Source organism: Phragmites australis, chromosome 8 (genome assembly GCF_958298935.1).
Source record: "Phragmites australis chromosome 8, lpPhrAust1.1, whole genome shotgun sequence".
Lineage (NCBI taxonomy): Eukaryota > Viridiplantae > Streptophyta > Magnoliopsida > Poales > Poaceae > Phragmites > Phragmites australis.
In genome coordinates, this window is record NC_084928.1 from 5,712,669 (window position 1) to 5,784,757 (window position 72,089).

Consider the following 72,089-nt stretch of genomic DNA (forward strand, 5'->3'; position numbering starts at 1 on the left):
TGGCCCAGAAGCCTAGAACGCATGTTGAGCAATTGGGCTGGGCTGATCCCGAAAGGGAAACTTTAGGTTTATGCCAAGGATCAATTGTCGTTTCTGATTTTGCCACTGATTTTTGAATTGTTAGGTTTGTGCCACTTATTTGTAAAAATTCTTCAATTCATACCACTAATTCCTACGGTTGGACCGATAAACCTCTTCAGCTTATGTTATTGGTTGATCCGACTAGTGGCATGGATCTAACAAATTTTGGAACCAATGGTATAAACCAAATAATTGCAAAAACAATGATATAAACCTAAATTCCTCTTCTGAAAACCTATGATCGTGCTTTTCCTGCGTCCTCTTAGCAGGACGGTACTGGCAGGAGCATTGCTAATCCCCCGCCCGCCACCAGACAGCTTCCCTCCTTTCTTTTCAATTTTTTTCCTTCTCATTTTTTTCAAAAAAACTTTTCACGAGAAAAGTTAACTCAAAAAGTTTTTAAAAAAATTGTATGAGAAAGTTTGGTTAAAAAAGTCTGAGAAAAAATTAATAAGAATGTTTATCTCAAAAATTTTAAAAAATGAAAAAAATTACTTAGACCCCACGCAACAGTCGTGCGTTCCCAGTTGGCAGCGCGCGCAGAAGAGAATTTTCGTACTGGCGGCCCGCATTGAAACCCGTTTGCACTGACGTCCGCATGATGCAAGCGCGTACCACACCAGACACCCATCCGCTCGACGGGAAGCTGGAGAACCTTCATGTCACTGCTTCCAGTCGGCGGATGCATCTGGAGATGCGCTTTGCCGCGTGTACGTCCAAGTATCCTAGAAAAGAACCAAATATATTTACTTATCTCTAATCTTGCTAGGCAAGACTAGACAAGTTGGACAAAGGATCCTTGAAGTAGCAGCTGCACACCAGCCGCTTGGTTCTTTTCTTAAGAAAACACCATGATCAACGACGATGCCGTACAGTGCCAGAATACTTGGACGTAGAAAAAAGCAAAAATAAATGTTGAATTAGTGATAACACATTCATATGGATAGCAAAATCCTTAGTTGAGATTATGCTGCCCACACACTCGTGCAACCTAAACTGTTTGCACAGGGATGGTCGGTGAAGAAATCCCTATGAGTACAATCTTACACGTTCCCTAAAAAAATCTTACATGTCCTTGTTACGTCATATCTTACTTTCCGCTATAATTCACGTTGTCAGCCAGCCGTTAGAACACCCCTCTCTGACTCTTCCGATTAACAAAGTATAAACACAAATCCACTCAAATAGATGTAGCTCTCTTCTTTATTCTTCCGTTATTCTTTTCCTGTTATACAAATAATATAAGAGGCATTTGCAAATACCTACTGATTTTTTTTTCTTAACGAAGAATAAGCTTACTTGGACACTCAGGTGGGCACCACGCCCCACCCCTGTGCGCCGTACGGCCGGTTGTCTTTCTGGCCGAGCCAGCCTCCGCTCGTGTGTGGCTGGTTTCACAACATGTTCCTGGAGTCCGCAGCACACCTGTGGTCGGTGTGCGAACGAAACACTACCGCATGTCCGCGTACAATGTACCTGTGTGAGAAAGGAGACGTCATTGGCCACGACCGAAGACCAAGTTTATGACGGAAAGGGTGACGCAAGGGGCATGTGTGAACAAAAGGGCGACGAGTCAAAAGGAAACGGCCAGGAGATGCCAAAGCCAATAAGGCGGCGACGAGCGCCCACCCAAACACGTATAAATAATCCTACGCCCCGCCCAGTTTAGTAGAACAAGCGAGAAACAGAGGCAGGCAAGCTAGAGACGAGAGGTTGCAAGTTATTGCGGTGTTCCATCGCATCTGCACAACGTCGACGACCGACCAGGCGGACAGGAGGTTATACAAGATGGTGCAGCAAGCGGCGAAAGAGGTGATCCCGCTGCTGACGCCGTACAAGATGGGGCAGTTCGAGCTCTCCCACCGGGTGGTGCTGGCGCCGCTGACGCGGTGCCGCTCCTACGGGAACGTGCCGCAGCCGCACGCAGCGGTGTACTACTCGCAGCGCGCCACCAAGGGCGGCCTCCTCATCGCGGAGGCCACAGGGGTGTCCGCCACCGCGCAGGGCTACCCGGAGGCCCCCGGCATCTGGACGCAGGAGCAGGTCGAGGCATGGAAGCCCATCGTCGACGCCGTCCACCGAAAGGGCGCGGTCTTCTTCTGCCAGATTTGGCACGTCGGCAGGGTCTCCACCAACGGTACGTGGCACGCTTACGAGCGCAAATTTACTGTCAAGAACTCCTATGTGGTTGATCAATTGATTGGTCTCGTTGCTAATTCTTTGTAAATTGTGAACCGAACGGCAGATTTCCAACCTGACGGGCAAGCGCCCATCTCGAGCACGGACCAGCAGATCACGCCGGACGCTGAGTCCGGCATGGTGTACTCCAAGCCGCGCCGACTGGCGACAGAGGAGATCCCGGGGATCATCGACGACTTCCGGCGCGCGGCGCGGAACGCCATCGAGGCCGGGTTCGACGGCGTGGAGATCCACGGCGCGCACGGGTACCTCCTGGAGCAGTTCATGAAGGACAGCACCAACGATCGCACCGATGAGTACGGCGGCAGCCTGGAGAACCGGTGCCGCTTCGCAGTGGAGGTCATCGATGCCGTGGTCCGCGAGGTGGGCGCGCACCGTGTTGGCATTAGGCTGTCTCCGTTCGTCGACTACATGGACTGTGTCGACTCCGATCCGGCGGCACTCGGCAATTACATGGTGCGGCAGCTCAACATGCACGAGGGATTTCTCTACTGTCACATGGTGGAGCCTCGGATGGCCATTGTTGACGGCCGTAGGCAGATCCCCCATAGGCTCCTCCCATTCCGGAAGGCCTTCAACGGCACGTTCATCGCCGCCGGTGGGTACGACAGGGAGGAAGGCAACAAGGTGGTGGCCGAGGGCTACGCCGACCTCGTCGCCTACGGCAGGCTCTTCTTGGCTAACCCGGACCTGCCGAGGAGGTTCGAGTTGGGCGCACCCATCAACAAGTATGACCGCTCCACTTTCTACACACAGGACCCTGTCGTTGGCTACACGGACTACCCATTCCTTGACGACCACAACAACGACTCAGCTGCTCAAGCACAATCACACAGTTTATCGATTCAATCATGATTATTAAATGTGCGTGATTCATGCAACGCACATGGTTAATTTCCCCGTTCCTTATTCATCACTGGTTTGTATGAAGAATTAGTAGCTATTGTGAGTATGCTTGTAGTGAATAAAACATCAATTCTGTCGAGTCTATATTTTTTTTAATTTACATCTTACTCTCCGTTGATCTGGTTGATGATAAGAATTTATTCAAATATTCAAATATTAATTGTGAAACTAAGAAATGGTTGAAGAATCAATCATCTATTTATTAATCTGACTTGAGTTCAATTTGGACAAATTAGCTGCAAAGTAATTTTAATTAATTTGTGAAATTTAAATGAAGAAATGAACTTTGTACAATTGCAATTTAGGTCATCGGTTGCTCATATACCACTCAAACATTTCAATTTTCAACTTATCAATATTGCACTACAACGCACAAAGGTTGACATACGAGAAAATTACCGAGCGCCCGTGTGAAACCCTTCTGTAATGATATGTGCATGATGTATTTTTTTAAGATAAAGAAAGTTCTATTTAAAATAGAAATAAGTAACGCAGCTTGAAGAGATAGGATCTCGATCTTTGCACAACAATGTGCAAACAGGCCATATTTATTACAATAATTAGCCCAAAGTTGAACACAATGATGCTAAAACATGATGATACAATTAAAATTTAACATCAAACATCACACAACCGATTACTAAACCTCCACACATACCTGACGATGATCTCCATGGTAGCAGCCTCCAATGTATGGCTCACTAATGTAAGAGTATCTCGATTCTCCTCCCTTTGAAGCAATGACCGGAACCACAGTCAGTGAGTATCCTAAATAAAGCAATGGCCAGAAGCGCAATTAGTGAATACCCTGAAGATCATCTGTATATAAGTAATATTCCTTCGTTTCTTGTAAACAATATCATTATGGCTCAATTATATAACCAACAAATTGCTGCTACTCCGATCCTTCCAGGCGGCCGCTGGTGTCGGGGTTCGTCGGCGTCGTTGTTGTGCTCATCCCCTTCCTGGAGGTGGGCAGCTATGTTCAGGCCCTATTCTTGGTAAGTGCCGGCTTGCTCATCCGGTGGCTGGGTTCAGATGGACGATGGGCCACCGAACCTGATGAGGCGGTCGGAATCAATAGCAAATGTCCGTTCTCCGTCAACAAGCGAATTTTTCATCGCTGCTCGCCATGCTGGTTTCTCTAATGAAGAAATTCTTTAGACTGAAGAGGGAGACGCCACAGCCAATTCCTCTCTGGCTGAGCGCATCGTGACAGCAGTGGCTTGTCAACTCTGCACCACCATCAATTCTGGTTCTCATTTAGTATAGGCAAAGAAGTCTCCTCTCACGTCGCAACGGTGTGGGCAGGGGAGGGAACGTGTGTAGCTCATGCGCCCCTGGCGAGGTCCCCTGCCCAAAACTCGGCCGCCACCAGTGGTTATACTGGTGACTTTCTTTTAAGGGGATTCAACGACTGCAATACATGGAGAGCCTCATGCTCAGATAGTGCCTGAAATCATGGCCCCTTCAATTCTCGCAAATGGGGCAGGAAATTATCGTATGTGCAGCCGAAGTAGAAAGCACATCTTTGGCGCCATTTGGGATCGACATGCTTTAGTCTAGTTGATATGTAGCAAAAAAAAAAGAACAAGGCTAAGACCCAGAAAGATTCAAAGACAGCTATGCAGCCAAAGAGAAACAAGTTACCATAAGAAGAAAAGTTAAATGAAAGGTATCTTTTGAAATAACAAATGTCTTGGAAACTTGTCTCACCATAAACATATATATATTTCAGATTTATTGATAGAACAACAACTAGATTTTATTGTAATTATCAAAACAGGTCAAAGTGAATTTTCTTCATTGAGCATGTCACACTTATGTGACGAAAGAGATATTCTATGGCATTGTAAAGCTCCTCACGGGAGATCCGGGGGAATCCTCATGGGAATCAATATGGTTGTGTTTGACATAATCTCTATTTTTTTTTTGCGAGGGAAAGGGAATATATTAGACGGAAGCAATACAATCGTCACAAATTAACCTAGTTACAAAATTTTCTTCTTACCCCATCCAGATCCCAGAAATGTCATGAATACAGGCATGAATAGCTAGTTTGTGGCTAACAGTATTCTGGCTACGATCTACTTTTTTATCCCCAACACCCTTTGTCCGGTGAACAAGCGTCTCACATCTCTCACCATATGGGCAAGAGCCGAGCGGTCCTCCTCATGTGTTGTAGCAAGGAGAACAATCGAAGCACAATCCGATTCTACCATAATCGGCTTAGACATAATCTCTATTGAGGATGGAGATTTTTTTTTGTGAAGTTTAATGTGAGGAACAAAGATGATGGATTTTCAATGGGTACTTATGGTCGTGCATGGCACAGCACAACCTCAGTTTAAGGAAATGTTCTTGGCTGAGCTAGTGAATGCGTGTTGTAGGGAATCCTTACCTATGTTGATAGGGGGATTTCAATATTATCATGCGTCTGAAAGAGAAAAACGGGATAATTTTGATGCCAAATAGCCTATCTTGTAAAATGAGATCCTTGATCACTTAGACTTGAGAAATCGAGCTATCCAGTACACATTATACATTGGCCAATATCTTGGAACACCCCACTTATCAGAACTTATACAGAGTTCTAATGTGCCATACCTAGTTTTAAGATCAAACCAGATGTATTAGTTGCAGAACATATGATGCATGGGCCTTGTGGTACCAAAAACATATCTTGTCCATGTATGAAAAAAGGAAGGTGTTTTAAACATTATCTGAAATAATTTCAAGATGAAACAACATTTGATGATAATGGCTTCACTATATAAAAAAGCGTGATATTGGTATATATATACGTAGAAATGAGCATAACCTTGATAATACATGGGTAGTGCCACTCAACTTATACTTAATTTAAAAATATCAAGCTCATATAAATATTGAGTATTTCAACAAAGTTAGAATATTAAAATACTTATGTAAATATGTGAACAAAGGTCCTGACACTGCAAAAATCATGTTTGAATGTATAGATAAAAAGGTGGCTATTAATACAAATTAAAATGGTAATATAAAGAAACATGTGCAACCCGTGGCTTACTAAACAATGACGATGAATGGTACTGGACATTCAATGAAATAGCAACTTGGGCATCATCAGTTCATTTAAGACATCTCTTTGTAACAATGTTGTTATACTGCGGTATACAGAATGAGAGGGAATTTTATAACAAAAACTGGAGGCTGATGATAGAGGATCTAAAACATAAATTAGATCAAGGTACAATTTTATCCCACATACCATAAACGATGATGAACTACAAAATGCATTAGTTAAAGAATTAGAGAATTTATTTTCAAGAAATGGAGTCCAACTAAATACATATAACTTACCCTCTAGAACTATAGAATACAGGACTGTATATGGAAACCATCTTATACAAGAGGAAATGTATTATGACACTGATAAATTAGAAGAAGAAGCTAACATTTTTATATCAAAATTTGAATATCGATAAAAAAGCGCTTTCCATACCATTGTTAGAATTGTTTTAGACAAAAAATTTTGGATTTTATGTCGTATCAGGATACGAGAAAACAAGAAAAACATATCTATGGAACACTATTGTCTCGTATCTACGAGCATGTAAATTAATTGTATTAACAATAGCATCATCAGGAGTAGCATCCTTATTATTACCAAACGGAAGGACAACTCACTCCAGATTTAAGATACCTCTAGATATAGATGAAATATCATTCTGTGATATAAAACAAGGAACAATGCTTGCTGATCTACTAAAAGAAACATCTCTTATAATATGGGATGAAGCGCTAATTACTTTACAGATAATGTTTCGAAGCACTTGACAGATCACTAAAAGACATACTTAGTCCAACTAATTCATACGCAAAAGAGATGCCATTTGGGGGAAAAGTAGTTGTATTAGAAGGTGATGTAAGACATATACTACCAGTGATAGAAAAAGGAACAATAACACAAATAATAAACACGGCTATCATCAATTTAACTTATGGCAACATGTACACATGTGCAAGCCAACAGAAAATATGAGATTAAAAAGAAACATCACAAACAATAATGATTACATTGATCTCTACAACTCCAGTAAATGGATATTAGATCTAGGTGACGTATCACTACCAGCAAAAAAAAAAGGTGATGATACAGAACCAACATGGATATCTATACCTTCAGACCTCCTTATACATAACGAGGGTCCTAAGATACCAGCTTTAGCTCTTGCTATTTATCCTAATTTAAACAAAAAATTTGGAGACACTGATTACCTAAAAGAAAGAGTCATACTAAGTTCAACTAACGAAATAGTCGATGAGATAAACTCTTACATGTTAACATTAATACCAACTGAAGAGAGAGAATATTTAAGTGCAGATAGTATCTTAAAATCATTTGATTGTTTCAATGATGTAGATGTTGTATATCCTATAGAATATCTAAACACGCTAAGCACCAATAATTTCCTACAACACAAACTGGTGTTAAAAATTGGAGCCCCAATTATGCTATTGCGTAATTTAAATCAAAGTATAGGCTTACACAATGGTACAAGGTTAATTATCAAGAAACTTGGAGACAATGTAATTGAATATACGATTATTACTGGTATAAATATTGGAACAAAGGTTTACATACCCTGGATAAATTTAACAACAAGAGGGTACAAATAGCCTTTTAAACTAAATTGTCGTCAATTTCCTATTAAATTGTGTTATGCAATGACTATTAACAAAAGTCAACGACAAATATCATCTAATGTAGGCATATATTTGAAAAAACCAGTATTCATACATGATCAATTATATGTTGCAGTAAGCCGAGTCACTAAAAAATGGTTTGAAAATACTTATTGAAAATGATGATGGAACATGTGGAAATGAAACACGAAATATTGTTTATAGAGAAGTTTTTAACTATGTATAATATATTTTTTATTCCTATTTTAAAATAAAAAAGTGCCTTTCTAGACTTATGTACCATACTGTTCATAATAAGAAGTCATTCTTCAGCGGGCCTATTCCAGCTCCACCTGCTCTAGAAAGAGGAGGTGAAGAAAAATATTTGTTGTTACACAAGGTATTTAAATTTCCGACCTGCATGTTCACATATTTACTTGAAGCCAATTTTATTTTGAACGAATTAAAATACGTAGAAGATAAGTTACACCTCTCAACCTGCATTTGGAATTCATATATGCAATCCTGGAGTTGAGTAAAATAATTTTAATGATTTAGTAGTTCATATGAGCTTGGAAGAAGCATGTGCGGGGCTATCATACTTTTTCTGCAGTAGTTAACTTGTCTATTTTGTTGTTTAGATTCGTGACATAAATGAGTTTTCCAGAAAGGAGGTTGACGAGATAATAAAAACTATGCATGAAGCAAGATTGCATCTCTCTCAACGATAACATCCGTAAAAGGTAACTTTTTGTATTGAGAATTTTGCTTTTAGAAGAAGCCTTCTTATCATGGATGTAATATTCGTCTAGGTTGCCTTATTGTTCTGTTCTACTATCACTTACTTTTGGCCACGCTATTGCTATCATGACCTTTCTATCTCTCTCTCTATATAGAGAGAGATGTATTTATAGATGTATTTGTATATAACTAGCTATAGAATATTCTATTCTATGGTCGGACTCAACTCACGCATCCGACCTGACCCGAATGACCTGACTCAACCCATCTACTCAAATTGTGAGTTTTTTTTTCCTATTTTGATCTCCAGTTTTGGGGTCCGCGCCATGGACAATGACGCGGATATTGTAACGCGAACACGATCAACACCCGCGCCATTGTCCATGGCGCGGACCCGTGCCTGACCCAACTATTTTGACCTTCAATGTCGACTCGTGGGGTCCGCACCATGGACAATGGTGCGGATATTGTAGCACGAACACGGTCAACATCCGCGCCATTGTGTGCGGACACGGTCAACATCCGCGCCATTGTCCATGGCGCGGAACCCAGGGGATCGTGGGCATGCGGGAGGGATGCGCGGACCCCAGGGGATCGTGGACGCGGGAAGGGTCGGTCGGGTGCCCTGGCTACCGAATAACCTATATTATAGCTAGCTACATATTATACTTGTCCGTATTTATAATTATATATATATATATATATATGTATATATATATATATTCTTGCTGATGCTTGTTCTCTTGTACCCACTTTTTTCAATACTCTACTCTTTATTTTTTTTATAGTGCTGCTTGGTGAGCTGCAACCATTCATTGTCTCCTTACTTGGTTTGGTTGAAGAAAACTGAACAAAGATTGGAACAAAATCAAAGAGTATGTCTACTCCAAGACTACCATACAGGTAACAAAATCATTCTCAATGTATGTCTGTTGTTGCTTGCATTTGGGGGATTCAGTAAGTGCAAGAATTGAAATGCTGAATTACCGATGGTACCATTTGTGACAATGTTGATTATGCTCTGCTCAAATACAGCTTCACACTATAGTTGTTCGATATCTGAATAGTGGTCTTACATTGTTTCTGAATATGTTTCTTCAGGTGCAGGCTCATTGGCATTATTTTTGGATTCTTTTATAATCATTTCATTAGCTGCTCTGGTATTTGTTTATTTACTTAAATGATGCTTGTTTATTTTGCTATTTTAGGTATTTGACATATCAGCCCTTCAAATATTTTCACCTCAAGAACTTGGTTACCTAATATGTGGTCGTCAAGAAATTTGGGAGGTAATGCTCTGTTCTCTTTATTCAAGTTATACCATGTTACGTCTCCACTTAATAAACCTGGATTGCTGCTGAGAAATCAAGTTGAAATGTGCCTTAGTTTATATGTGACGAGTCATTGACAATGTTGGATTTGAAATGATTTTGATTGGTATGAGCTTGTTTGTGTGTGATCTTATTTATGGCGATCCAAAGTTTGAATTGGAACAGACTATTTCAGAGTCCAGGAAATTATGCCTTGCCGGAACATCTAGTGTTTAAGTTTTTGACCACATCGGATAGTTCGGTGTTATGGTGATGTGAACACCGGAGAATACGCCGAACCTTTTGTTGCAGAGAGGTTGCAGAAGGGTGGTTCAATGGATTGACACACGTCAGATTATCCGGTTATGGATATGAGATTACCAGAAACTTTTACCAGACCGTTTTTTTAGAGAGCAAAATTTTCCTGAAACAAATAGTGCTACACTCACCAGATGGTCCGATGTTCAGGGGCAAAACACACTGGAACATCCGGTGTTCACGTTTTCTGCAGGATGTGCTCTGAGTTAAAGTTTTTGATTTTGTGCTAACCTAGAGATATTTTAGAGTGTGGAGAAATATGTTTGCTTGTTTCATGGTGTGCAGGTGATGAATGCAACTTGGTGGTCGACGACAGGTGATCGGAGCTAAGCGGGTGCTTAGTGCCGGACGATCAAAGAGGGCCGAACGGAGTCAAGGGTAATTCTAGCTGTACACATGGGGGTCAAGCAAAGCATGAACGGAGGATGAAGATGGTGTGTTGATAAAGTCAAGCGAAAGGGATGCCGGTGCAAGTGACAAGGCAGCCCAAGGAATCGGGAGTGGGAGAGACTTGCCAGCGGTCAAGATCGTAAGACAGAGGGCACGCGTCATCATTGGAACGCTTACTTTAGGAGGAAGCAAGTGACGGATAATCACACATTGAAAGCGTGATAGGGTTTTTCGGTTTAGCCTCAAATCGTGGGAGGACTGGAGGAGTATGACACCATCGTAAAGCTTGCGTTGAGGCGAAGCTAAGTTCCGAAGGCACAGATGTTGTCCAATGAATGGAGAAGAAAATAGACCAAAATACATTTTGTGGTAGGTAGGATTGTACTACAAGAGAAGGGTATTTTGGGAGAAAGTTAGGAAACTTAGGGGCCAAATTTCCTAGACCTATAAATAGAGAGGTAGGATTACGAGAGGATGAACCAGCCATTTGAGCCCCTTATGTCACCCATATGAGAGCATTATGCTAAGATTTTAGATGAGAGGAGGATAAATGCTTAGCCTATATAATAAGTGAGAGTTTTGAGAGAAAAATATTTATAATTCGTCTAAAATAGAGCTGACATCTTTGAGTAATAAAGTTTATTTTGTTACATATGCTTGAATTCCCCTCCTTCTAGTTTCTCTCTCTTGGTTCCCTTATCTTGCGTGCAAGTTTTTCGTTTTTGGTGTTTATTTTCATTGTTCTTTTTGAGCTGAAATTTTAACACATTGGGAGTTGTTTTCCTTGATGCTAAAGGTATAAAATTCATATGCACATGCATATGTGATAGGATCTTGAATCCCCTTGCCTTTAGACCATCATCTTGGAGATCTTCCTCAGCCGGTGTTCATCTCTTGATCATAGAGTGATCTTTTCTCAAGATTCAACCTATATGTGAGGATGAGTCATGGATTGGTTTGCTATAGAATCTAGTGTTTGATACTAACCATGAGATCCACCTTTTGTTGAATCTTCAAGTTTGATTTTTGATCTTTCTCGGAATCTCCGGACTCTTTGGTCCAATCTCTGGACTCTCCAATCCCATCTCCGGAGTCTTCGCACTTTCTGAGTAGGTGTAGTTTTTCTGTTGCGTATTTGTGTTACGTTCTGTTGTGATTCTCTTTTAGAGGTGCGTTGGGTGATCGAATAGGAGAAGACCATCAATTTTACAATAAATTTATTGAGGTAACTATTCACCCCTCTCTCTAATCGTCACTCTTGATCTACAGCTGTAGCCAAAATCCTTGGTGGATAATTTTTTTTATACCTTTTAAAACAACTGGAGCACAATGTTCTACACTCCATAGTGGAAAAGGGCAAAGAGACATCAACTTGTAATTTTGTATTCTTCTTTTCTTCAATGCAATGGTTTTTTGTGTGAAGAACCTATGTATAAATACAGATCCTACACTCTATGGTCTACTAAACCGAAATTTCCAAAATTCTATGTACCTGCTGCAATGTTGCTGTTCTATGAAGCTGCTGATCTGTCATATTAGGGCATCAAAGTGATGATGCTCCAAATGAGCAATATCCTGAAAACAATGTCATCATATGGTTGATTCGATTTGTAAACTTGAAGCAAACACCCTCTTTTATTGTTGGTTGATTTTTGTTCCTTTCTTTTTTGCAGCAGCCCAAAAACCCACTATTGTCTCAGGTATGTACATGTTTCCTTTTCTCACTGCAAACTTTAACTGTGGAGTAATCCTAAAGGCTAATATGCCCATATTTGATGATTCATATTTTCTTGCCGAACACTCCCAATGGAAACATCAAACATTCCTTGGCAAGTCTGCACATACTGTCTTTTTTCATATTGTAATTATTTTCATCTTTAGGCCATAAAAGCACCTTTTTGACATATATCCCCTTTGCAATTATTTATTCTACTATGCTTGTCTGTCCTTACATGTTACACCTCTAATATCCAATTGTGGCCTTCAAGAAGTTTGATTCCTTGATTTCCTTTCTGGTTTGTAGCTGCGTGAGATCATGGCACAATTTACCCCTGAGCAACAGCATGCGTCCTGCCAGTTTAATTAGGGTCCTGTTTGTTTTCTGTTTCTGATTCTGCTTCTGCTACTAGCAGAAGCTAGAAGCTAGAAGCTAGAAGCAAGAATAAACGGGTTTTTGGAGAAGTGACTTCTAGAGAAACCAGAAGCCTGTTTTTGAGGAAAATAAACTAAAGCTGAGAAGCTCACTGAGATACGCTTTTCTGAGAAGCTATGTGCTGATAAGCTAAAAATTTGTTGTAGAAGCCAACAACCTATTTTCAAAAACAGCTTTTCAGATAAAAAAAAACACAGCTTTTTAAATAAACACAAAAGCATAAGCTCAAACAAACAGACCCTAGTGCTCCTCGGTTTCCACTGGGTGGTTTAGCTGCCCTGAGCCCCAAGCTTACTAATAGTTACGGAAGTATTTTTTCATGATCTATTTTGATATTTGTTATTGGAACATATGTCTACTTATTCTGTTTAATATTCTTTTTGGGGTAACTTGCTGTTACTTTTGATTATTAGCACCCCTCAAGTGCGGTGAATACATCAAATTCAACTAGCGCAATATAGTCTGCAGATGATGATTTGCCTAGTGTGATGATGTGCGCTAATTATCATAAGCTGCCCCCGTACTCCACAAAAGTATAGTTGCATTCTTCGGACCTTACTGCTTTTTCTTTTTTTTGCGGTAAGCCCCTTGTATGAACAGTACTTCGAATTTCAATTTACTCTCTTGTTTGTCCAAAATAGTAATGTTCTGTTGCTTAAAAAATTATAAAACTTTTTGTACGTGTTCCATAATCTATGTGTAACCTATTTTAATTAGATTTACACAAAAATCATGTGTAAAATTTAAACTAAAATTCTTCAAAAAAGTATATTTTTATAACTTCTAACAATTGTTAGTGCCTCAAATAAAATTTCTAAAAATTTGATAAAATCCACTAATATTCTTCTTTTGTGATGTGATAATTTCTAAAATTATTTTCAGCCCTATATTATGTGGTAAAAAAGTGAGTTCTTTTGTAATGCACCATTTATATATATTTTTATAATTTCATATGATATTCTTCTTTTAACTTAATTTGAATTCAAACATATATAAACCTAGTGCTGAAAATAATTTTAGAAATTATCACATCACATAAGAAGAATATTAGTGAATTTTACCAGATTTTTAGAAAATTTATTTGAGGCACTAACAATTGTTAGAAGTTATAAAAGCAGACTTTTTTTTTAGAATTTTAGTTTAAATTTTACACATGATTTTTGTGTAAATTCAATTAAAATGGGTTGCACATGGATTATGAAACACATAAAAAAAATTTTAGGACAGAAATTGAAATTCAGTGTACTGTTCACTGCGTTACTGTTCATACAAGGGGGCTTACCGCTTCTGAGGGCTGTAAGGCCTACCCGCCGTATGAGAGAGCGGTAAGCTGCGGGTTGACGGTTTACCGCACTCTTAGGGGGCGGTAAGGGTCTAACCGCTTTATTAAAAGATGGTAGGCATCTATTTTTGTAAATTTTTTTATATGGGATACATTTAAATACATTTTTATGTTAAAAAATATAAAAATAAAAAAAGCTCTGGGGACCCGGATGGAAGGCTTCGGCCTACGGCTGCGTTCCCATTTGTTTTGGCCCAGAAGCCTAGAACGCATGTTGAGCAATTGGGCTGGGCTGATCCCGAAAGGGAAACTTTAGGTTTATGACAAGGATCAATTGTCGTTTCTGATTTTGCCACTGATTTTTGAATTGTTAGGTTTGTGCCACTTATTTGTAAAAATTCTTCGATTCATACCACTAATTGCTACGGTTAGACCGATAAACCTCTTCAGCTTATGTTATTGGTTGATCCGACTAGTGGCATGAATCTAACAAATTTTGGAACCAATGATATAAACCAGATAATTGCAAAAAACAATGATATAAACCTAAATTTCTCTTCTGAAAACCTACGATCGTGCTTTTCCTGCGTCCTCTTAGCAGGACGGTACTGGCAGGAGCACTGCTAATCCCCCGCCCGCCACCAGACAGCTTCCCTCCTTTTTTAAATTTTTTTTCCTTCTCATTTTTTTAAAAAAGACTTTGCACGAGAAAAGTTAACTCAAAAAGTTTTTAAAAAAATTTGTATGAGAAAGTTTGGTTAAAAAAGTTTGAGAAAAAATTAATAAGAATGTTTATCTCAAAAATTTTAAAAAATGAAAAAAATTACTTAGACCCCACGCAGCAGTCGTGCGTTCCCAGTTGGCAGCGCGCGCAGAAGAGAATTTTCGTACTGGCGGCCCGCATAGAAACCCGTTTGCACTGACGTCCGCATGATGCAAGCGCGTACCACACCAGACACCCATCCGCTCGACGGGAAGCTGGAGAACCTTCACGTCACTGCTTCCATCGGCGGATGCATCTGGAGATGCGCTTTGCCGCGTGTACGTCCAAGAATCCTAGAAAAATTCTGGCACGGTACGGCATCGTCGTTGATCATGGTGTTTTCTTAAGAAAAAAACCAAGCGGCTGGTGTGCAGCTGCTACCTCAAGGATCCTTTGTCCACCTTGTCTAGTCTTGCCTAGCAAGATTAGAGATGAGTAAATATATTTGGTTCTTTTGTTTGATTTGAATTTAGATAAGATGTGCAAGGATTTTCTTGCTTTTGAGATAGAGCTAAATTGGCTCTCCTCTTCTAACAAAGTTTGTTTTGTCTAACCCTTAACATAATAGCCGAGCGACGCTTCTTCTTCTCCGCTTCCATTTGAGCGAGTGTGAGCTTCGCCTCCTCCGAGCACGAAGTCGACATGATTGCATGATGGGGTTGAGGAGCGTGAACCAGGCCCGTGTTGAAGCGTAGCGACGAGTAGGGGACTAACGATAGGGGAGGAGCGAGGACGGTAAGATGGCTGCAAAGAGCGGGACAATGTAGCGGCCAGGCGTTCCAATGAGTGCGTATGGCGTTGGGACGATGGGGCTGTCATGGTGGGCACCGCTGTGGCCACGGAGGGGTCGCCCGCTATCGGTGACGGCGACCGGTGGAGCGAGCACATCGAGGAGATGCTGATCGTGGAGCTGCGCCTAGACTGAGCATGCATGCATGCACGCCGTGAGGCGGAAGAAGCATGCGTGCACGGTGCAATGGAAAGAGGAAGGAAAGAAGAAATACTCCCTCGTTGTAAATGTAGGTCATTTTAGCCTTCTCAACTATTCTTTAAATATAAGTCATTCTTAAATTTCTAAGCATCTTTTTCTTTTTTTCCGTCTTGCCCTTGTTTAATAAATGCTAACGCTCTCACAAATGAATGAGTTATCTTTTTCAATACAGAATAAATGAAGGGCAATAAGATCATTTGATCTATTTTCTTAATCCTTGTGCACAAGTCTAAAACGACCTACATTTGCAATCGGAGGGAGTATTAGATTGGATTGGGTTGCTTGGGTTGCAGGTGTGTATTAGTTTTCTCATTTAATTCTCAAATATTTTTATCCAAAAGTTATCCCTCAAGTTCTATGAAAATTTCACATAATAATTGTTAATTGACATGTTTTAAAAATATTGATCAACAAAAAGATGTTGAGTTAGCAAGTATCAGACTAAACGTTGAGTAAACAAAACAAATGGTGAATGATTAAGTCATAGAAAAAAATGAGTTAACACTTAAAAAATGTTAAAGCAACATGTCTTGTAAAATTGTTGAATGTAACTTTACTAAAAATATTGAATCAACAAAATATGATAAATAAACACATTGACAAGAATGTTAAATCATCATTTGCTAAAAAATATAGAATCAACAAAAAAACATCTTGACAATTTTTTTGAATCAACATATACCAAAAATGTTGACTCAAACTAACATTAATGTACTGGAAAAAGGACCTAAGGCCAACAAAAAAATAGCACTTTTTATTTTATATATGTCCAAAGGAGGAGGAGAAGAAAAATGAAAAAATAAATAAAATAAAAGTAATGAAATAAAAAGAAAGAAAATTAGAACGAAAGGGAAAAGAAATAAAAAACAAATAAAATAACAATGAAGAAAATAAGAAGCAAAAAGAAAAGAAATAAAAGAAAAGGAAGAAAAGAAGTAGAAAAAAGCAAAAAATAAATGTCGAATTAGTGATAACACATTCATATGGATAGCAAAATCCTTAGTTGAGATTATGCTGCCCACACACTCGTGCAACCTAAACTGTTTGCACAGGGATGGTCGGTGAAGAAATCCCTATGAGTACAATCTTACACGTTCCCTAAAAAAATCTTACATGTCCTTGTTACGTCATATCTTACTTTCCGCTATAATTCACGTTGTCAGCCAGCCGTTAGAACACCCCTCTCTGACTCTTCCGATTAACAAAGTATAAACACAAATCCACTCAAATAGATGTAGCTCTCTTCTTTATTCTTCCGTTATTCTTTTCCTGTTATACAAATAATATAAGAGGCATTTGCAAATACCTACTGATTTTTTTTTCTTAACGAAGAATAAGCTTACTTGGACACTCAGGTGGGCACCACGCCCCACCCCTGTGCGCCGTACGGCCGGTTGTCTTTCTGGCCGAGCCAGCCTCCGCTCGTGTGTGGCTGGTTTCACAACATGTTCCTGGAGTCCGCAGCACACCTGTGGTCGGTGTGCGAACGAAACACTACCGCATGTCCGCGTACAATGTACCTGTGTGAGAAAGGAGACGTCATTGGCCACGACCGAAGACCAAGTTTATGACGGAAAGGGTGACGCAAGGGGCATGTGTGAACAAAAGGGCGACGAGTCAAAAGGAAACGGCCAGGAGATGCCAAAGCCAATAAGGCGGCGACGAGCGCCCACCCAAACACGTATAAATAATCCTACGCCCCGCCCAGTTTAGTAGAACAAGCGAGAAACAGAGGCAGGCAAGCTAGAGACGAGAGGTTGCAAGTTATTGCGGTGTTCCATCGCATCTGCACAACGTCGACGACCGACCAGGCGGACAGGAGGTTATACAAGATGGTGCAGCAAGCGGCGAAAGAGGTGATCCCGCTGCTGACGCCGTACAAGATGGGGCAGTTCGAGCTCTCCCACCGGGTGGTGCTGGCGCCGCTGACGCGGTGCCGCTCCTACGGGAACGTGCCGCAGCCGCACGCAGCGGTGTACTACTCGCAGCGCGCCACCAAGGGCGGCCTCCTCATCGCGGAGGCCACAGGGGTGTCCGCCACCGCGCAGGGCTACCCGGAGGCCCCCGGCATCTGGACGCAGGAGCAGGTCGAGGCATGGAAGCCCATCGTCGACGCCGTCCACCGAAAGGGCGCGGTCTTCTTCTGCCAGATTTGGCACGTCGGCAGGGTCTCCACCAACGGTACGTGGCACGCTTACGAGCGCAAATTTACTGTCAAGAACTCCTATGTGGTTGATCAATTGATTGGTCTCGTTGCTAATTCTTTGTAAATTGTGAACCGAACGGCAGATTTCCAACCTGACGGGCAAGCGCCCATCTCGAGCACGGACCAGCAGATCACGCCGGACGCTGAGTCCGGCATGGTGTACTCCAAGCCGCGCCGACTGGCGACAGAGGAGATCCCGGGGATCATCGACGACTTCCGGCGCGCGGCGCGGAACGCCATCGAGGCCGGGTTCGACGGCGTGGAGATCCACGGCGCGCACGGGTACCTCCTGGAGCAGTTCATGAAGGACAGCACCAACGATCGCACCGATGAGTACGGCGGCAGCCTGGAGAACCGGTGCCGCTTCGCAGTGGAGGTCATCGATGCCGTGGTCCGCGAGGTGGGCGCGCACCGTGTTGGCATTAGGCTGTCTCCGTTCGTCGACTACATGGACTGTGTCGACTCCGATCCGGCGGCACTCGGCAATTACATGGTGCGGCAGCTCAACATGCACGAGGGATTTCTCTACTGTCACATGGTGGAGCCTCGGATGGCCATTGTTGACGGCCGTAGGCAGATCCCCCATAGGCTCCTCCCATTCCGGAAGGCCTTCAACGGCACGTTCATCGCCGCCGGTGGGTACGACAGGGAGGAAGGCAACAAGGTGGTGGCCGAGGGCTACGCCGACCTCGTCGCCTACGGCAGGCTCTTCTTGGCTAACCCGGATCTGCCGAGGAGGTTCGAGTTGGGCGCACCCATCAACAAGTATGACCGCTCCACTTTCTACACACAGGACCCTGTCGTTGGCTACACGGACTACCCATTCCTTGACGACCACAACAACGACTCAGCTGCTCAAGCACAATCACACAGTTTATTGATTCAATCATGATTATTAAATGTGCGTGATTCATGCAACGCACATGGTTAATTTCCCCGTTCCCTATTCATCACTGGTTTGTATGAAGAATTAGTAGCTATTGTGAGTATGCTTGTAGTGAATAAAACATCAATTCTATCGAGTCTATATTTTTTTCATTTACATCTTACTCTCCGTTGATCTGGTTGATGATAAGCATTTATTCAAATATTCAAATATTAATTGTGATCCTAAGAAATGGTTGAAGAATCAATCATCTATTTATTAATCTGACTTGAGTTCAATTTGGACAAATTAGCTGCAAAGTCATTTTAATTAATTTGTGAAATTTAAATGAAGAAATGAACTTTGTACTATTGCAATTTAGGTCATCGGTTGCTCATATACCACTCAAACATTTCAATTTTCAACTTATCAATATTGCACTACAACGCACAAAGATTGACATACGAAAAAATTACCGAGCGCCCGTGTGAAACCCTTCTGTAATGATATGTGCATGATGTATTTTTTTAAGATAAAGAAAGTTCTATTTAAAATAGAAATAAGTAACGCAGCTTGAAGAGATAGGATCTCGATCTTTGCACAACAATGTGCAAACAGGCAATATTTATTACAATAATTAGCCCAAAGTTGAACACAATGATGCTAAAACACGATGATACAATTAAAGTTTTACATCAAACATCACACAACCGATTACTAAACCTCCACACATACCTGACGATGATCTCCATGGTAGCAGCCTCCAATGTATGGCTCACTAATGTTAGAATATATCGATTCTCCTCCCTTTGAAGCAATGATCGGAACCACAGTCAGTGAGTATCTTAAATGAAGCAATGGCCAGAAGCGTAATTAGTGAATACCCTGAAGATCATCTGTATATAAGCAATATTCCTTCATTTCTTATAAACAATATCATTATGGCTCAATTATATTAACCAAAAAATTGCTGCTACTCCGACCCTTCCAGGCGGCCGCTGGAGTCGGGGTTTGTCGGCGTTGTTGTTGTGCTCATCCCCTTCTGGAGGTGGGCGGCTATGTTCAGGCCCTATTATTGATCTGACAAAGTGCCGGCTTGCTCATCTGGTGGCTGGGTTCAGATGGACGATGGGTCACCGAACCTGGTGAGGCGGTTGGAATCGGCAGCAAATGCCCGTTCTCCGTCAACAAGCGAATTTGTCATCGCTGCTCGCCATGCTGGTTTCTCTAATGAAGAAATTCTTTAGGCTGAAGAGGGAGACGCCACCACCAATTCCTCTCTGGCTGAGCGCATTGTGACAACAGTGGATCATCAACTCTACACCACCATCAATTCTGGTTCTCATTTAGGATAGGCAAAGAAGTCTCCACGCACGTCGCAACGGTGTGGGCAGGGGAAGAATCGTGTGTGGCTCATGCGCCCCTAGCAAGGTCCCCTGCCCAAAACTCGGCCGCCATCAGTGGTTATATTGGGTGACTTTCTTTTAAGGGGATTCAATGACTGCAATACATGGAGGGCCTCATGCTCAGATGGTGCCTGAAATCATGGCCCCTTGAATTCTCGCAAATGGGACAGGAAATTATCGTATGTGCAGCTGAAGTAGAAATCACATATTTGGCGCCATCTGGGATCGACATGCTCCAAATTCCCAGCCAATTCCTTCCTTTGATGGTAGCACAAAGACCCTCCCTCAAATCAAACAGGTGGTGATGGCATGTCATGGCTTTGACAATTTTGCCATGGCCCTTCCAAAAGACCGGTTGCTGTCATCCAAGCTACCAGCCAGGGTAGCAGAGGCGCTGCTGGAGGGATCAATGGTGGCAGCAGTGCTGGCCATGGCAGGAATGGGTGCCTATATTCCAATCTCTTGCTGACGTCAATGCTGCTGGTGACCTCGACGGTTTTGGAGGCAATTCAGGACATAGCTTTACACCTAGTGGCCAGTTCTCATTTGTCATTCACACATCGGCTAGGCATCCTTCGGGGGGGGGGGGGGGCTCCGGAGGCTTGGTCAGCATTACGGGATCCTACGGCGCTCTAGTAGAAGAAGCAACAGTGCTACAACAACTCCATTTATAGGCAATCCTTCTCGGCCAGGCACTTCAGCATTCCCATCCTCGCTGCCAACGTAGGAGGCAATGGAAGACAGATCAAAGTTGAAGAAATTGTTTTGTTTTCAATGCAAGACCAAATGTCACTTAATGGACAATTGTGTCACAGAGCTTTATTGCGCAATTTTCTAACAAAAGAGATGATCATTTACAAACGAAGTGCCCAATGTTGTGGATTCCCAAGACGAGAGCGACTCTCTTTGGCTTCGGTGGTGAAAAGTTAGGTTTCTCCCAAGTTCTACCATCATGTCATAAAGGGGGCGACTCTAGAACTTCAAACATAACCATGGTTAAGATCTCTGGGGCACATATTTCACCAGAAATGATTCAGTGTGAACTTCGTCGGAGGATCCGACTTGACTGGAATTGGGAACTAGTTCCAAATGGAGAGGATAGCTATCTTGTGGCCTTTTTCGAGTACAAAAGCACTTAACAAGATGGTTAACGCAGAATTTCACCTTAAAGCACACGAGGCAACTATCTCAATTGGAGAGTGGAAATCAGATGATGAGCCAAAGCCATTTTTCTAGTTGGATACAGTATGGGTGCACATCTTTGGTATTCCTACCGCTTTTCGATACTATTTGGTCATCTGGGCAATTGCCACTGTCATTGGGGTCCCACAAGATATTGATATGCAAATCCTGCGTCGCAATGGCATTGTTCATGTTCAGATGGATCTCATGGATGCTAAGCTGCTACCCACTAAAACTGATATTGTCCTTGGTCATTCAGGATGTGAAGTTACTTTCTCTCTTGAGGAGCTGAACTTTGTGGTGGTTGATGGCCCTAGGCTCTCTACTTCAGAAAGGGATTTCAATGAAGACGAAGATTATTTATTGGAAGACGATCCGGTTGGGTCTCAAGATAAGGCCAACAAGAAGGGAAAATATTTCTTCAAATTCTAATAGAAAAGAACCAAATGTTAACTTTACGCAGGTTGTTGGGGCCTCGCTGAGGAGATCATCATCCACCTTGTTGAGTGGAAACATCACCCATTCATCATCTACAACCTCTGAATTGCCACTCAACACCACTGGAGAGATGGCTTGCAATTCTACCAGTTGGCGCGATGGTGTCGGCAGTGAGGTGCTCGCACAGTAGGAGATCAGCGGTGACCTAAGAGGTGTGTGCCTTCATTAGGTTGGTACAGGTGGGCTTGTCAATGCTCCTGCTGGCGTGTGCAGCTATGGTGCATGCATAGCTCTTGGCTCAGCTAGGGTGATGAACACGTAGAAGGCTGTGGGCGTCGCCTCCTCCCTATGCCTCATTTCGCCTACAATTCATCAATCTGCGGCAGCCAATTACAACTTGGCCACACCAAGAGGACCTACATCGTTGCTATCGCCGAAGGCCGCCTCCTATGGGGCTGCCTAGGTTGCTATTCTGGCGCCCAAAGCCAGTGTAGCGACCATTGAGGCAGGCATGAAGTCCTACGAAGGGTTGTGGCTCCCTAGCATCCTGGTGGGGTCTTCTTGTGCTGGGACAAACACCAACACTGCGGCTTTGGTAATAGGTCAGCCTTGCATCCTTGCAACACTTTGAAGGCCACGAGCGGCAAGGCGGTGTCCCTAGCCTCGCCGATAGAGGTTTGCAGCCAGCCGGTCTACATCCAACTGGTGGGTGCCTCCCCGGATCTTCACAACACCGAGAGGGCGGTGCAGCATGTCCTCGATGATGCTTCATGGTCGGTCCTCTCCCGGTGTCATGTTTCGTCAGCTAGGGCATGCACGACTACTCAGCGGCCAGCTTTGGCTTCGTGTGTGATGTCAGCCAGTGTCGCAGGGTCGGCATCTGATGGGTTACGGTGCAGTCGGTGCAGGCACTCCTCTCTAAGGGCGGATGGCACATTGAAGGCGGACGATGACTCGTTGGGCCAGGCCATGAGACGGCAAAAAGGAACCTCGATGTGTCGCGTTGCACTGAAGAGGTTGGCGGCAAAAACCCTACTTTCACGGCTACATCTTTTTTTAGCAACATCACAAGGTACGTGCGTTGACCCTTCTTAACCCCTGCTATCTAGTTCATATTTGGTGTCTAGTCTCACTCCTCTCAGTATTTCATTGGGACAAAATAGCTTGGAAATAGAAAAGTTTTCGAAAGTTTTAATATATATGATGGATCATGCAAATGTAAGCATACAAAATCATTCAAACACCGCCCAAGACGAACACTCCATAGTGAAAGTGCATCTAGGCCCCTTGTGGGTTTTGGATAATTGATGATAAATGATTAAGGGACTAATGGTTTTATCAAGTGTATGAACAGGTTTTAGTCCCGTTGAAAAAGGATAAAAGATGTCCATACCCCTCAAAAAGAAAGAAGAAGTGACATGAAGAGACTCTTAGAATCCAACTATTTTTAATTTGAATTTTGAGTCTTAGGAATATCGTACTATTAAGAGGGATGCTTTTTGTAGTTTTGGTAGTGTCTCAGTGCTCAAAGTGCTTTATGAAAATCAATTTTTGAGAGGCACCATCACTCACGAACACCGGGATCAAAGGCCAGTTTTGTCTGGTTCCGGAGTCTCCGGGTTGGTCTGGAAACTCCAGACTCTGTAGGTGTTCTGGAGTCTCCAAGAAGAGCTCTCGGTCAGGCTTTATTTATGTGCCCAGAGTCTCCGGGATGGCCGGGATACTCCGGACAGTGCAAATGTTCTGGATACTCTGAGTGAGTCTCCGAGAAGAGCTCTCGGTTTTGATTTAATTTTTTAAAGCCCAGAGTCTCCAAGTTAGTTTGGATACTCCGGATGTTGTTAAGTCTCGGATTCTCCGAGTGAGACTCTGAGGCAGACTCTCGGTTAGCTAAGGTTTTTACCCGGAGTCTCCAAGGTTTGATGCTTCCGGATCTTCCGGGCATCCTTCGAACTAGAGTTCTAGCCGGTTTTTCTCAAAATGTTACCCGGAGACTCCAGGTGAACCCAGATACTCTGGGTCAGTGTAACAACTAGTTCTGACAGGTTAGGTGCGCAGTTTTCTGGGCTACCCGGAGACTCCGGGTGTACTTGGAGACTCCGAGTCTGCCTGGATTGCACAGTAATGGCTAGTTTTTGGGGGAAGAGTATAAATACCTCTTCACCCCCTCTCATTGAAGGCTTGCTGAACCATAAGCTCATTTACTCTCTCTAGAGCATTCAATAGCCCTTCCAACCCCACTAGTGCCCAATCTTTGCAAAGATTTGAGAGTTTGGTTTGAGGCGTGAGATTTGGAGCAAGAGAGCAAAAAGAAATTCTTTGAGCATTTGAGTTCTTGCCAAGCTGCGAATTGCAATCTTTTCTCTTGATGCCTTGTGCTTCTAGACGGCAAGAGGTCACCCGTAGAGCACCCAATCGTTGTGAAGTGCTACGGGGAGTTTGTATTACCCACGATTTGAGTAAGAATCCTAGCTCGATCTTTGTGGTCGCTTGGGTGAGGATAGGGTTGAAAAGACCCGGCTCTTTGTGAGCTCCTCAACGGAGACATATGCACTTCTTTGTGAGGTGACCGAACTTCAGATTTAAATCTTGTCTCCATTTAAATTCTTGTAAGTTATTCATTCAAATTGCTATTTGAGGATTTACCTCAATTTTATTGCTTATGAATATTTAATTGTACCTTTATTGTTAAGTAGAAAATATCTATCTTAGAGATACTGTGATAGCTCATAGTCTCTAGTAGATTATCTTAAGCTTACTTTATTTTCGAGTTCCTGTATAGTCCGGATAATCTGGGTGAACTCGAATACTCCGGAACTCGAAGTATCCGGACCTGCCCGGAGTCTCCGGAAACTGTTTAATCCACTGTTGAGTTTTAATTTTCAAAATTGACTATTCACCCCCCTCTAGTCAACATCAAGGACTTTCACACAGACGTAACTGAGGATGATTCAGACACTGACTATGATGGCTCCATTCTATCTCACTTGGTGAGGGAAATTTTTTAGGTTGATATGGGTGAGGCATTGCCTGAAAACATTATTTGTGACCTTAAGGCTAGCCCTCGAAAATCCAAATCGCTATCCTCAAATAAAAAAGGCCATGGATAAAAAAAGGCTAGGAAAAATAAAAAACAAAATGGTGAAAAATGAAAGGCATTTTATGGAATAGCAGAGGTCTTCGGGACTTGGCTAAAATTAGATTAATTGCTGATTACAATAATGAACACGAGCTGGACTTTATGGCCCTGGTAGAGACGGGGAAGCATAGCGTCGATGGATGGCTCCTATCTTGACTCTCTGGCGGTTAGGACTACCAATGGCACTGCCATCCTCCACAGAGCAGATCTAGAGGTATCCTCATCAGACATAATGTAGCTACCTTGGATGTCGAGAATATTCAATGGGGAATTCTTAGTCAGAATCCATCTCTGGAATAAAATCGACTCCTTCCAATGGAGCTTAGCTGCAGTCTATGGGCTAGCTCAAGACAATTTAAAGTCTAACTTTTTGGAAGAAGTGGTCAACATCTGCCATGATAACCCTTATCATATGTTGGTTAGTGGAGACCTCAATATTCTTCGGTTCCGAAGTAAGAAAAACAATGATAGATTTCAAACCAGGCGGCCTTTCCTGTTCAATGCAGCCATTGACAGTTTGGATTTAAGGGAAATTGAGCTATCCGAAGGGCAATTCACATGGGAAAACAACCTACAAAACCCCACTTTTGAAAACTTGACCGAGTGCTTATGTCTACAGAGTGGGAAGAGAGATACCCTTTGGTCATAGCCTGGGCCCTCGAGCGGACTAGGGTATCCGACCACACTCCTATTCTGCTTGACACTAGTAACCCAATCATAAGGGGGAGTACAAACCCTTCAAATTCGAATTGGAATGGGTACGTCATGAGGGTTTTGCCGAACGGATGAAAGAAATTTGGAGCCATCGGGTGGCAGGTCGAAATTCCATGCAAAAGTGGACCCAAAAAAATTAGCTCGCTAAGACGTTACCTCAGATGTTGGGCAACAAACATTGGAGGAACATATAAAAAAAAAGAAAGAACTCCTAGAGATCATAGGTAACCTCGACCGAATTTCCGAATCTCGGGGTATATCAGATTCAGAGATAAACTTAAAAAGTCAGGCTAATGAAAACTTAGTCAAGCTCCCGCGAGAAGAGGAGCTAAAGTGGTATCAAAGGGATAAGGTAAACCAAGTCTTACATGGAGATAACAACACAAAATACTTCTACATGATTGCAAATGGAAAGCATAGGAAAAGTTGTATCTTTTCCTTAGATCAGGAGGAAGAAAAAAATTGAAGGTGAATCACAAATAAATGATTACATTACAAAGTTCTATAAAAATCTTTTTGGTCTGCCGGGGATAAACCACTTCTCCTTTCTCAAATCGCTGTGGGATGATGGCCCTGTTTGGCATAGCTTAAGCTTATAGGATTTTTCTAAAAAGTCGCTTATCTGAAAAGCTGCTTATGGCTTCTGAGAAAAGCGGTTAGCTTATGAGCTTAATTTTTAGTCTCTCAGCACACCAGCTTTTTAGAAAAGTCACAGCAGCACAAAATCACAAATAAGAATCTTACATAAGTGAAAAATATGCATTCATCAGGGGGCGTATTTGATTTTGTATTTTTGAGCTTTTATTGTTCTTTTGAAGTTTTTGGATTGTCTTTGCCTCTCTTAGGCCTTATGCTTATGCTAAATGACATATATATTTTTTACTCTTTCTTGAATTTTTGGTCACTTGGATGAGTCTATCTTCTTCAAACCAAAATTTTTGTGCTCTGAGGTGTTACCAATGCACTTATCAAGGAGAAGATTGAGAAATCAAGTTAAAATATGTCTTGGTTTATATGTGATGAGTGATTTACAAGGTTGTCGATTTGGTTTGTTGAGTTTTGGATTGCTTGAGCTTATTTTGAATATTTTGATTATAGATTAATTAGAGTTGGAGTTAGAGAAATGTGTTTGCTTGTCTTATGGTGTGCAGGTGACAGATACAACTTGGCGGTCGAAGTCGGGTGATCGAGGCTAAGTGGGTGCTTGATGTCAGACGATCAAAAAGACTGTGCGGAGTTAAGGGTGATCCTAGCTGTACACGTGGTGGTCAAGCAAAGCATGAAACGGATGATGAAGACGGCGTGTTGATAAAGTCAAGTGAAAGAGATGCTGGTGCAAGTAACAAGGTGGGCCGAGGGATTGTGAGCTGGAGAGATTTGTCGGTGGTCAGAATCGTAAGATGGAGTACACATGTCAACATCAGAGAGCTTGTTTAATATGTAAGCAAGTGGCGAGTCATGCTTTGAGAAGGGTGCAGAGGGTTTCACGGTTGGACCTCAAAACCGTGGGAGGATTATAGGAGTATGTGACACCATCACGAAGCTTGCGTCGAGGCGAAGCTATGTCGTGAAGGCGTCACAACTGTTCGATGGACAGAGCAAGAAATGGACAAAAATACCCTCGGTGGTAGGTAGGAGTGTACTACAAGAAATGAGTATTTTGGTAACAAGCTACGAAACTTAGGGGTCAAACTTCCTAAACCTATAAATAGAGGGGCAGAGCTATGATAGAGTTTAAACCAATCAGTTGAGCCTCTTATACCACTCATTTGAGAGTCTAGTGCTAAGGTTTTAGAGGAGAGGAGGATGGGTAATTAGCCTATGTAACATGTGAGAGTTTTTGAAAGAGAAATCCTTATAATCTGTTTAAAATAGGGCTGTCTTCTTTGAGTAATGAAGTTTATATTTTTGCGTATACTTGAATTTCCCTCTTTCTAGTTTCTCTTGGTTCACTTGAAAGTTTGCAAGTTTTTCCTTTTTTGTTTATGATTTTCTTGTTGATTTTCATTTTTGCCTTTGAGCTACGATTTTTCAACCTTGAGAAGTTTTTTTTTAATTGCTAGAGACATAAATGTTCGTATACTCATGTATTTGAGAGGGTCTTGAATCTTTTTGTCTTTAGACCATCAACTTGGAGAGTTACTTCTTTCGGTGACTATCTTTTTACTTCGTTCTTCGTTTAAGTTTCAAGCTTTTATGCTCAAAGGTATGGAATGGTCTTGAAAAGAAGCTATGGTTCATATTCTATATGTGGAGTTTCTTTAGAACTTTCTTTCTCATTTTGTCTATCTAAAATTTATGCTTCTATTTATACATTTTTTAGAGCGTTAGGTGAATAAAGAGTAGATCATCTATTTTCCGAGAAATTTATAAAGTGTCTATTCATCCTCCCTAGTCACCGATCTCGGTTCTACATATATAATTTTCAAATATTTAGCCTCAATATGCAAGCAAAATATTGAATAGTTTGACTATAAGCCACCCAAATTGGTAATTTTGGGGACCAAGAGAAGTAAGAAAGGTATCGCAATCGATTCTCAACTTGAAAAGAAGCAATTTGGAATAATTGATCTGGGACACGATTTACTATTTTATAACTGTTTTTTAAAAGAGATTGTTAGACTTTGATGGAGAGCCTTTTATACTATCAGTACAAGTGATGGGAGTATTATGAATCAAAATTGCCAAGCCTTACATTTAAACAATCCAGACAGTAATACGACGACATGATGCCTTTTCACTATCGGTACACGTGTGCAGCCACAAAGGGTATCACAGAGATGAACGGACAAAGGATATCACAGGGATGAACGGTGAAAAGGATCCCTATAGGCACCATCTTTGTCGTACTAGCTGCGTCATCTCTTACTCGACTGCGCACAACGCACCTGTGTCTGTGTGAGAAAGAAGATGCCATGGCTGCTATGTGGCACGTCACATCTGAGACCAACTGGACACATGAAGGAAATGGTGACGACTAATCACCAGGAGGGGCCATGAGAACAAACCAAAGTCCAAAGGGAGACGAGTCAAAAGACAAACGGCCGGAAGATCCAAAGCAATCACGCCAGGATGCCACTCCGACATGTATCAATACTCCAGCACCCTGAACGGTTGCAGAAGCAGAAGCACAAGCCGAGTACAAGAGCTTACTCGCAAGTAAGAAACAGAGCAAACCAAGCTAGCTCGTGGTCTGCACCGCATCGGCAATCGATCAGGCAGACAAGGGACAAGATATGGTGCAGCATCAAGAGGTGATCCCACTGATGACGCCGTACAAGATGGGCCAGTTTGAGCTCTCCCACCGGGTGGTGCTCGCGCCGATGGCACGGTGCCGGTCCTACGGGAACGTGCCGCAGCCGCACGCGGCGGTATATTACTCGCAGCGCGCCACCAGGGGCGGCTTGCTCATCACGGAGGCCACGGGTGTGTCCGCCACCGCGCAGGGGTACCCGGAGACCCCCGGCATCTGGACGCAGGAGCAGGTCGAGGCGTGGAAACCCATCGTCGACGCCGTCCACCGCAAGGGCGCACTCTTCTTCTGCCAGATTTTGCACGTCGGCAGGGTCTCCACCAACGGCACGTGACCACGCCCATTTCGAGTGCGTGTTTATCAGCTGCGCGATCGATCGATTGTTCGTTGCTAATTCTTTGTGAATTGTGAACCAACGTGCAGATTTTCAGCCATATGGACAGGCGCCCATCTCGAGCACGGACAAGCAGATCTCCCCGGATGCCGAGCCCGGCAAGGTGTATTCCAAGCCGCGGCGGCTCCGGACGGAGGAGATCCCGGGGATTGTGGACGACTTCAGGTGCGCGGCGCGGAACGCCATCGAGGCCGGGTTCGACGGCGTGGAGATCCACGCCGCGCACGGGTATCTCCTCGAGCAGTTCATGAAGGACAGCACCAACGACCGCACCGACGAGTATGGCGGCAGCCTCGAGAACCGGTGTCGCTTGGCGGTGGAGGTCGTCGACGCCGTCGTCCGCGAGGTGGGCGCGCACCGCGTGGGCATGAGGCTGTCGCCGTTCATCAACTTTCTGGACTGTGTCGACTCCGACCCGGTGGCGCTCGGTGACTACATGGTTCGACAGCTCAACAGGCACGTCGGCTTCCTCTACTGCCACATGGTGGAGCCCCGGTTGACCTTCAATGGCACGTTCATCATCGACGATCGCAGGCAGATCCCACACGGGTTGTTGCCGTTCCGGAAGGCCTTCAATGGCACGTTCATCGCCGCCGGTGCGTACGACCGGGAGGAAGGTAACAAGGTGGTGGCCGACGGCTACGCCGACCTCGTCGCCTACGGGCGGCTCTTCTTGGCCAACCCGGACCTGCCCAACAGGTTTGAGCTAGGTGCGCCCCTGAACAAGTACAACCGCTCCACCTTCTACACGCAGGATCCTGTCATTGGCTACACAGACTACCCGTTTCTTGACGACGACGACAACGACTCAGCTGCTCAAGCTTAATCATGAAGATCAACAATGAGGTCACCATCAATAATGTGCATGGTCGGTGCAGAGTAGCTCAACGTGATATTCAAACCAGAGATCCCGAGTTTGAGTCATATGCATCATATCCCGAGAACTGAGAGAGGAATTAGATACATATTATTATAGGTAAGAGGATCTATTGTAGAACAAATTCTATAAAATTTGCTTCTAAATTCTGGTGATATGATGCATCTCCTAACGCCCAACAACCAACAAACCTCAGTTCGTTGGGAAAGATAAGCATAATCAAATACAACAATCAGAATACAAAAGTGCCATGTACACGGGATAAACGACAACATCCAAGTAAATATGCATTATGTACATATTCATTTATGTTTTAATTTCCGTGATCTCAATTATGTCTTTTGGGAATATCCTTAAATGGTTGTCTAGTCTATTTTATCTATCTTTTGGGCATTTGATTAAGTTGATTATTGATAAATGGATTCGATTTGGCTATCTACATCTCTATTGTGTCTTATTTAAGCTGTATGCATCCAGTGAATAAGTCAGCACAAGCCTATCTAGATTCATTGCCTGTGATTCAATTTTACTAGACTGATAGGCGCGAGTTGCGCGCCTGGGTGTGGTAGGTGTAAGCTTTGTGAGCTGGAGCGAGGAGTCGGCTGATGGCTGTTAGAACTTGTAATCGGAATTAATGAAGCATGTAATCCGAAGGCGTTTGGAAAGTGCAGATTGATGTGATCGTAATTACAGGATTGGTGAAGTTTGAGAATAAGGCTGGTACGAATTGTTAGTGCAGGTTATGTAGCAGGCTTAGAAAATAATGGGAAAATGGAAGTAAATAAAAAGGTAACACATCATTTAGTTAAAAAAAGAGGGAGCACAGATGGTACTGCAGGTAAAGTGGCGACGTTTGGTGAGCACAATATAAGAGGTTATGTAATGGTTGTAGGGTATACATGATACACGTGCAGACTATATTAGCAAAAAGTATGAGAAGCTAACAGTCCTGAAATGCAAAACAGAAAGAGTAGTTGATTAGCAGTGATTTATATTGGGTTGATATCCGAAAGCACCACAGCTGAAGGTAAGCGAAATACAGTATGGGAAGCCTAGTTTTGAGCCGCTAGGGTCGGCCATGTTAAAACAAGCAAATGTAACAACATATTGAGGTGGAAGACTGTGTCTGGGAGTGGAAAATACAGAGGTGGGAACCCAGGCAACATCTGCTGCGGCATCCGGGAAGTAAGAAGGTAAAAGCACACGTGATGGGAGCTAATCTATAGTGTAAGAGGCTAAGGCAAGTAGTTTTTTTTGGACGGTACGTCTGAACATATGTAGCGATGTAGTTATAGGCAAGCAGCTCTAGGAGTAGGTACATATATTATTAGGATAATATAGGGAGGCATGGCTGTCTGGATAGATTGGGTAGGGAGTTGGCTGTACATAAGATACAAGTTGGTGTTTTGTAGACGATGAGTGGTGATGCTGGAGCTGATGGTCAGTTGGCACCATGGGTAGGCAACCTACATACAATAGATGTGTATGTTAGAATTTCAGGTTTTTTGGGTTCTGGAAGCAGTAACGTATTCACTATGGTAGAATGGGTGCCCCCCCTCTCCCGAGGAGCAGGTACTTAACAATAATCTGCATATTAGGCAAAGAGGAATGGTACGTTACCTAGTTTTTGTCATTGGAGACGGAGAAGCGGAGTTTCCTAGCGGCACGATGTGGCTCTGCATTGGTGGAAGGGCTGCAAAGGGTCGATATTGTTTATGACCAAAGACTGTACTGTATGGGGGGAGGGGTTAATGAAAGGAGCTCAGGAACAACAAGGGCAGGCAATAAGTACCTTCTGGCGGTAGGGATGGTGGTATAGAGGTTTTCAGTGCTTGGGAGGGACCGTTTGTGGGATGCAGAGTTGCTGCTGTTGGGCTATTTTGACAAAGGAACATTATGAAAGGCATGGAGTTAGAGTTAGGTTGTACTGACAATTCTGGCAGATGTACGAAAGGTAAGTATACAAATGTGGATATGTATATTAGTGTGTTACCATGGATGTAGCCTGGCAAGTAGGTGTGGCCTGTGGTGGTGGTGTTGATGATGGTACAAGCTGCTGCACAGGCAGGAAAGCATAAATAATATCGTAAGTTTTTACCGAATTGGGCTGTGGAATGTGAAATAGGTAGTTTAGTGTGGGAGGAACCTTTTTAGGAGACGTAGGAGGGGATTGTGGGCAAATGTGTGCTGCTGTGGAGTTGAGCGACAGTTGCAATGTCTTGTGATGAAGGTATTGGAGTGGCTGTTATAGGATTGAGGAGCCTGCCTGATAATCCTGCATGAACAACAAGGGACTGGACTTGGAACATTTGGGCAATGCTCTGGAGGGAGCCTGTTGACATCTGTACAGTGATGGTGTAAGTTTTCCCAATATGGCTTGATATTTCAGGCGGGACATAGGCTGGGTTAGCTTTTGATGCTGCAATGAGGACTGTGGGAGGTTTCCCAATTAGTTGGTGGCCCATCTTCCCGAAGAATATGAAGCGCGCAAGTCGTGGGTTAGTTTCTTGGGTTGCAGATGGGTCGGTGCCATAGTATGTAATCCTGTATCTGTAACATAAATTGCGGAGCAATATATGTAAGCAGAAGCTATGTGTGAATGAGGATAGTGAAGGCAGGTAAAGTAGCATGCAAATGGGACGTACCATGGCTCTGCTTGTGTGCTGGAACACCAAGGACATTTATAAGAATCACCATCAGGATCAGTTTTTTTCCAGCAGATTCCATAGGACATATACCACCAGGATTCAGAAGGAACCAGGTCTTTGAGGAGGATAGTCACAGTATAGGTCTGGCCCTGCAATATTGATATTATGGGTCAGGTGTAATAGGGTTGAACAGGGAAAAAAGAAGCAAACATAGTAAGCAAGGGTTGCGATACCAGAGCATCATTGGGAATAAGATTGGTGAGGTCGACGACTATTGTAGGCACTGGGTTGTTCAGAGGAGGGTTTCCTTCGTGCCATTCGATTTGGTGTGGTTGATTTGCTAGGCTGCGTAATGAGCATTACGCAATTAGATTGGTAATGGATGCTATAGTGTTAATGCAGGTGTATACAGGATGGAAGTGCAGCTGAGATGGAAGTAGGTATAAAAGTTGGTGTAACCTGGTTTGTAGTGCTGTGATTTCAGGGATTGGTATATCAATATACCATTTTGTGGCGGAGATTCCTTGGAGGGCAATAGATCCTGCCAAAAAATGGCATCATATATACAGCATTGGCTGAGCAGTAGTGAGTGTGTTTGGAGGGATAGCGTGTGGTAGGTAAGGTAACATGCATGATAACATAATATTGCACCTAAAAAAATACCCACAGTCATACCAACGAAGAGCACATAAACTGCTGTGGTAGTTGATGCATCATGCAAGCGCTCGGCATCAAAGGACTGAGCTTGCTCTTGCCAGAAAGTGACAATCACTTTGTGGCTGAAATGTGATAATATTTTTAGTAAGCAAAATTAGCAAAAATGAAGGACATAGTGACTATGCAGTATGAATAACAAGAGTGCATGAATTAGGACCTGCCATCAGTTATATGGATGTTTCTTTTTAGTCTTGGGCCATTCTTAGTGTTCACTGTGACGACACCAGCAATAGCAATATTTTTTCCAACAAAATCTGCACAGGAAAAATAGTTCTATGAAGATTGTATGCAGGAAACCACTCATAGAAGGTAAGCATAAACGTAGAGGGGTATGCTGTGGTGGGCTACGGTAGATACCTGATAAAAGAACAGGTTTATTGACTCGCTGTGTTTGAACAGAATACGGAGCAGGCTCATATGCATAGATTGGGAACTCTTGAGGCTGCGGATATAACTTCGCCAACCTTTTTAGTCTTGGTAAACCTTGCCATAATGTAATGGTCAATGCACTTGTAGGTCTTCTTGGATGGAGCAACTTCGAAGTAGCTGATATCATAGATATTGCCTTCTTGAAGCAGAGATTTAAATTGCTGGAGCCAGCGTTCTGGGATACAGCCCTCCATTTTGGTACCCTAGGAAGGAATATGAATGTTGATAAAGTACTAATGGAATGGATAAAACTTTATAAAGTAAAACACAGGAGCACCAAATCTGAGGACTACACGGCGCTGTAGCAGAAGTGTGCAATGATAGGAACTAAGGCAACAGCAAGGATATTTTAGACTGAAAATAATGGAAGGATCATAGTACCTAAGCTAGAGGAGGCATATGGCAGGAAAATAGGCTTGCTGCTACAGGGACGTATACATTATTGTTGAATGTGAATGTATGATCCTTCCCGTGTGATCATAATTAGCACCACTCAAAACCTGTGCCTATTTTCTATATATTATATTTGGTTAAATTTAAGATTGAATAGTTAATATCGTTTCCAATAATTGGTAGAACGCTGTAATACTATATCGTAGGCTTTCTTATAGAAGAGGTAAATATATTCACAGTATTGTAATATGATTTCAGCAATTTGGCAATTCTATTGGAAGCAATAGAAAGTTCTACCAATTATTGGATCAGTGCTGAGCAGAGGTAAATTTCTACGGTTACAGTGGGGGTAACGTGGTGTTAACTCAGGGAATGGTGCAGCTATTATGAAAGGGTTTAGTTAACAGGCAGAGTTATATGTTATCTGTGTAGGTAATAGTATGTCCTATAGAGCGATTTGGATGGGCGGTGCATATGGCTGGCCATAGATCAGTTCTTAATATGTATGGGAAAAAGAAGGCTATTTATGACGACGAACAGGGAAAAGAAAAGGGAGGCTATGATTTCTAAATATTATTATTATTGAAGCAAAGGCTGGAAAACATGATGGTAAGGTACACTGTTAAACATTTGGAACGAAATGTAAGTGCTGTATGGGCAATGGATTACAGACCTCGTTATCAATCATTACAAAATCAACACGATACACCTTGAATGGGTTAGCCTGTTCCTGGCAGTCCCACAAACGCGCTATTCTGACTCGTATGTCCCATCTGTGGCGGCGCTGGCTCATCTCCCTGAGAGGAGTAGGCGCCATCTGCATTGTAGCAAAAGGGAATGGTAAGAGGATCGTAACAGTAGGCGGCATATAAGATGGTACTAATATACACGTACAGAGAGGGAAAACAGGGAGCGCACAACAAAGAGGGAAAAGGTATGCAGGAAAGAGTGCACCAGTGTGGGTAGTAGGTAATGCAAAGGAAGCTGGGTATAAGGAAAAAGAATATACACTGATCTCTATATATAGGGGGCAGGGAGGATAAATAGTACATCACATAATTACAGGTCCAAAAGTGATAAAAAACGAGCAAAAACGTATGTAACATAGTTGTACAGGTTAGACATGTTCAAGGACTTCTTTGTAAACAATATTTCTGGTTTGTTTTGTGGGGGAATCAGCATTGTCATCAATAAGGATCTTGAGACCTTCTCGTGAGGTAACCCTTGATATGGCCACATAGAGCTGCCCATGTGAGAAAACAGGAGCTCGGAGATAGACACTGACTTTAGAGAGGGTCTGGCCTTGGCTCTTGTTGATGGTCATAGCATATGAGAGCCGGATAGGATACTGGCGTCGCTGCAGTGTGAAAGGCCACCTGGGGCTAGCTGAGTTGAGGAAAATTCTTGGGATACAAACTGTTTGGCCAACGTTTGTGCCTGTAAGTTTGCGGGCTTCTAGCACACGATCACCAAGCCTGGTTACTATGAGTCTGGTACCATTGTAGAGACCAATAGATTGATTAATGTTGCGAAGCAGAATAATGGGCACCCTACTTTTAAGCACAGACAATGGTGTGGGAAATTGTTAACTGTTATGGAGTTCAGAAATTCTGGTGGATAAAGAATATCAACATCTGCGATGTGGTCAGCATTTTTAGAAATAGTGTCATAGCTTAGGTATTCTCTGGCTTCACCTGGTACTTGATTAAAGACAACATCATTGATTTCATCGACTGTGGTATTGGTTGGGCATACAATTGCAGTAAGGTATGATGTGTCTGAATACATGGTGTCAAAGGAATCATAGGTGGAGTCTATAATTGTCTGTATATTATTATCGGAAGGCATGAGCAATAGGTCACCAAGTATTTGTAGCCAGCTGGGATGTGCTTCACCAGGTTTTGTTGCCATGGGGACACCACCGTTACCAACATCTAGAACCCATTGAGCAAAAACAACAAGGTTGTGTCTTTGGGAAGCTCCTAAAGCAGGATTTGTGAGCCTCATATTTGTGTGAAGCTTGAGCACCGTGATATGCTGCCAAATAGGTGACATAAAAAGTGATGCACTCACAACATCAGACCTGGTACCCCCTGCAATAACAGGAAGGACATGCCTAAAATCACCGCCTAGGACAACCAACTTTCCACCGAAAGGAACAACATCAAGTGAAGGCTCATCGGCTGATAGGATGTCACGCATTGTGCGGTCCAGTGCTTCGAAATAACGTCTATGAGTCTTAGGTGCTTCATCCCAGAGCAGCAAAGATGCCTTACTGATGAGGTCTGCAAGCATAGTCCCTCGGCTAATACTGCATATACTACGCTCGTTTATATCAAGAGGTATTCTGAACCTAGAATGTGCAGTTCTACCACTTGGCAGTAGAAGAGAGGCAACCCCAGAAGAAGCAATTGCTAGCACTATCTCACCTTCGGCTCGAAGTTTTGCTATAATGGCATTCCAGAGATAGGTTTTACCAGTGCCACCATGACTGGAGATAAAGAAGGTGCCATGTTCTTTTGAAATAACAGAAGCAATAACAGTGTCATAAACAGAACGTTGTTCATGATTTAGTGTAGAGGCTAGGGTAGTGAACTGTTCTGCTAGAAGGGCTCTATCATATGTTAATTCTTCAGCAATCAGCCTATTGCTATATGCATAGGGCCCAAGAGTTTCTTCAGAAGAGAGGTTGTATGAAGACAAGTTGACACCAAACTTTGAAAACAGAACAGTTAGTTCACTGAGCAGCTGTGCCTGTAGATGACAATCTGGGATAAAATATCTAGGATTGCCTAGGCACAAGCAGATTCGATATGCTATATCATCAGCAAGATGCCTCCAGTACTTGGCAAATAACATTTTTGCATTAACAACACCATAGAAAACCAGAACAATGAGGAGCAGGTGTCTTAGCTGGTATGGAGATGCCCATATAATAGATTCATCAAGCAGCATATACCATTCGTTGTCGTCATCGACTAAACCTCTAGCTTGGCATGCCTCTCTGAAGGTGTCATATATAATACCGTTGTATGTCCTAAGGCTGGCAAAGCTGGTGGCACCGGCTACAACCATAAGAAGCATTCTCAGATGAAATAGTTCACCTGTCCTCGGGTGCACGTTATAGATGCGGCCAACCTTTGGTGACCTCTGTCTTCTAATCCAGGATTTCCCATCAGGATCCCACCTATAATAAGTAGGGAATTTATAGTAAGTGAAAGGCATTGCAGATGGATGGGTTCGATTGGTTGTAAACCATACAATTAATGTAGTCTTATATTTGTGGGGGTTTTCAACAATATCTTCAAGATCAGTTGACTCATGGAATATTACAATGTTCATATCAGGCATGTGGACAGCTAGCCGTTCAACTGCAGGCATACGACCATGTATCTCAAAACCTAGTAATCGCCACATGGCTTCACAGGCTAACAAATACCTGCATTTTATATGGTCTACGATCTCATCTTTGTCTTTAGGCTGAGGCGCAACATCTGCAGAAGCATTGACAAAGGCAAATGTAGCCTTGTCATGTCCTTTTGTGACATATTTGAAGAGGTACTTGACCAAATTAGTCTTGTTGCACCATTCGACATTGATATGTGTTTGATATTTCTTCAAGATGGCCATATTGTACGGCATAACCCATCTGTTATCAAGGTCATAACGGCCTTTCCTAACAGTTAGGCCATTGTTTGCGCAACGGCACAAAGGAAATCCTGCCTCATCAATAGAAGTCTCAGAATTGAAAGATTTTGGGAACCTCTTGGAACAAACACTCTCTTTCATACATGAGCAACGAAGATTCATAGATCCACATGGCCCATGTACCATAAATTCTTGTACCAGGCTGTAGCCAAGGGGATCAGATTGTGGATGTGGAAGCTCAGCAGATATCAGCGTGTCAATGAAAGATGGGGATGGATCTGAAGAATGGGTAGCTAGCCACACAAGTATGTGGACATGTGGCGATCCCCTTTTCTGGAACTCAATAGTGTACATATATGTACATGAAGGAACCAAGATAAGGCACCAAGGAAATAAGTAGGTAGAATTTAGATGGTAAGGAGCATGTATGAAAAGAGGGAAGAGTGTTACATGCTTGAATAGGCCCGAAGGCTGTGCCGCCTCTGATATCGGCAATGTACTCATGTAACTTCATATGGAAAACACGTGTAATCACATCTGACCGATCTGTGTGCTGCTAGCCTGGTTCATATCTGAGAGCCTCAGTGATTTCTGGCCATTTGGGGTTACATGTGAAAGTGGTGAATATATCAAGAGTTCCATACTGACGGCAAACAGCCATTGCATCTTGGTAGTTCATAGCTAGGTAACGGGGGCTACCCACATGGCTAGACGGAAGCATCCACTTGACCCCTATGCTCTTGCCACCTGAAGCACCCTGTCCTAAAGCATCAGTAATGCCTTGATATGTATCAGAACATAGAAGGTCCTGGTTGAAATAGAAGAACTGCAATCTGCTAGCCATAATGCATGAATAACAATTGACTATAGCTTGGTCAGAGAGACGGCCACAACATATGTATGGATTAGTTTCTCTTTGGCAGTAAGGAACCTGATAGCAGTAGAATTCTCTCATTGTAACATCCTCACGGCCACCAGTAGGTGAATCAGTAGTTGGGCGATATTTAATGCCTAGATGGAAGCTCCGCTCACCGTACGGGAACAAAAGTGGATATTGCAGGGACATGAGTGATGGATTCAGAAGGCTAACCTTCTGTAAGTAACCAGGTTGTGTGTGGACAACGAGATCAAAGTCACAAACTTCTATAGTAAGGTCAGCAATAATGAGAGCAGCCAACTCAGGAATGGATGGGAAAGAATCACGATTTCCATGTTCACCAGCAGCGGCAAGGAGGCTGATGTGCACATTTGGAGATTCAGGAGAAAAGATCCAATCACATGCCATCCTGAATTTCTTCACTAAAGGATTATACTGGTCAAGCATGTGGATAAGATCTTGGACAATAGCTGGACCAGGTTCATTACGGTCAGGTCCATCATGCTCAAAAATATCAAGACGATTCTGAACCTCATTGGAAGTATCATACACATAGAGCTGAGGAAATTGAGGACGTTGTCCTGCAGGGGGTAGCAAAGAACCTATTCTATGATGTACAACACCATTTATCCTGAAGACATATGGGCCATCACTAGTATTGATCAATTTGTCAACGGCTACACCAAGAGAAGTGAAAGCAAAAAGAGAATTGTACTACCTAATCATCCGCATAAATTTATTGGAGTGTGGGCCACGGTTAAATCCTATGAGTTCAGCAAGTGGCATGGGCCAACCAGTATGCTGAGGCAAAGAAACTCGGCCGTGATGACAACAAAGATTGTAGACTATCATGTGCTGCCTCAGAGAGCTAACTCTTTGACACCGCTCCTGATACCAAAAAGCTGCACCACATGCAAAACATTCATAATCTGGATCACCATAATAAGAACGGCCAGAATATGTCTCTGTACAAACTAACAAGGGAAGAAAGCAAAATCCATCAAAGGACATACACGCAGCGAATATCATGGATATGGGAAAAAAAGAGTCAAGGATAGACCTCTCAGCATAGCCAAATACTCGGGTGGTATAGCAACCATGACCAAGGCAACCGCTATGGAGGAAAGGGAGGCTGAGAAACAATAGAACCCGTAAGAGAACATAGCATGGAAGACAAAAGCTGTTGACCATGGTATAATAACTCTCTCAGGCAAACACATGAACCTCGTTTAGCGGCAGTTTGCCGCTCTCTGGAAAGATTACGTTTGCGCCTGTTTTGCACAGTTTGATGAGAGGACAGCAGAGGACATAACTGGTTGCCTAGGGAGGAAAGCAAAAAAAATGAATCCTAAAAAAATAATCATATACAGGTATAAAAAGGCCAAACACATGGAGTAAAATTTGGTGCTGGATACATGGACATAAGGTGGGGGAGGCAGCTGTGAGAAGATGGTATTGGCACCTAAGAATAGGAAATACATAAGAGCACGGATTTAAGAAAGTAAGATAGGGATAGCACCCAGGAAGGGATTGGATTAATATCAAAGAAGAAAGGAGCAGTACTGGGCACAGATGTTGGAGAAATAGTAGTTCTGGAAAGGATAGAGGAAGCTGGTTCCTCAGTAGGTGCCATAGGGTGGGCTGATGCATATGATACTGAGACCGAGACATCAATAGCTGAGCACAATTACTAAAGAATGAGTATAGTAGGTAAAGACATAAGGATAGGCTATATCACAAAACAACGCCAGGAGCACACATGTCCGTGACGAAGGGCCAGGTCCAGGCTCTGCAAAGAAAGAAGCAGAAACTGCAGCTACACCAGAGGGCTCAGCAGCAGGGCGTTTACCACGCCGGACCTCCTGGCGCCTGAGCCTGGCCTAGCGACAGTCACTCATAGGTGGCGTAGCGCTACACCAAAACATCAGGAAAACAATAACAGACAATGCAAAACAAAGTAGACCAAGCACAGGAAAATGAGAAGGCAACATCTATAGAACTGTAACAGGGGTGTAAGCAACGACATAGAATAGAACAAACATGTTTGATCGAAAAAGGTAAGCCAACCTATAGCAACAACAATCAAGACAACCGAGACGAAATACAAAAAACACGGACAACATCATTATAATCATCAAGGTAAGCGGCAGGAAATAGACTCGAAATGATCTAAAGGCGTGGACTACAGCATACATGAGGTTAAGTAGGTAAAGGTACGAAGATGAGCAACAGAAAGTTCAATTGAAAGCGCATCAGCGGCAAAGGTACCAGGGATGACAGTGAAAAATGTATAGCTGGGTACGGAGAGACTTACAATATCACATATTTGGAGGCACAGGACCGGTAGCAACACCTTGTTCGTGAGAGGTGGAGAGGGCCGACCAAGCTGAAGGAGAAGGCGCTGGCGAGTTTGATTGGGCGGGGAGATGGCGAGGAACGGTTGGAGAAGCGTGGGATGACTTCTCTCCTCACTCTTCACGGCTCGCAGTTGTGTGAGGGGAAAAGCGAGAAGGACAACGGGACAATGTTCCTCCTTACCTTCAACGACGCTGGTACACCGGATGTGGGCGAGAGGTTGGCAGATGCCACCGGATTTGGCCAGAGGTGAGGGGAAAAGCAAGAAGGAGAACGGGACGATGTTCCTCCTTACCTTCAACGGCGCTGGTACACCGGATGTGGGCGGGAGGTTGGCAGACGCTAACGGATTTGGCCAGAGGTGATGGGTGGATCTCACTGGAGTGGCGACAGGGAAAAACAGGTAAGCAGTGGTGTGAAGGAAAAAGAGAAAAGGAGAGGCCAGGGCACGCAGCAGCGCGTCCATGGCATGCACACGGAACTGGTACCAGGTGGGCGTGATGGCGAGACAGCGGGCAGCGACCGGGACCGTAGAGGCAGAAGGAGGGCGCATAGCCGGTCATCCAGCGCGATGAGATCCATCCAGTGGTCGCCGGAACGCTGTAACAGCGAAACGGGGACACGCGCCGGCGCGAGAAGATGCTCCCGCCGGCTGGGAGGCCCTGACAGCATTCGAAATCCACGAGGGTTTATATATCTACTATTCAGAATCCACCAAATAAAAAGGGCTATGTATTTTTCCTAATTTTAGATTTTCTAGGGTATCCCTCTTTTTCTCTCGGTGCTCATTAAGGGTCTATCCCTGCCATTCAAACCCTCCATCTGTACCAAACGCAATGATCTAGGTGAAGCCATGAAGGTCTCCATCCCTGTTACTTGTTCGTTCATGTCAAGCAGTGCCTACTTCAACTCCCAAATTCAAGCCACACCGTGTGTTGAACCTAGAGGTAAAAATGGTAACAGAAATTCCTGTTCGGTCGGAGATCATTTCCTTCTTGTAGCAAATATGTCTTAGCAAGATTGTAGCGGAACATCTTAAGGCATGTATGTGATTTTAGTGATTAATGACAATATAGTTAATGTGACTAATATGTTTGTCAAGTATATATCTAAGTAGGTCTTATGTATGTAATACATGAAGAACCCGCTGCAACCGAGATAAAGTTAGATTGAATTGGAGAAGTCCTAGGAGAAAAGCCCACACCGGATAGTCCAGTGTAGAAAAAAGTGTACACACTGGAGCTTATTTACAGAAAAGAGCAAAACAGATGAAGCCATCAGATAGTCCGGTGTTGATGAAAAAGATACACATCGGAGTATTCTCAGGAAAAGTTCACAAGTTGTGTATTGACCGAATAGTCCGGTGATGAAGGGTATAAAGCACCGAAGCAATTCTTGTAGAGGTGATTCAAGTGCTGGAGAATGGAGATCATGTGATTAGATGGTCCGATAAATGTATTGTGTACACCGGAGCATCATCATCGGAGCATTTCTTACAAAGAAGGTGTCAGGAGTTGAAGATTAAAGCTTAACTCACCGGATGTTCCAGTGTGAAGAGGAAGTGCACCGGAGTGTTTTACACAAAGAAGAAGTGTGCAGTTTGGCTGAAGTTGGCTCACAGGAAGATCAAGTGATGAAGTTGAAGAATCCACCGGAGCATCCGGTGTTCAGGGTGACTTTGAGTGGAATCCAATGGCTAGTTAATGATTGTGTACTCACTAGATTGTCTGGTGATTGTACTTCTGTTGTCACTGGACAATCCGGTGTTAACAGCTTTTTTGAGCCATTGGGTTAATAGCTAGTGCACGAGTTTGATGCTATAAATAACTCTCTACTCAGTCATTTGAAGGTGTGGATGTCCAAAGAAACATATATACACTTGAGAAGACATCTAAGCTACCAAAGTGCTTAAAGTGATCATCCAAGATGATTAAGCACCAGAGAGTTGTTGGGGGTCATTGTTAAGGACCCCCCGACGGCCCCATGGCTCAGCTAGCCCATGCCGAGGGAGCCATGCCTCCCGAAGCCCCAATCTCTCGGAGCCATGCCTCCCGAAGCCTCCATCTCCCAAAGCCATGCCTCCCGAAGCCTCTATCTCCCGGAGCCATGCCTCACGAAGCCTCCATCTCCCAGAACCATGACTCCCGAAGCCTCCATCTCCCGGAGCCATGCCTCCCCCGGAGCCCCCATCTCCGGGGCTCGGGTAGGCTTCCCAAAGGCTACAGGGTGAGTCATCAAGCCTCAAGAAAGATCGGTCAGAAGGGGAACACCATTCATCCTTTGCCTGCAAGAAAGTAACCGACATTAAATACCTAGGTTAGTGGACACTGCCCTGACACCCTAGTACAATGAAGGTCATCCTGACACCCCTGATAGCATGGCGTCGGGCCGCAATTAGCGACTGGCTCACCCCTGATGGTACATGCACCACAATAGTTACTATGATAGATATTTATCCTCTATACAGGGTAAAAAGTAGTTATCCAGGATAAGACCTAGTAATTCGGTTAGGTCCTAGATATTTATACATTATGATAACTTGTACACTAAGATACGTAACACCCTATAAATAGGGGGTAGTGGTCATCTGGGAAGGAGAGGTTACATGGAGAATGCTCAAGGCAAAACACAGTGCATAAAGGTGCCAAAGCGCTAAACCATACTGTGATACTCCCCCGAGTCTGATCCATTTTTCTACTATCAATACATTTGTGGTGTTCCTTCCTCTCAAACTTTGTCTCCAAGCTTGTGTCTCCTCCTTAGAAGAAACTCTCGCCGTACTTTCTGGGGCAAGACGAACTCTTGCTCCAACAACACGCCGTTCGTGAGGACTCGAACACAAAAGTGCTAAGAGAGGTAGGATGCCACCCAAGAAGAAGACCACCAAGGCCGCAGTAACGGCGACTGACCCCCCGGTCACGCCCATACGACAGTTTGGGCGACTAAACACAGGTTGTGCCAATGATGGCCCCCAACTGGGGAAAACGAGGGCCTTACGACCACCGCCGACCTAGCCATGACAATAGTTGCGGCCGGCACTGAAGGGCCCTCTACCCAAGAGACCCAATTGCAAGGCGAGGCCCCCGCTGCGCCCCTAGGGGCTACGGCTGGCGCCACCGCCGTAAACACCGTTCCAACCGAGTGTCAATCACTCTTGGCAGCGCTCCTGACCCATATGGAGGAACTGCAAATGGCCATGTGGGTCGAGCAGCAAACTACCCGAACGACCACCGTTACCCCCGTGACAACCGACGCTATTCCGACCCAAGCCCTACGGGTAGATGAACTCTTTGACACCAGGACCCTGCCTGTTCGGCCTCTGAAGCCTCAGGGCCGGCATCGTGAGGATCCCCTGCAAGATTATGACTCTCCCTTGTAGGCCGACCTGCAGGCTACCCCCTTCTTGGAGGGCTTTTAGACCCCAAATCTACCTAAGTTCAAGGGCAATTCGGGCCCCGGTAAGTTTGTCTGTTCCTACGCCCTCACCATAGAGGCCAGCGGGGGTGGAAATGTTTCCCTCTCGCCTTAGAAAGGGTGGCCTTAGGCTAGTTCTGGGCACTGGTCCCAACTCTGATACCTCTTCTGCAGTAATTTCCAGTGCACCTTCATCGAGCCAGTAACCTCCGGAAGCCTGTTCACTATCAGGTAGGAGCCGGACGAAACCCTCCGGGGTTACTTCCAAAGGTTCTCCCAGACCAAGGCCCAGATTAGGGGAATATCAGACTCTTCGGTCATTGATGCCGCAACCCAGGGCCTGACCGAAGGCCCTCCATACGATCGGCTGAATCGGCGTCCCATACGCACGGTGGAAGTTCTCACGAGCAAGTTCGAGGAATATGCACTAACAGAGGAGGAAAAACTCCGCTGAAGGCACTCGTGAGCTACCGAGATTTCCCATGTCAACCTCGAGAAGACACACTCACAGGCAGGATCGTCATACGCCCCCTCCCTACCAGCGAAAAGAGGCTTCAAGGAGGTTCATATCTCCAGGTTCCAAAGGGGGCGGCAGCGACAACGCCGAAGCATCAACAACATCAACCCAAGATGTGGGGCTTGGACCAAAACCACCACAGGTGACACGGCCGGGGATGCCCTGGAGGCCTCCCGAAGCGAAGCCGTGCTCCGAATCGATGTTCCGAGGAGGAATCCTGGTGCACTATACACGACGTACGACGAGGACATAGCATCAATGACTACCGGACCCTCACCACCTTCCAAGAATAGTACATCGGGAGGCAGGCAGCCTTCGCTACGACTGAGGGGGCCACCAAGGAATGATCCGAGAATTGTAGGCCACCGGCCAGCAACGGGTCGATCATCTGGCCTTACAGAACCCTCCATAGTTGCCCCTACCTTCTCCACCCCAATCATCTGTAGAGCGGTACAACAACAAAGGGACGCGGAGCAGACAGATTGTCCTCACTATAACCGGCGGAGGGAGCTCCGGTTGCACTTCAAAATGGCAGCGGTGAGACTACGCACGTGGGGTGCACCACATCGGAGCAACCAGCATCCATCAACAGGCCCTCGAATGGGTCGACGCCCCCATGACATTCAACATCGATGATTCCAAAGGGATAAAATTTCCCTAATCTGATGCCCTAGTCATCTCAGCCAACATCACCGAAATCGAGGTCCAAAGAATACTGATCGACGGGGGCAGCTCGGCGGACCTCCTCTTCATACATGCCTTCGACCAGCTCCGAAGCCCATGAAGCCGGCTTTCACCAGGCCACAGACCCCTCCAAGGATTCAATGGGGCCCCCCTCGATGCCCTAGGTAAAGGGTTGCGGGTAGGCTACGCTAGCACAAAATAAATTTTCTCTACCGCATTCAACCAGGAAGCCATGCGAGTAGGGGATCATGAATCGTTACCACTTGACGAGCAGTGCAGCGGAAGAAGAGTTGGAGCAGACCAATCCAACGTCGTGCGCGTCAAGTAGTCGATCGTCAACCTCGTCCCGAGCACGTCCCGAGCACCTTCCGAGTACTCGCGGGTACGTCCCGAGTACTCCCGAGCAGATCAGCACCGCAATAGTAGCAGCGCCTCCACGGTATCCACACGTACAAGGATGGAATCGCCGTGCGCCGGTGTGCTAGCACCGCGCGCCCGGCTAGGGTTTCGAAGGGAGTTCGGGAATAGGAGGCGGCTAGGGTTTCTAAAAAACTCAATGCGCCTTGGCCCCTGCATATTCTTATATAGAGCACGCTAATGGGCCTTTAATCAACATTAAAGCCCATTATGACTCTAAACCCTAATGGTCCTTTAATCAATATTAAAGCCCATTAGCAGATCCAATCCGCAAACTCAATCGCCTCTAGGGCATATCACCAACAATCTCCCACTTGCACTAGAGTCAGTACAAGTTTTATATTCCATCCCCTTAAGTGTGTGAACCGTTAGGTTCATGTGTAAACGGCCGCTATCCGGAAACCCTTTTCCAAATTGCAAGTCAATAGCGGTACCTAGCAGGACATATTGACTCCCGAATGCACACAAAGATCATATCGGCTGAACCTTGATATACTCATGCACCAATCCCTTTACCACACGATACCAGTCAAGCTCAAGGCGAGATTCGTGCCACCCTTGTGATAGCTCGACCATTCACTCGATCAAGTAGTGGATTCACCATGATTAACTCTTTAATCACATTGGCATGGCCATGCACTTTCCAATCCAACTACCTCGAGGGGCCCAGAGATATCTCTCCCGTTATTTAGGAGGGGTAAATTCCATCTTGATCACTCACATCCCACGACATGTTTCATAACATACCCGAAAGCAACCTTTATAACTACCCAGTTACGGAATAGCGTTTAGAAGCTCCTAAGTGTGTTACTACACATTCTGGAATCAATGATGATCTCAGGTCAAAGGATTCTGTAGGTACACCATTTGAGATAACAACTGATGGCACATTAAAAATAACAATCCCAGCAGTATCTCAGGGTGGGTCTATCCAACATCATGTTCTCTAACATGTGTCCACATTACTGATTTGATATCTCCATATCTATGATCCGTGAAACATGATCATCATTCAGTCAAATGTGCTAATCTATAAATCATTATTGTCCCACATAATGATATGAGATTAGGGACTATTTAGAATAACATCATAAAAACAAAGAGTTTCACAAACAAGTCACATACTTGCTGATCAATGTAAATGATAATTATTCATGGAACCAGATAACAATTATCCAAAAGTACATTAGCATAGACAGAACACATTCTCTCACATGCACTAGAGTCTATCCCGCAAGTATCTAATACCCATAGAGCTCAAGTGTGCCTCATGCTTGGGCTGTGAGAGAGGCTTCGTCAATGGATCAGCAATATTCGAATCCGTGTGCACCTTGCATATTTTTACATCACCTCTATCAATAATCTCTCGAATGAGGTGATAGCGCCGAAGTATGTGCTTGGACTTCTGGTGCGACCTAGGCTCCTTGGCTTGTGCAATGGCACCACTATTGTCACAATAGAGGTCCATTGGACTGGACGCACTAGGGACCACACCCAACTCAGAAACAAATTTTCTGATCCAAACAGCCTCTTTTGCAGCTTCCGAAGCTGCGATATACTCGGCCTCCGTCGTGGAATCAGCAACCGTTTCTTGCTTGGAACTCTTCCAACTCACCGCACCTCCATTAAGGCAAAACACAAAACCAGACTGCGATCTCGAGTCGTCCTTGTCGGTTTGGAAGCTAGCATCGGTGTAACCATTTACAACGAGCTCCTCCTCACCTCCATAGACTAGGAACATATCCTTAGTTCTTCTCATGTACTTGAGGATACTCTTTACTATAGCCCAGTGACATTCACCTGGGTTCGATTGATATCTGCTCGTAACACTTAGAGCATAGGAGACATCTGGGCGTGTACAAAACATAGCATACATGATGGACCCGATAGCAGTAGCATACGGGATCGCACTCATCCTCTCGAGCTCATCAGATGTCTTAGGACATTGATTCTTGCTGAGAGTGATGCCATGTGACATTGGCAAGAAACCTTTCTTGGAATCCTGCATATTGAACCGATTCAATACCTTGTCAATGTACGTGCTCTGGCTTAATCCGATTAGTCTTTTCGACCTATCTCTATAGATCTTTATGCCCAATATGTATGCTGCCTCTCCTAAATCTTTCATTGAAAAACTCTTTTGCAATGAAGATTTGACAGCATCGAGCATTGGAATATTATTTCCGATCAATAATATGTCATCCACATATAAGACCAGAAACACAAGTGCGCTCCCACTAGTCCTTTTGTAAACACAAGGCTCTTCTTCATTCTTGATGAAACCAAACCCTTTGATCACTTCATCAAAACGAAGATTCGAACTCCGAGAAGCTTGCTTTAGTCCATAGATGGACTTTTGCAGCTTGCAAATCTTCCCAGCATTTTTCGGATTGACAAAACCTTCAGGCTGTGTCATGTACACATCCTCACTTAGGTTTCCATTAAGGAAAGCCGTTTTGACATCCATTTGCCATATCTCGTAGTCGAAATATGCAGCAATTGCTAGGAGAATCCGAATAGACTTTAGCATTGCGACGGGCGAAAACGTTTCATCATAATCAACACCTTGAATTTGCCTGAAACCTTTTGCCACCAATCGTGCCTTATAGATGTGAACATTTCCATCAACGTCTATCTTTTTCTTAAAAACCCATTTACACTCGATAGTTTTCACACCATCAGGTGGATCGACCAAGTTCCAAACTTGGTTTTCTCGCATGGATTCTAACTCGGATCTCATGGCTCCAAGCCATTTTTCGGAGTCTGGTCCCACCATTGCTTCCGAGTAAGTCTTAGGTTCATCATTGTCCAACAATAATATGTCGCGCTGCCCCGTGGTTAGGAACATAAACCGCTCGGGTGCACGACTGAACCTTTCCGACCGACGTGGGGCTGGTGTCTCGACAACAGGTTCTGTAACATCTTGCATACCGAGTTGTGGTTCAATAGGAGTTGAAACACTTTCAAGTGGTTCCCGAATTTCTTCGAGTTGCACCGTACTCCCACTAACTCTCTTCGCGAGAAACTCTTTCTCAAGAAAGACACCATTCCGGGCGACAAACACTTTGCCTTCTTCCCGGTTATAGAAATAATATCCTTTGGTTTCCCTAGGATACCCCACAAAGAAGCATTTATCAGATTTGGGAGTGAGCTTATCAGACGACAAACGTTTTACATAAGCCTCACAACCCCATATCTTAAGGAAAGACAATCCGGGACGCTTCCCGGTCCATATCTCATATGGTGTCCTCTCTACAGCCTTAGATGGAACCCTGTTTAACGTGAAAGCAGCAGTTTCTAGAGCGTATCCCCAGAAGGACAATGGAAGATCAGATTGGCTCATCATCGACCGGACCATGTCTAACAAGGTTCGGTTCCTCCGCTCGGACACCCCGTTCCATTGTGGCGTACCCGGTGGAGTCAATTGTGGAACGATTCCACATTGCCTTAGATTATCACCAAATTCATGGCTCAAATATTCGCCTCCACGATCTGATCGCAGAAATTTAATTGTCTTGCCTATATGATTTTGTACTTCATTCTGGAACTCCTTGAACTTTTCAAAGGATTCAGACTTGTGCCTCATTAGGTAGATGTAACCATATCTACTAAAGTCATCGGTGAAAGTAATGAAATACTGAAAACCACCTCTAGCTGTAGAACTCATCGGTCCACATACATCTGTATGTACTAGGGCCAATAATTCATTTGTCCTCTCACTTTGACCAGTGAAAGGCGTCTTAGTCATCTTGCCAAGTAAACAAGACTCGCATGTATCAAATGATTCGAAATCAAATGAATGTAGAAGACCATCTTTATGGAGCTTCTGCATACGCTTCTCATTTATATGACCTAATCGACAATGCCAAACAAAAGTGGGATTCAAATCATTAAGCCGAGGCTTCTTTGTATCAATGTTATAGATAGTTATATCCTCAAGATCCAATATATATAATCCATTTACTAATGGACAATTACCATAGAGCATACCATTCAAAAATATCGAACAACACTTGTTCTTTATTATGAATTCATAACCGTCTTCTTCCAAACATGAAGAAGAGATAATGTTTTTGCCCAAGGCAGGAATATAATAACAATTATTTAATTCCAAAACTAATCCTGAGGGTAGCGATAAGGAGTAAACGCCAACGGCCAACGCAGCAACTTTTGCACCATTGCCGACGCGAGCATCCAGTTCGCCTCTTGCACACTTCCTAGTCCTTTTCAGTCCCTGCAACGATTTGCAAGTATGAATCATTGATCCGGTATCAAATACCCATGAATCATCAGGACGAGTAGCAAGATTAATTTCAATAACATTTATACCTGAAGATGAAGTCTTACTTTCCTTCTTCTTTTTGAGTTCTTCCAAGTACAATTTGCAGTTCCTCCGCCAATGACCAGTCTTATGGCAGTGGTGGCAAGTGTCAGAAGCGGCAGGGCTAGCCTTGGGCTTTCCAACAGGTTTAGGCTTAGAACTCGAGATCTCATCCGAAGTTTTAGCCTTGTCCTTGCGCTTTCTCTTCTTGCTATCCTTTTGAACCATCATCACATGACTAGAGCTCTTCTTAATGCTTTCCTCAGCAGTTTTTAGCATCCCATGCAATTCAGCCATGCTTTTCTCCATGCTGTTCATATGAAAGTTCAAAATGAACGGCTCGAAGCTCGCAGGGAGCGACTGGAGAATTACATCCGTAGCCAACTCAGGGCTAAGGGGAAAACCAAGTTTTTCCAGGCTTTCAATGTAACCAATCATTTTGATCACATGAGGACTGACTGGACTGCCTTCTGTTAACCTGCACGCAAACAAGGACTTTGAGGTGTTGTACCTCTCGGCCCGAGCTTGGTTCTCAAACATGCCTCGGAGTCCCACAATCATATCATGGGCATCCCTGTTCTCATATTGCTTCTGAAGCTCAGAGGACATACAGGCAAGCATGAGGCAGCTAACATCCAGTGAATCGTTGGTGTGCTTCTCATAAGCCCTCCGATCCGCGGCAGGAGCATTATCAGCTGGTTCATCAGGATAGGGGACCTCTAGAACATATTCCTTTTTCTCTTGTTTGAGAACAATTCTCAGATTTCTATACCAATCAATAAAGTTTGTTCCAGAAAGCTTCTCTTTTTCAAGAATCGATCGCAAATTAAAACTGGAAGTGTTACTAGCGGCCGGTGCCATGATCTACAACAGAAAATGCAGGTTCAGCACTATGCCTATGTGAATCTTCTATTAAACAATTTAACAAAAGATACTCCACTATATGTGTTTTCCCTCTAACAACATATAGAGGATCAAGATCCATATTCAACTAAGTTCTAGTGAGCTTTGGCATCACTGCTAGAAACTTAGTGACATAGGTAAGCAACGCCTTGCTAATCACATCCCTATGTGACTCTTGTTTGCTGAGTGGCATCGAATGCCCCGGCGCCCAACACCATGCCCCAAAGCCCAAAACCATTTTGATAGCTTTATCAAGTAAACCAATACTATACGTGTGGATGTCCGACATCCACTCTAACTGGTTAAGATAAATGATGGCACCCTGCTTTGGCAGACCTACCACACAATGATCAAAACCTTTGTAGGTGCAGCTATTGGAAGGGCATCAATTACTCTTGATTTTTCTGAGGGAAACTACTCTATCATGAAAATCATATCCACCACATATAAAACATGAAAGAATAGTATGACAGGAACATAAAAATATCACAGGCAATCATATTAACTGTGACATAGTATGGCCCCTTCACATGGTGATCTTCATCGCCACGGTTCCTGTCCTCCGGGTCATCATGCTTCAAATCTCCATGATCTTGTTCTAGTCTATTACACCTAATAGCACTAGATAAATTACATGAGAAGAAGCATCACAAGTCGACACGCAGGCCGTTATACAATAACATAACAGCCTTGGGCTGCAATTAACCATGACACGCAGGCCATGAAAAATTACACACATGCATCACATATCACAAGGCCATACCAGTCACAACATTCTCTGCAAAAACAAGTTAAGCGTAGAATCGAATTCTAATGTCGTGATGGGATCATGTTATTACAACAATCTATGCGTGTACGCGACGGCGGTCCCGCTGGCCGGTCAGCGTGATCAAAAATAATAGATCTAATCTATTTCTATCACATATCTTCTATATGTGACTGATCCAGATCGAAAACTACGCAGGATGGCTCTGATACCACTAAAGGGTTGCGGGTAGGCTACGCTAGCACAAAATAAATTTTCTCTACCGCATTCAACCAGGAAGCCATGCGAGTAGGGGATCATGAATCGTTACCACTTGACGAGCAGTGCAGCGGAAGAAGAGTTGGAGCAGACCAATCCAACGTCGTGCGCGTCAAGTAGTCGATCGTCAACCTCGTCCCGAGCACGTCCCGAGCACCTTCCGAGTACTCGCGGGTACGTCCCGAGTACTCTCGAGCAGATCAGCACCGCAATAGTAGCAGCGCCTCCACGGTATCCACACGTACAAGGATGGAATCGCCGTGCGCCGGTGTGCTAGCACCGCGCGCCCGGCTAGGGTTTCGAAGGGAGTTCGGGAATAGGAGGCGGCTAGGGTTTCTAAAAAACTCAATGCGCCTTGGCCCCTGCCTATTCTTATATAGAGCACGCTAATGGGCCTTTAATCAACATTAAAGCCCATTATGACTCTAAACCCTAATGGTCCTTTAATCAATATTAAAGCCCATTAGCAGATCCAATCCGCAAACTCAATCGCCTCTAGGGCATATCACCAACACTAGGCTAGATAGAACTCCCGATCATCTTCGGCGAGGGCCCCCCAACACAGACCGAAGTAATCACCTTCGACGTTGTGGACGTACCTTACGCCTACGACATCATTCTAGGATGGAGAACTCCGAATAGATTTAGAGTTGTAACCCATCACAATTACCTATACTTGAAGATGCCCGGACCCTAGGGGCTAATAACCATCCATGGCTACCAAGATCTAGCTAGGTGCATCGAGTACGGGCACCTTGCTCTGCTCCCCGGCCACCACATCCATGCCGTAACCTAGGAGGGCTCCGAGGACCCCCCATCGGCGCATCCCGGGCATCGCTGCCCTCCAAGGCCACAACTGGAGGGGGACATAACGTGTGTCCCCTTGCATCCAGACCAACTTGACCAAACCTTCCAAATAGGGGCGAACCTTACCTCCAGGCAGGAAGCCCAGCTTTTAACCGTCCTATAGGGTTACCTCGACACCTTCGCATGGTCCCCGCAGGATCTCTCGGTAGTCAATCGCTCCATTATTGAACACTCTCTTCAAGTCGACCTGAAGGCTAGGCCCGTACGCTAGGGGCTTCGCATGCTATCCCCAGAGTGGGCAGAAGCTGCAAAAGAGGAGGTCCAGAAGTTACTAAGGGCTAGTGTTATCTGAGAGGTCATCCATTCTGTTGGCTCTCCAACACCGTCCTGGTCAAGAAACACAACGGAAAGTGACGTATGTGCATCAATTTCACATCGCTAAACAAGGTATGCCCTCGGGATCCGTACCCCTTCCTCGCATCGACCAGCTAGTGGATTTCACCGTCGGCTGCGAGTGGCTAAGTTTCCTGGACGCCTACTCTGGGTCCCACCAGGTGTGGATGACGATGGAAGATGAGAGCAAGACTAGCTTCATTACCTCCTTCGGGGTATACTGCTACGTCCGGATGCCTTCGGTCTTCGGAATGCTGGGGCCACCTTCTCTCGCCTAGTGCACAAGGTACTACGGCAACAACTTGGCCGCAACATCAAAGCCTACATAAATGATATCGTGGTAAAAAGCTAGCTCGAAGCCAACCACGTTGCTGACCTACAAGAAACATTTGATATTCTCCGGGCTACAGGCATGCGGTTGAACCCAGAGAAATGCGTATTCGGTGGTAAGGCTAGAAAGATGCTGGGATATCTCGTCTCCCGAAGAGGCATCGAGGCCAATCTGGGCAAGATTTGTGCCATCACAGAAATGTCACCTCCCACCAATCCAAAGGAAGTATAGCGCTTGGCCAGCCACCTCGCAGCCCTCAGCCGCTTCCTCGCCAAATCTGCCGAAAACAGTCTCCCCTTCTTCAAAATGCTGAGGGGCTCTGAACCATTCAACTGAACTCCGGCGTGCCAGGTAGCATTCGAGGCCCTCAAGGCCCACCTTTCTCACCTTAAAACACTCATGATGCCCCTCCTCGGCGAAGGGTTGCTCCTATACTTGTTCATCTCTACCTCTGCTGTCAGCGTCGCCCTGGTAAGGGAGGAGAAAAGTGATAGTCGCTCTACCCAAAGGGCTATATACTATGTCTCGGAGGCCTTAGCCGGAACCAAGACACACTACACAGAGCTTGAAAGGATAGCATACACCCTGCTGATGGCCTCACGCAAGCTCCGATACTATTTCCTCGCCTACGACATCACTGTCCCAATCTCTTACCCACTTGGCAACATGTTTTGCAACCGGGAGGCAACAGAAAACATCGGCAAATGGGCAGTAGAACTAGCCCCCTTCGTGGTAAGGTTTCTGGCCCGCACCACCATCAAATCCCAAATCTTGGTAGACTTCATCGCCGAATGGACTCCGACACCCACCTAACCCACCGCTACCCCTCCCCAAGACATCTGGATATCTACACCGACGGAGCATACGACTCCATAGGAGCCGGAGCCAGTGCGGTGTTCATCTCCCATATAGGCCAGCAAGTCCAATTCGTCGTTCGCCTGGATTTCAAGATGACTAATAATATAGCCGAATACGAAGCCATCCTCTTAGGCCTTTGAAAGGCCCGAGCCTTGGGGGCAGCTAGAGTCATCATTCAGGGTGACTCCCAGATCGTCACCAGCCACGTCGACTAGAGCTTCCAGTTTCGACATCCGGACATGACAAGATACCTCGAAGCCATCTGCAAGGCCGAAGCACACTACCGTGGCATATCAATACGGAGCATACCACGAACGGACAACAGCCAGGCAGATGCCATGGCTAAAGCTGCCACCACGGGCAAAGACCCACCATTGGGCGTCTTCCTCGAAACTCTACACCAGCCAGCTGCTAAAACCTTTAACGAGATGAAAACCACCATCCTCCCCATCGAAACCACCAACTGGAGAGCTCCCCTCTTATCCTTCCTCACTGGAACAGAAGAGCCAGAAGACCCGATCATGCTCTGTCGCATTCAGCATCGCGCCAGGGGCTACCGTCTCATAGGGCGCCCTTTACAAGACTGGTGTATTCGTTCCCCTCCTTCGCTGCATTACCAGACAAGAAGGGGCCAACCTCCTCCAGGAGATACATGAAGGCCTTTGCGGCAACCATTTAGCGCCTCGCGCCCTAGCTAGAAAGGAAATTCGCCAGGGGATGCATTGGCCTAAATCATATCCGATGCAGAAGACCTCGTCCACACCTGTCAAGGATGCCAGTGGATGGGACGCCGAAGCCACTGGCCCCTAGCTCCCCTAAAACCAATCGCTCCCGTCTGGCCCCTGGCTCGTTGGGGCATGGACCTCATCAGAACAGTCCCCCATGACAATGGCAACCTTCAGTATGCGGTGGTAGCATTGGAACACTTCTCCAAATGGGTCGAGGCCTTGCCCCTCACGGCGATCACATCGAAGAATGTCCAGAATTTCTTCTGGAAGAACATAATTTGTCACTTCAGCGTTCCACAACAACTCATGGTCGACAACAGCATGCAATTCGACTCTGGGCCTTTCAGACAATTCTATGATGACCACGACATCAAATTATGCTTTGCCGTAGTTCGACATCCTCAGTCCAATGGGACTGTCGAACAGGCCAATGGCAACATCCTCTCCGACTTAAGTCGCTGACTTGTCAGCCTAGCTCGAGGCCTATGGGTTGAAGAGCTTCCTAAGATTTTATGGTCCCTCCGCACCACTGTCACACGAGCCACTGGGTTCACCCCCTTCCGCCTCCTATATGGCGACGAGGCCATGACCCCCACCGAGATCAAGGGATGCTCACTCAGGGTGCAACTGCCACAAACTACCGGAGAAAGAGAGCTCTCCCTCAATCTCAACGAAGGCAAGCTGCTTCATGCCGTCTAGAATCTCGATCACTACATTAAGAAAACCAAGGCTTTGTACGATCCTAAGGTCGCGCGATGGAGCTTCAAGCCCAGCGACCTAGTACTTCCACGTGCCCTAACTTCAGGAAAACTGCGCAACATATGGGAGGGCCCGTACCTTGTCCTCAAGTCTAACAGACCCGGTTCCTACCACCTGGCTGATACATAAGGGAACCCCCTCGAACACAGTTGGAATGCGGAGAACCTCCGCAAGTACTATGTATAGACAACCCCAGTCTTAGCCCTCTCCAAAAATCCAGAACAATAAAAAACCATAGGTTTACACACCCACAAATAGCCACCAAACCTAGAGGTGTTACGTTCCAAAAAAAGTCCTTACCCCAACAAACAACCTCACACAAAACCTATGAAGCCCCTCCGGCATCTTGAAGGCATTGCCTTCGTGCCGGAGAGGTAAAAACCTCCGACATCTTGAAAGCAGTGCCTCCGTGCCAGAGAAGTATATCCCTCCACCATCTTTAAAGCCTGGTTAACCTACGTGGTGGAGAGGCAAAGGCCACTCTAGCATCTTGAAGGCTTAGCCTCCGTGCTAGACAGGCATATATCCCTCCACCATCTTTAAGGTCTAGTTAACCTACGTGGCAGAGAGGCAAAGACCGCTTTGGCATCTTGAAGGCAGTGCCTCCATGCCGGACAGGCGTAAGACGCTCCGTCATCTTTAAGGCCTGGTTGAACTACGTGGTGGAGGGATAACCTCCCCGACATCTTGAAGGCCTAGCCTCCATGTCGAAAAGGATTCATACGAAGTAAGGATCCTCCAGCACCTTGAAGACTAAAAGTCTTTGTGCCAAAATCATCTAACCCCTCTGGTATTTTGAAGGCCTAGCCTCCGTACTACAAGGTGTCACACATCGAAAAATTATTAAACGATATGTTCTTCCCTACTCACGTCCAACGCAACACAGTACCCCTCGGATCTCGCACCCCGTGGCTGCAAACAGCCACAGAGTGCGAAGGGGCTGGGATAGAGGGCACAGGCGAAGTGTTGATACAGTAACGAAGCATCGATACAATAAATTATAAACTCCAAAAAACAAAGCTAACACAAACACAAGTTTATTCATACATGAAATACAAAGAGTTTTTGCATTTAGCTAACCACTGTACATCAAATCTTTGCCTATAAAACTTGCTAGCCTGTTACACCTCCCTGAAGTACTATGGGAGTACGAGCGCGCTTGACCACCACGCCTCCTAAAAATACTGCGGGACCTGGAGAATTGACCCCGGTAACTATGCACAGGGGGTCAACGCGAATCCCCTCCACAGAGGGAGCTGTGCCTAAAACAAACCCCCCTGGGCCTCAGGAAGACGAAGGATCTGCTGGGAAGAGATACAAATCAAAGGTCGAGAAATCCAGCTCTTCCCCTTACTCCACCGGTGGGGACTCCACGGCCTGTACCTCCTCAACCTTCACCTCCGCCAGAATAGGCTCAAGGATTTCCGAAGGCACCCTTCCGTCAGAATCCTGGGGGAGGACAAGGCGTCGAAAGAAGTGTGAGCCAGCAACCTCCCGGGCTACTTAGGCTGCACACCAGTAATCCTTTGCAATAAAATAGACATTCGGAGCAGACGCAAGGGGGCCCTCCTGCTTGATCTTGACCAAGACATCAGCGTCCACATTCAGATCCACACGCCCCTCAGAATCGCGGGGTAGAACAAAATGACTCAGCCGTTAGATGGACAGAGTAGCCCCAGATGCTCTGGACGCACTCGATCCCTCCCCGGAGGCATCATCCTAGATACGAGCAAGAACCCCTCCAGCTTTGGGCCGCCGCACATATATACACAGATCGGACTCTTGTTAGCCTCAAAGGAACGAACATTCCAGAACAACATAGGCGAACCACAAGAAGACAAACATGGTTCTATTAGATAAGGAAAAAACCAAGTACATGAAGCAGAAGGGGGTAGTCAACATACTAAGACTTTGACCCTCTTTGGAAAGAAAAAAAAGCAAGAAACAGATAGTCTACGACAGAGCTACACCTCTGGCGCATCCACACGTGATGACAGCTCCCGCGAAGCAACAGCTTGAAGCGAAGGGCCTTTCGAGGGCCGCGGTGCACCTGCAGGCTCCGGATGAAGGACTAGACCTCCCAACGAAGAACTCGAGCGAAGACCCCCCGGGGCAGCTGGAGTCACCTGACCCCCCATACAGCATAACGTCATGCTCCGGCCATGCCTCACCAATAAGTTATGGTGAAAGTTCTCCAGAGCCGGGCGAGTCTCTGCCGGAGGTGCCGCTAGCCGAAAACCCTCAACCACAGAGTCCAGTACCTGCTACTCCAGTACCTCGAAGGGACCAACCCCCGCTTGGTGCAGCAGGGTCAACTGGAGCGCCGCAGCCACGCATGCACTGGACCTCGCATAGGTCTCCACGGCCATAACCATGACCTTTGCAGCGGATCGAAGCCAGAAGAGCGGCATAACGGATGCCTCTGAGTCAGAGGGTAGTGGTGGACACCTGGCCCCAAGGCCGCTCATAGCATGAAAGGTGATCCGGGCAACGTCCGACGCAAGAGCAGCTAACTGCTGGCACTCCGAGCGCAGTGCCACCTCCGATGCTGGAGCCTCCTTCAGCTCTCACTGCACCTCACCCCACCGCAGCCCGAAAGGTCTAAACATCACCTTCGGCCGACACATGGGCTGCGTTGGCCACATCAGAGAACTCCCTCGCCTTCTAGAGATCTTCAATAGCCTTCTGCGTCGTAGCCCTCGCGCACTTTGGATTCAAAGCCTCCTCTCGTTGGAGACCCTCCTCACGCTTGCGGAGCACCGTCTCCCCCTGAAAATGACCCTCTGAAGACTCCACCTGCTTTCAGGCCTCCTTTGAGGCCTGACGAAGGCCTTCAACCTCATCAAAATTACTTTCTACAAGGAACATCAGAAGAAGAAAAAGGATCGGATGAGCTACTAAGAACCCAACATCGGACTCGGCAAATCACAACTCAAACTACCGACCTGCAGGGCCGCCGGTACCAAACACGTCTCCACTTCCCCCAAAGGATGCTGGGCCAACGATCGCTCGACCCCTCCACTCTAAAGAAGGGAGGAGGCTGCAACGAAGGCCCTTGACACCTCCAAGCTCAGCGCGAAGTCATCCAAAGTCAAAACCCCAAGGTTAGGGCCCCCCTCGGCCGCCAGGGCCAAGTCATTAGCCAGCTCTGGGCTAAATAGAAACGAGTTCGTGTTCCCCGAGGTGACCTTCAGGGGCACATCCGAGAAGTCCCTAACCCTTGCCGAGGCTCTGAAGCCTCTAGGGGAGGAGTCAAAGACACATCCACCTCGATGGTCGCTGCAAAATACCAATAAACACAAATCAATATCCCGGTGCATGACCAAAATAGGATATAGCTAACGAAGCAAGAATGCCTCACCATGTCCCTCAAAACCTCTCATAGAAGGGCCCGTAACGTCCTCGACATCCGAACCAGCAAACCCAAAATCATATTCCACGGAGGCCACGCCTCCTCTCCGGCTCCGGCCGTGGCCGGCAATATCCGGAGAGGCCAGGTCCTTCCCCAAGTCACCACCACCGAGCTGACCCTCACCTCCGGACGGATCACCTGCGCTCCTGACCTACCTCTGACACTTCCTGCAGACCAGTGGCACCTCAAACAAGTCAGCCGTCGAGCCGGTATGCGAACCTTTGGAGACAGAAGGCTACCGGGCCCGAAGAGGCCTCACGCAGATCGCGGGAGTAGCATGTGCTTGTTTCCCAGCAGCCTTAGGCTCCGGCGGATCCCGCCACGCCGGAGCCTCCACTCCAAGTTAAAAGTAGATGCAGTTGTACCGCTCTCAACCCTGTGTCAGAGCCACCAGCCGCTGCCGCTCGCGTGAGTAGGTGGGCCTAGGATCACCACCGCGATCTCTGCCGCACGCTCCAGCGGAAGGCAGCTCTCTGAAAGAAAAAGGAGAGGCTCACATTCGTGGGTTGAAAACCAGACAAACAAAGAGGACTCACCAGAGCTGACGGGGCAGGGGGCAGAGTACACCTTCGGCCACTCTTCCGCACCTTGCTCGAAGGCGCAGTCCCAGCCCATCTGAAGGGGCTGACTGCGCAACATGGTGAAATCCTCCACGAGGTCATGCATGCTCATCTTCTCAGCCACCCTCTGAAGAAGGGCCAGTTGCGAAGCAAATTGGACTTTCGTGATCTCCGTCTCTGGCTTTGGGACATACGCGATATCCCGGTTTGTGGAGGAAAGGGGAGATGCAAAGTCTATGTCGTAGTAAAACCGTCACTGCAACTAGCCGGTATACCATTGATCATTAATAGCCTTCGCAGGGAAGGCATTGCTGTACTGCGGTCGTATCTGGAAGTTAACACTGCCGAAGCTGAGGGGCCACTTCGTTCCATCACCCTTGATCATCTTCGGCTGGCAGCTGGTGAAGTGGAGGGCCGCAAAGAAATCCGCCCTCCCTTCACACCCCTCCGCTTGCATGGCCCACTCGAAGGTGGCCAGGCGAGCGATGGCATTGGCATGGAGCGGTGGAAGCTCCACCTAGTAGTGGCGGAGCACCTCCTCGAGTAGCGACCTCGATGGGAATCCTAGGCCCGCTTCGAAGAAAGCCTCAAACACCACAACCTCATGGGCCAAATGCTCCGGAACCTCCTCGTCCAGCAGGGACCGAGCGATGACCCTAGAGGGAATCTTCCCTTCCTTAACCATCCGGTGAAGCTCCTCATCATCGATGACAGACATCCCCAGCACAGTGGGCTACTGGGATGACTTCTATTGGTGCAGCGGTGCTCAACCCTTGACGGTGGCCCCATTGGAAACGGAGGAACCGGCGCCACCTGAGCCCCCCCCCCCCCCCGCCGCGGCCGCACCGGCGGCTTTAGTTCCAGCTCCGCCCGGGACACTCAAGCTAGCCATACGGATCGCAGGATTATGGCAAAGGTCATTGGACGGCAAGAAAGAAAAAAGAATATCAACTAATATACGCACGCGCAAAGCAAGAACAACTGGAAGCAAAGGGCAGGCGAGAACGAGGTGCAGGCGAAAAGGCCACTCAGGGTAATCCCTTTGATTATAAAGGTAAGGGAGAGATTACCTCCCATAGAAAAGCGGGCTAATGCCCTGTTCGTTCACCTACCAGGCTACGATCATGGGGTAGCGGAACTACCCTCTGTGACCCCCCAACCACAAGATGCCATGTGTCCCATGTCTGCCTGATAGGAAGTAATTATGTCTTTTTTCACAGGGCACATTCAATGCCCCTTATCACCAATGTCATCAAACAGACAGTCCAGATCAAGTGGATCGAATCCTCCAAGACAAGCCAAGCGATACTAGGGACCATGAGCCATCAACGGTAAAGCCAGGGACCACCAGAGGCCCTGCTCCGAAAGAACCACGGGCTGACAGCTTCGATGGCCGCCCTCGCGAGGAGCTATTATTGGGGGTCGTTGTTAAGGACCCTCGACGGCCCCATGGCTTAGCTAGCCCATGCCTAGGAAGCCATGCCTCCCGAAGCCCCCATCTCCCAGAGCCATACCTCCCGAAGCCCCCATCTCCCAGAGCCATGCCTCCCGAAGTCTTTATCTCCTGGAGCCATGCCTCCCGAAACCTCCATCTCTCGGAGCCATGCTTCCCGAAGCCTCCATCTCCTGGAGCCATGCCTTCCCCGAAGCCACCATCTCTGGGGCTCAGGCAGGCTTCCCAAAGGCTACAGGGTGAGTCATCAAGCCTCAAGAAAGATCGGCCATAAGGGGAACGCCGATCATCCTTTACCTGCAAGGAAGTGACCGACATGAAATACCTAGGTTAGTGGACGCCGCCCTGACACCCCAGTACAATAGAGGTTATCCTGACACCCCTGACAGCACGGCGCTGGGCCGCAATTGGCGACTGACTCACTCCTCAGGGTGCAGACACCACAATAGTTATTATGGTAGATATTTATCCTCTATGTAAGGTAAAAAGTAGTTATTCGAGATAAGACACAGTAATTCGGTCAGGTCATAGATATTTGTACATCGTGATAACTTGTACACGAAGCTACATACCACTCTATAAATAGGGGGTAGTGGTCATCTGGTAAGGAGAGATCACAAGGAGAACGCTCAAGGCAACACACAATACACAAATGTGCCCAAGCGCTAAACCATATTTTGATACTCCCCCCAGACCGATCCATTTTTCTACTATCAATACATTTGTGGTATTTCTTCCTCTCAATAGGTTTATCTTGTGAAGATTTTAGAGGCAATTTGGTTAGTTTTCTAGGTATCCTAATTAATCCCCTCTTAGGACATCACCGATCCTCACACGTCTAAATTGGAAAATAGTAATCTGTATTCATTTCTGGCAGTTTCTGACATTTTCCGGCCTTATAATTTTCTATTATGATTTCAAAAAAAAAATGCTGGAAATGATTTAGGCAATTTCTGATAGTTGTCGACCGTTTTCACTTTTCTACCATTCCTGACTATTTTTACCTCTTTCACCTATTGGTCACCCATCACCCATATATTTGAACTAATTCTTATAGTGTAATAAGTGTTATCCTCATAGTAAAATTGTGTATAGGTTGTCAATTGCTTCACATCAATGGTTTCTCATAAATCTTTCCTTTATTATTTATATGATTCATGTGTCTCAAAGTTGATGGTGAAAATAATATTAATATGATCTATTGACTATTGTTTATTGTACCTGAGCTTTAGTTCTTACACTACTCCTGGATTGATCTTTGGTAGGAAATGAACGTAGAAATGCAAATCTACATTTGCTTTTATCTGACCCACTATCAATAGTTTAACATAGTTCCTTTGCACTTTGAGGTTATTTAAAAAATACATATCTTATTAAATGTATCTTGTCATTCTTCTTATTATATAAAATGTGTCATAGTTATATACAAGATCGTAGTCATATCATGTGTGACTTCATTGAGCTTGTTGTACGAGATGTGCGACTTGTGAGCTACACTTTGATGATTCCGTTCATAATTATCAATTTCTAATCAATATTGATATATTACCGATCCGGTAATGTTATTTTTCATTTTTTTTATATAACCTATGCTGTATCCATTTCCGATATTATCACTTCCACTTTCGTTTCTAAAAAAATTAAATTGAAAACAATTCTAGTGTTTTCCGATTGTTTTTGACCGTTTTTATCCCTATGCATATCTGTATGACTATATCAAAGAAGAAAAGGATGATCTTTTCCATTGAAATAAAGCTTTCTTTATTAAAAAAAACAAACGAACCTCGTACGCATGCATGTCATATTTATATCGGAATCACATATGTACTGTATCAATGGTAAATGAATAATATTGAAGAAGATTCAAGATGGTACCTACCATCTGAAGAGTAAAAACCATCTTTTCACCATAAAATTCAACACACTTCAAAAGATAAAAGGATGAACCTATCAATTTGAAAAATAAATCAATTAAAGAACTGAGCTTAGATCATTTGGCTGGGGTGTGAATGTACGTCTAGACCACCTAAATATGAGTCCTCTTGGATGCGAATCTGAGTGCTTATTTTCAAAAAATGGTTGTATGCATATGGACATCTTAACGTTTTATTGGTGCAGATGTTGTAAGTTGTACTTTCCTTATAAAACAAGTAAGTGATAATTAAGAGATCGCTATATCAAAAATGGGTGAATATTTTAAAAAGAAATGCCACTACTAAAACACTAACCATGTCTAGTCTTCCAAGAGCCTTAATTAGGCAAATTCATATCCTGTCCCTTCATGACTTGAAGAACCTTCTTAATTTTTTCATAATGAAGTCCTACAAAAGTCTCCTTCTTAGTGTAGTACAGTATCAAGTTATTGAGCCACTCATCAGACATCTTATTGTGCAAATTGGTCTTGATTATGTTTCCTAGTTTCAACCATTTTTACAGCCAAGCTTCTTCGAACACAACAACGTTCGCACTTTGGCGGGTAATTGGGCCTGAGCCGCTCTACAAATTACTACTGAAGTAGCTCTTCAAATGTACACAATCATGCAATTGACTAATGAGTAATCCACTTTTATGCTCATTTTCTAAAGCAACAATCCATTTTACATGTTCTTTTGTACTGCTTCTTCCTCATCGAGGCATGGATCCTCGTGCTGTTCGTGCCCATGCTCTCCGGTGTCGTAAATGGAGCTCCCAGTGCCAACCCCTTTCCTCGCCCTCGCCTGGCACCAGTGGTCACCATTGCTTCTCCTCCCCGACCACGCCCAGCTCCAACACGCATGTGTCTGCTCCTGCCACCAGCTTCCACTGGAACACGCCTGTAGAGATGTCAACAAGTTGAGCTCAGATGAGCTTATTACCTCAGGGTCGAGCTCGATAGAATCCCGAGCCTGAGGTCCTTTTGAGAGCTTGCAGCCAAGCTCGAGTTTGGCTCAATCGAAGCTCGCAAAGGCTAGGGATCGAATCGAATAGGCTCATTTACAATTGCAAACACGCTTCATAGAGAAAATTATAAGAGCCTGGTGCTAGTCCCCGATGAGTCACCTCCCACCATGATGCTCCAGTAGCTAGCTTCCCGCTCTTGGCTCCCAAAGCGACACTGCTACTCGCTAGGCTTCGCTCCGCTCAAACATGTCAATGTGGATGCCACCGTGGAGAAATCGACCAATGGAATGAGGCTAACACAATCTGTTGCCCGTTGGAAGGGTGACAAGCTTCCGACTGGCAACATGAGTCACTAATAAAGAAATGGTCTTATTTGCCGTCTCATTACTGTCGGTTAGGTTAGAACCGGCAGTGATACTATTATCATTGCTTGTTCGTAAAAAGTCGGTATCATTATGGGTTGTAGAAAACAACCAGCAGTGGTAGGTCATTATTACTGCCAGTATCACTGTCAATTTTTATTATGAATCATCAGTGAACCAAGAGCTGGCCTCATATTTATATTTCAATCCACTCTAGACGCGTAGTTCTGAATGTACGAGATGTCGCCTAGAGGGGGGGGGGTGAATTGGCGTTTCCTGAAATTTAAAACTTTACAACGAATTAAACTTTCTGGATAATCCGGGTCAACCCGGATACTTCGGGTCCGGAGGTTCCGGGTTCTGCCCAGATAGTCCGGATGAAATAGGAAATTGAAGGCTATAAAATTCTAAGTAAGTCTATTTGATGTCACGTGTTATCACATGTTCCTAAGGATGCATGCAGGCTTTTCAAAGGACCACATGTAGCTAAAAACACACAAATACGTAGATCGGGGGAAATCACCCAAAAACAAATAGGAAAGCGAAGAAATCAAATGAGACATGAATTCATTTCCTGAAGTTTGGATCAAATGATCCTACGTCTCCGTTGAGGTGCTCACAAATAGCTGGGTCTCTCTCAACCCTTGTCCTCACCGAGCGACCACGAAAATCGAGCTCGGGGCTTACTCAACTTTCATCTTTCCTTGCGGAGATGAGGGTGACCTTCACAAACTTTCTGAGGCACTCCACAAGTTTGGATGCTCACTAGGTGATGCCTAGCCATCTAGGAGCTTCAAGCTCCAAGAGTAAAGAACGTGAGTTGATGGCTTGATGAAGACCTCAAGTGCTCAAACAATGAAATTTTGCTTACTAGCACTCAGTCACACTTTTCCAAGGCCAACTCTTCAATCCTTGCAAGACTTAATGCACTAGAGGAGTGTGAGGGCTCTAAAGTAGCTTTGATTGCTTTTGTCAAGAGTTGGTTCAGCAGCAAATGAAGGAGGGGGGGTGAGGGGCTATTTAAACCCAGCCCCCGAAACTAGCCGTTACAATATATTTTGTACTAACCCGGAGACTCCGGGTTGGCACTTATCGTACAGGCACGAGCCTGTCCGAAAACCAACCCGGAGGGTCCAGATGAAAACAGAACTCGAAGTATCCTGATCAACCCGGAGACTCCGGCTGAAAATTTTAGGATCTAACTGGGACTCTTTGCCAGAGTATCGTTCGGAGACTCCGGTCACCCGAAATATCTGGACCAACCCGGAGACTCTGGGTTGAACTTCAACCATAGACCGAGAACCCCCTACTGGAGCATTGTCCGGAGACCCCGGTCACCTGGAGTATCCGGGCCAACCTAGAGACTCTGGGTCCCTATAACTTTTTAAAACATCCGGTGTTCATGGGGTGATATGTGTCTCTTATCTTTGGTCTAAAGGAGTTGTTTGAGCACTGAGACAACTTCAAGTCAATCTAAACGCATCCCTCTTGATATAACAGCACACCTATACTCAAATTCGAAAATAAAATAAATTTAAAACTATTGAGTAACTATATGCTGCTTCTCTTTTCTTTTTGAGGGACGCCAACATCATTTTACTTCTTCAAATGGATTAATACCTGTCCAAAACCTCATTAAACTCATTAGTCTCTTAATCATTTGTCATCAATTATCCAAAACCCACATAGGGGGCCTAGATGCACTTTCAATCTCCCCTTTATGGTGATTGATGATAACACGATTCAATGTTACAAAAGATATTTTAAATTAAAGATTTTGAATCCTAAGATATATTATGAGCTTCCTCTAAATGTGTGCATTAGATAAATTTGAATTTTGACATCAAATGAACATATTTGAAGGAAATTTGCAAGAGCTCCCCCTATATCTTAGCATTCGTGAGGTGCAACAAGTGTGAGTGAACATGATAAACGTGATACGTATGGCATGGTCTATCACATAACAAAAGAAAGAGAAAAACAAACATTACAACAAGCATCACATCACATAGCATCATCTCACACTAATGACTTAAGTCCTTAAAAATTTAAACTATGACATCAAGTACACCATACGTAGTCATCACAGATTATTACAATAGGCTTACATGTCCAACGAAAATCAAAAAGGAATAAACTGAGATATCTCTCCCCCTTTGGCATCAAGCACCAAAAAGAAAGAGAATAAAGATAGAGAACTAGTCGTTGTCCTCATACTCCTCATCTTTGTCTCCATCCCCACTTCCACTAGCATCATCATCATCTTGAGGACTTTCCTCGGCACCACCATAGTCTTCTTCCTCTTCTTCGGATTCTTCTTTCATTTCTTGAGCATGAGACGTTTCGGTGCCCCCAACAGCAGCTTGACTTCATCATACCAAGCCCACGGATTTTCAAAAACTTTTGGCTCACTCACATTTTCTTCTGAGGCAACTGGAGAGCAAGGAGGCTCAATCATCAAATTAGCATAAATAGCCTTTTGCCTCTCCTCAAATTTTCTCAACCTCAAATTTTCCAAATCATTGAAATGCAAAACTCTAGGGAGGATATAGATCATCTTAACCAGAAATCTTAAATTTTCTCAACCAAAAATGTCAACCAGAAATCTTAACCAGAAATCTCTACGGAGGATATAGATCATCTTAACCAGAAATCTCAAATTTTCTCAACCTCACATTTGTCTGGTCTTTATATTCTTTTATCTTTACAATATTATGAGTGCAAATATTGAAAATAGCTCTGAGTGCACTCTTGATAAAGGATGGTGTGCTATGAGAGGAAGGTGTACGCCTCGGTGCAGGCCTTTGAGTGGCACTAGGTGCAGCCAAAGGAGGGGAAGGTGGCATAGAGGGAATGGATCTTGAGATAATCAACCTCACCCTATAGGGCTCATGCTTCACTTCTTTGAAGAAGCTCTTCTTTGTGACCTTTTCAATCATGTACATTATGTAAGGGGCATAGATACAACTCCTGCTAGGTGTGTAGGATGTAATATGAATTTCTTCCCAGATGAAATCCACAACACTAAAAGGTTCACTTTCATTAGCCATCGTAACAAATAGATTTCTAGTTATCCCTTGAACGGTGGGGGCATCCCCACTTTTAGGAGTTAAAGTGGCATGGAACAAAAAATTTAGGCATTTGTAGAAAGCTCTTATGCCTTTGGTTGTGCCATGAGCCACTAGACCTTGATTCTCATACATAAAATCCAATTCATCAAAAGGTAGTTGCTGCTCAATATGGATTTTAGTCTTGCTTGAGTCACAGATATCAAAACCAAATAAGCGACCAAATGTTCTATACTTTATTTGATATCTCTCTCCTTCTATCATCCATTGCATTGTTTGGTTCTTCTCATGATCAAAGTGGAGTGTGGCATAGAACTGAGCTATGACCTCAACACTCCAATCATACTTCAACCCCAAGATTCTTTTAATCCTTTTGTCTTCACATGCTACAATGACCTCATTGAAGATAGGATCATCCTTGCAAGCCAGATAGTCCCTGTCGATCCATTGCATAGGAGAGACGAGTTTCTTCTTCTTGAGGATCACACTTTCATAAAAATCTGTCTGAAAGTCATTCCAAAAGCAATGATCTATCACACTGTTCTCATAGTCAAAGGGATCCTCCTCTCTTTCTTTCTTGGCCCTGTCGGCCCTTTTCATGTAATCCACCATTCTCCTTGGCACATCAGATAAAGTGCATGTTCTGAGGGGTTGGTGAAGCTTTAAAGGTTGCACATAGACCCTTTCTTCTTGTTCTTCATCGCTTTCTTCTCCATGATCTCTTGATCCCGAAGTTACAGCTTTGCCTTTCCCTATATTAGCTGCCTTCTTTGTTCTCCTTCAAGGCAAGGTAGTGCCAAGAGGCACATTGGCGGTATGAGCCAGTTCTTCAATCTGAATCCCGCCCGACGGGACCGGCATCCTTTTAGTAGCCTTGTGGACACGCCCATGGCCACTGCTATTGCCATTCCCACTCCCATTTCCACCAGATTCAGTTAGCTGCGGAGGAGCGTCGCTTTGAGCATGCGGATCAAATCAAGCTTTCGTCCTTCTTTGATAAATTTGAGAGTCAAACTTGTCACGGCCCATCTTGATATACCCTGAGATAGATATGAAGAGAATGCTTGAGATTCAAGAAGAATTGCACAAAATTTGAATTGATGAACATAGTTCAGATGAACCAAATTGGATAGCCTGGAGTATCTGGGTTGGCCCGGATACTCCGGGTAGCTTGACTCCAGGGGAAAGATATGGGATTTGAGTCATTTGTCCAAAGCATTTCCAAATCATTGAAATGCAAAACTCTAGGGAGGATATAGATCATCTTTACCAAAGGAAATCAACTCTAGCGAAGGACATTGAGATATCAAAAAAAGAAAGTTTTTAGGGTTACCTAGGTCCAATCGATGATTCCGCAGATGATCCGGAGGGAGATTTGGATAATCCGGCCAAAGAGAGGCTCAAAAGATGAAGAACTTGAAAGAATCCCCGATGGAATCTCTTAGTTGCCGTAGGGGAGATCACTATGGTGAGAGGATGCGGGAAGAGGTAAAAAGATGAAGTGAAGGGGTAACACTTCATATTAAGGGAAAAAGACTGACTTACCTGAAGTATCCAGGTGGACCCAGAGACTCTGGGTTGGAGTAAAACTCCAAATCGAGAGGGTCTTCCCGGAGAATCCGAATCCTCCGGTTGAGTGACAGAATCCAGAGTATCCGGGTTAACCCGAAGACTCCGGGTTTCTGTCAACTCGACAGATGTGGTTAGGGAGCTGAGGACCTCCAGAATCCGGATACTCCGGGTTGGGCCGAACTATCCAGGTTCTGTAGCTGACAGAAAGATTTTTGAGCTGAAAAAATGATGAGGGTTTTTGGGAGAAGGATTGTTGGACATATAAGATATTTTTACCACTTGTGATCAGACAACAAGCAACAATACATAGCTATGATTACAAGTAGCAAATTATGATCATAAAATCGAAGAATTAAATATTTTCAAAAAATAGCACTCAAAAGAAATTTTCGCAAACTTCTAGCAATTAAAGCTAAAACAATCAGTTGCATGCAGTATATCAAGCCACGTTGCGAGAATTTAGGATATTTAGCCCACTTCTTAACTCACAAAACCTTTACTTGTCTAGTGGCTTGGTGAAGATATCGGCTAGTTGTTTTTCGGTTTTCATATGGCGAATATCGATATCCCCTTTGGTTGAGTGGTCTATCAAGCAATGGTGATGGATGTCTATATGTTTTGTTCTTGAGTGTTATACGGGATTGTTGGCTATTTTTATGGCACTCTCATTGTCACACAAAAGTGGGACTTTGGTCATGTTGTAGCCATATTCTCTCAAGATTTGCCTCATCCAAAGTAGTTGTGCACAATAAGCGCTCGCAGCAACATACTCGGCTTCGACGATGGATAGAGCTACGGAATTTTGTGTTTTGATGACCAAGACACCAGGGACCACCCAAGAATTGGCATGTCCCAGATGTGCTTTTCCTATCCAATTTGCAACCGGTATAATCAGAATCCGAATAGCCGATGAGTTAAAAGGATGAACATTTAGGATACCATAAGGTAAGGAGTATGAACCAAATATCTAAGAATTCTCTTGACGGTCACTAAATGACACTCTTTTAGATCAGCTTGCAATCTTGCATACATGCACACACTAAGCATAATATCGAGCCTATATGCATAAAGATAAATCAAGGATCCTGTCATGGAGCGATATAACTTTTGATCCACGGTCTTCCCATCTTTGTTGAGATCAAGATGTCCATTGGCTTGCATGAGAGTCTTGATAGGCGTCGTATTCTCCATGTCAAACTTCTTGAGCATATCTTTGATGTACTTGATTTGACATATGAATATCCCTTCCTTGAGTTGTTTGATTTGAAATCCTAGAAAGAACTTCAGCTCTTCCATCATTGACATTTTAAACCTCTTGGTCATGATCCTACTAAACTCTTCACCAAATATTTTGTTAGTAGAACCAAATATAATATCATCGACATATATTTGGCACATAAATAAATTATTATCAACAATTTTAGTGAAAAAATAGAATCATATTTGCCTATTTCAAATCCTTTTTTATAAGAAAATCCGTAAGGCATTCAAACCATGCTCTAAGTGCTTGCTTAAGCCCATAGAGCGCCTTATGGAGTTTATACACATGATGAGGGTACTTAGGATCTTTAAATCTGGGTGGTTGCTCCACAAATACCAATTCAGAAATTGATCCATTAAGAAAAACGCTCTTCACGTCCATTTGATATAATTTGAAATCATGGTGAGTAACATAAGCAAGTAATATACGAATAGACTCAAGACTAGCTACGAGAGCATAAGTCTCACCAAAATCCAAATCTTCTATTTGCGTGAAGCCTTGAGCAAGCAACCTTGTCTTGTTTCTCGTCATGATCCCGTTCTGATCTTGTTTGTTGCGGAAGACCTATTTGGTGCCAATCACCTTTTGATTTGGTATTTTCACCAATGACCAAACTTCATTTCTTTTGAAGTTATTGAGCTCTTTTTGCATGGCCACCATCCAATCCGGATCACCAAGTGCATCTTTCACCTTCAACGGTTCCAAGGAGGAAACAAAAGAGTAATAGTCACAAAAATTTACAATTCTAGAATAAGTGGCTACCCCCTTTTGTATATCACTGAGGATGTTGTCAACCGGGTGATCTCTTTGGATACTTTGATGGACTCTTGGATATGCCACTTGGGATTGGGGTTGAATGTTATTCATTTCATCATTGCCAAGCAATTTGTTGGAGTCATCATGTACTAGGTCTTGATCTTGACTTGATGTTGGTGACTCCACTTGAGTTGATGAAGATGGATGAACTTGATCACTATTGGCCACTTATCGCTCTTGGAGCTCTTGAGGCTTGATTTCACCTAT

At 44.6% G+C, this 72,089-nt stretch overlaps 3 protein-coding genes across 3 annotated transcripts; all 3 read left to right on the plus strand.

Moving 5' to 3' along the window:
* The first annotated feature begins 1,730 nt into the window (after positions 1 to 1,730).
* Positions 1,731 to 3,282, plus strand: LOC133926431 (12-oxophytodienoate reductase 1-like). Its single transcript, XM_062372371.1, has 2 exons — positions 1,731 to 2,218; positions 2,327 to 3,282. Exons 1-2 carry the CDS (start codon positions 1,870 to 1,872, stop codon positions 3,133 to 3,135), a joined length of 1,158 nt encoding a protein of 385 aa, XP_062228355.1. The 5' UTR covers positions 1,731 to 1,869; the 3' UTR covers positions 3,136 to 3,282.
* Positions 3,283 to 17,497: 14,215 nt separating this feature from the next.
* LOC133926430 (12-oxophytodienoate reductase 1-like) lies at positions 17,498 to 19,049 on the plus strand. Its single transcript, XM_062372370.1, has 2 exons — positions 17,498 to 17,982; positions 18,091 to 19,049. Exons 1-2 carry the CDS (start codon positions 17,634 to 17,636, stop codon positions 18,897 to 18,899), a joined length of 1,158 nt encoding a protein of 385 aa, XP_062228354.1. The 5' UTR covers positions 17,498 to 17,633; the 3' UTR covers positions 18,900 to 19,049.
* A 9,750-nt stretch (positions 19,050 to 28,799) lies between these two features.
* LOC133926432 (12-oxophytodienoate reductase 1-like) lies at positions 28,800 to 30,542 on the plus strand. Its single transcript, XM_062372372.1, has 2 exons — positions 28,800 to 29,330; positions 29,428 to 30,542. The coding sequence occupies exons 1-2, from the start codon at positions 28,988 to 28,990 to the stop codon at positions 30,222 to 30,224; spliced, it is 1,140 nt and encodes a 379-aa protein (XP_062228356.1). The 5' UTR covers positions 28,800 to 28,987; the 3' UTR covers positions 30,225 to 30,542.
* Positions 30,543 to 72,089: the final 41,547 nt, after the last annotated feature.

Coding starts and splice junctions, on each gene's coding strand:
- LOC133926431 (XM_062372371.1), top strand. CDS start 1,870: ATGGTGCAGCAAGCGGCGAAAGAGGTGATCCCGCTGCTGACGCCGTAC. Junction 2,219..2,326: donor CGGCAGGGTCTCCACCAACG/GTACGTGGCACG, acceptor ACCGAACGGCAG/ATTTCCAACCTGACGGGCAA.
- LOC133926430 (XM_062372370.1), top strand. CDS start 17,634: ATGGTGCAGCAAGCGGCGAAAGAGGTGATCCCGCTGCTGACGCCGTAC. Junction 17,983..18,090: donor CGGCAGGGTCTCCACCAACG/GTACGTGGCACG, acceptor ACCGAACGGCAG/ATTTCCAACCTGACGGGCAA.
- LOC133926432 (XM_062372372.1), top strand. CDS start 28,988: ATGGTGCAGCATCAAGAGGTGATCCCACTGATGACGCCGTACAAGATG. Junction 29,331..29,427: donor CGGCAGGGTCTCCACCAACG/GCACGTGACCAC, acceptor ACCAACGTGCAG/ATTTTCAGCCATATGGACAG.